At 34.9% G+C, this 72,089-nt stretch overlaps 1 protein-coding gene across 1 annotated transcript; it reads right to left on the bottom strand.

The window, feature by feature from the left end:
- Window positions 1–44,315: 44,315 nt before the first annotated feature.
- Window positions 44,316–45,782, bottom strand: LOC149154404 (LOB domain-containing protein 11-like). Its single transcript, XM_089444136.1, has 3 exons — window positions 45,561–45,782; window positions 45,279–45,467; window positions 44,316–44,762 (listed from the first exon to the last, which is right to left on the bottom strand). Exons 1-3 carry the CDS (start codon window positions 45,780–45,782, stop codon window positions 44,427–44,429), a joined length of 747 nt encoding a protein of 248 aa, XP_089300262.1. The 3' UTR covers window positions 44,316–44,426.
- Window positions 45,783–72,089: the final 26,307 nt, after the last annotated feature.

Below are 72,089 nucleotides of genomic sequence, written 5' to 3'. Positions count from 1 at the left end.
TGGTCTCGTGACCCAGAGTTTTAGGGATCCTAATCGGCAATTACCGTTTATCGCAACTTTGGATTTACCAGACTTTTCGCGCCTAACAAACGATCCAATAAATTATCTTGCGTTTTGGCTGCCAATGCCAAATAAGTTGCCCAGTGACATTCCCAAGTTCGAAGGTAAGTCTGGAGAGGACCCGTCGAATCATGTGATGACTTACCACCTCTGGTGTGCCTCTAATTCCATCTCGGATGATTCGATCCGCTTACGTCTTTTCCAGCGTACTCTCATTGGTCTTGTGGCCAAGTGGTACATTGAGTTACCACGGGCCTCTTTTTATAATTTTAGCCAGTTAGCTACCTCGTTTTTAACTCATTTTCATTTGCCGATTAGATATGATAATGGCACGGAGTTACTAACTTCATTAAAACAATCGACGTCCACATATATTTCCGATCATATTCATGAATGGAGACGTCGAAGGCGGTTAGTGAAAGTTTTTATCCCGGACCAGATCTTAGCTGAATGGTTTGTTAAATCATTGTTACCGAAGATTGCTGAAGACGTAGCTAAGGCCGGAGTAGTTATTGAGGAGCAAGTGATTGCTCAAGCACAGTACCTTGAATTAGTTTATACTCAGTCAGGTACGTTACACGAAAAGATCCCAGATCTTCCTAAGTCAAATCAAATCGCTGCTGCTCCTTCGGGGTCTCATGCCGCTGATGGTATGATTGGTACGGTGAACACTAAAAGTAAGAAGAAGTCTTCAAAGAATTCTTCTCCTATTATAACCTTACCAGACTCCCCGACAGGAGATTCTTCTGCTGAAGTTTCCGCCGATATTCACGCTGTAGAGTCATCTACGGCTAAATCAAAATCCGGTGGGAAAAAGAAAGGCAAGAAGAAGAATAAAGCAGACAAAACTCCAAAGGAGAAAACTGAAAAGTCGGAAACCAATGACGAAAAACGCAAACCTCGATATCCTTGTCTTATTTGTGAAGAGGATCATTTTACAAGAGATTGCCCTCATCGGGCAGAGGTTGTGAAAATCGTCAAAGGTTCCCCAACTCCTGTTGTTTTGAAAGATCCATTTCCAAAGCAGGAGAGTAAGATGATAGGTTCTTCCTCGAGTGCCAGTGAAGAACCCATATTGATGATGTCTCATGTAAGGATTGCGACTCGATCGCAAGATTATGGTAGTAAAAGTCCTGTTGATGGCAAAGAAGCAGAATCTTCTCATTCTAATCCATCAACCTCAGCTCCCGATTCCGATCCACTACAGATCGAGACACCTAACCCGGACTTAGTAATCAAACCACCCGCCAATGGTATACTTCGAAAGTCTGATTTCAATCCACATGCGAGAGCGGCCCAGAATTATAACATTGTTGAGGACTTGGCTGTTTCACCCTCAGCAATGTCGGCTTTGGAAGTGCTGCAATCATGCCCAGCACAACGCAAATTACTTTTGTCGGCTATAGGAGCTGTTGATGTTCAGGACCCGAACCTAATAATCTTTGATCTAGAAAATAGTACACCGCGTTTGCCTCATCAAATGGCTTTCTAGATCCTAGTGATAGTAAAAAACAGGCCTATTCATCGGACTGTAATTGATGAGGGAGCTTCCACGTGTATTATGTCGATACAGTGTTGGAGATCGCTTGGTTCTCCTTCACTAAATCAATCCCCGACAATTCTTAAGGCCTTTGATGGCTGTGGGTTTCATCCTTTTGGCATTCTACAGGATTTTCCTATAGGGGTTGAAAGAAAAACCGTTAGTCTAGATGTGGAGGTGGTTGATGCCCCTCTAGACTACAACCTTCTCTTGGGTCGCAGTTGGTCTTACGCTATGACAGCGGTCGTTTCATCGGTCTTTCGAGTAATAAAGTTTCCACATAATGGTAAGATCGTAACAATAGACCAGCTGGCCTACTTTTCATCCGACCCAGCCTCTTCAGAGAGTATTCAGCATGTCGGTAAAACGACTATCCCTTATAAGGATGTTGGAGTAGGATTAGTTAAAGATGCCGGTTTACTGAGAACTTTTCCTTTTCCTCCAATCAATGCATTGTCTTCGTTTGCATCCATTCATATGATTACATCAGACACTATTGTTTATGATGATCCTTGGATTGTTCCTTGTGAGTCTGAGATAGACTCATTTGGTGATGCTATGCCTTTGAGTCCATATGAAATTGCCTATGAAGCCGTGCAGTCTTTTACTGACCCGCGTTCAACCAAAATCGACCAAATGAATGTGGTCCATGAGGAATCACTTTTCACATCAACCTCGGACTTAATAGCGTTTCCCGAAGTTGTGTCATCTGACGAGCAACTTTGTGAAGTCCTGTGTGTAGACGATTTACCATGGGAAGATCTCCATCACAGATCTTCGTTTTTACCTGAGGATGATCATTTTGAAAATGATTTCTCATCAATCTTTACAGCTGAATATGTCAAAGAAGCTCAGAATCCAATGAAACATCCTGATTCAGAGCTGAATTTGGGAAACATCTCTCGCACTATTCCCATTGACATTTCAGTCAAGCCTGGAATTGTTGAGAACATTCATATAGGTGCCTCGTGTACAGATGACGAAATTCAGACATACAAGGCCCTATTTCAAGAATTCTGCGACGTGTTTGCCTGGTCCTATGAGGAAATGCCAGGAATTGATCCCGCGATTGTTGTCCATGAGATCAAGACTTACCCGGACGCTAAACCCGTCCGGCAACGTTTGCGTCAGATTCACCCACGAAAAGCGGCTGCAATTAAAGCAGAAGTTGAGAAGCTGTTGAAAGCAGGGTTCATTTATCCGATCCCGTTAACGGATTGGGTATCGAATATTGTTCCGGTTAACAAAAAATAGGGAACAATAAGAATATGCATCGATTATAGAGACATTAATCGAGCTTGTCCAAAGGACAACTACCCAACACCCTATATCGATCAAATAATTGACGATTGTGTCGGCAGTGAAATATTTTCCTTTATGGACAGTTTTTCCGGTTACAATCAAATCAATATTCTACCTGCCGATCAACCAAAAACGGCTTTCATTTGTCCATGGGGGACATTTGCTTATTGCAAATTGCCTTTTGGGCTTAAGAATGCCGGAGCAACTTTTCAAAGGGCGATGTCTTATGCGTTTCATGACATCAAACACATTGTGCAACCGTATCTCGATGATTTGCCCGCTCATTCATTACATCGAGCTGACCACCTTGTCCATTTACGAGTAATTTTCATGAGGTGTAGGCATTATCGAATTCGGTTGAACCCACACAAATGTGTCTTCTGTATAGAAGTGGGTCGATTACTGGGATTTGTAGTTTCGAAAGCCGGCATTTGCGTCGATCCTTCGAAGGTAGAAGCTATCATCAAATTGCCTCCTCCTTCGAGTCTTCGCCAACTCCAAAGTTTGCAGGGGAAAGCAAACTTTTTACGACGATTCATTCCTAACTACGCCGAGGTTACAAAGGGTTTTACCCGGTTGTTGAAACAGAACGCTCAATTATCTTGGGATGAGATAGCTCAGAAATATTTTGATGCACTCAAGCACGCGTTGACCCATGCACCGTTGCTGCATCCTCCCAACTACAACCAGGATTACTTTTTGTACCTTGCCACCGCTCATTCCACCATTGGGATGGTCTTAGTTCAGGAAGACGAATTCGGAACGGAACATGTGATATATTACCTTAGTCGGACGTTAAATCCAACTGAACTCAAATATTCACATGTGGAGAAATTGGCATTGGCAGCCGTTCAAGCTGTCCAACGTTTTCGTCACTACATTTTACTCCGTAAAACTACAGTCATTTCAGATTGCAACCCTATGATCTACATTTTGACTAAAAAATTGCTAGGGGGCAAGTACTCTAAATGGATCGTTATCCTGCAGGAGTTCGACTTGGAGTTTGAAAAATCTAAGTCTAAGAAATCTTTAGTTTTTGCAGAGTTAATGTGTGACTTCCCGCGTGCTGACACGGAAACTGTGGCAGAGGAACCCATTGCGGACGAATCTTTGTTTCTAATCAGCACTTTAGATCCATGGTATGGGGATATCATCGTCTATCTCCAGACCCAATCCTTTCGGCCCGAAGTTTCAAAGCCAGAACGTCGGAAAATTCGATTCCAGTCCCAACAGTACAAAATTATTAGAGATACTCTTTATCGCCGTGGGGCGGACTTGTTTTTTCGACGTTGCTTAACTCACGAGGAAGCTGAAAGGGTTCTGAATGACTGTCACTCTGGAGCGTGTGGCAGTCATATGTCTGGGTATGCCACAACCCAAAAGATATTGCGCGCTGGCTACTTCTGGCCGTCCTTGTTTAAAGATTGTATTACTGCGGTCTGGAAATGCCACAACTGTCAAGTGTTTGATCGCAAGATGCCTGCTCCACCTGCTCCTCTCCACCCTATAATTGCCGTTGGTCCTTTTGCCAAATGGGGTATCGATTTTATTACATGTAACCCTCACTCGGCCGGGGGGCATGCGTATATCATCCTTGCGGTAGATTATTTTACTAAGTGGGCCGAGGCGATGCCTACATTCGAGGCAGATGGCAAGACAGCTGCAATTTTCGTATTCAATCACATTATTGCTAGGTTTGGTGTCCCACAAGCGATAATCACTGACCATGGGCGCCATTTTCGAAACGTTATGATGACAGAACTTACAGGCCAGCTTGGTTTGCGTCACGATAGCTCAACTCCTTATTATCCACAAGCGAATGGTCTGGTTGAGTCCATCAACAAAGTTTTAGTTATCATGATCCGACGAATCATTGGTATTCATTGGTCGAATTGGCACAACATGTTATTTTCAGCGCTTTGGGCATACCAAACCTCAGTGAAAACATCAACAGGGTTCACTCCTTTCCAACTAGTTTATGGTTTGGAAGCTGTGCTACCCATTGAATGCGAAATCCCGTCACTGCAAATGGCCATCGAATTACTTCCAGCTACTTCCGAAGAGGAGAAGCGTTTATTATACTTAGCTCAATTAGATGAGACTCGACGTGATGCTGCATTGGCGATCGAGACTCACGCAAAACGTATGAAATCTCAGTATGATCGAAATGTGACCCCTCGAAATTTTTTGGAAGGAGACCTAGTGCTATTATATGATCAAGCTAATGATAAATTAGGTGCTGGAAAATTCGTTCCTATGTGGCATGGGCCCTATATTGTCAAGCGAAAGCTAGCAAAAGGGGCCTATGAGGTGGTAAACTTTGACGGGGACTCTTTGGGTAAACCCAGAAATGGACTTTACCTAAAGAGGTATTATGCTTAAATGATGGGTATGGAGAATTTTTAGTTAGGTTAGTTTTTCTTTCTAGCTGGTGTGTTTGTTAGTTTAGACAGTGTGCTTAGCTTAGAGAGTGTGTTTTTCATCGTTATTCTGCTTATCTTGGTTTTACCCTTGATGTTTGCAGATGTCGATGCCTCTCCAAACATACATTGGATTCGCTGATGGTGCTTGTCGTAGTACACGGAATATCTCTTCCGCAGCTTGGGTTATCTATTCGCCCTCTGACGAGTTAGTTTCTATGCATGGGGTGAGCCTCGGTCAAACAACAAACAACATTGCCGAGTACAGTGCAGTGATTGAGTTATTGTATGAATCTATTTCATTTGGGATTCAGAGTTTGATAGTGAGGTTAGATTCTGAACTCATTGTATTACAGCTTAATAGAGTTTATGCCATTAGAAATCCAGTGTTATTAAGGTTATTTTTGAGAGTGCGTCTCTTGGAACGTGAATTTGATTACATTGAATATCAGCATATTCCAAGGTCTTTAAATACATTAGCAGATGCAATTGCTTCTCGAATGTTAAATAGACATTTGCAATAATCATACATGTAAATTTAAAAACATTTCATCACACATGTTTAACAAGATAAACCGGTAATAATGATATATATAGATAGGAGTGTGTCAAAAAATACATCGTCTTCGATCATAGGTTGAAAAACACCTTATGATCAGGCAAAAATGATAAGTACAAAAAACCAAAATGTCACATGTGTCTACAAAAATGACCATCCAATCACTGGTGATGCTCTCTATATGACACCACTGCACGGGCTACCCTACACAAGAACCTTCTAAAAGGTCCTGGGACTGCGACTACATAGCGCTGAAGCCTGATAGGAATATCATATATAGTAGTCTCTGGTATATCTGCCGTTAGACTCTCTAGGTCTTGTTCCAACTCAGCTAAGGTCTCTGTGGCCTCGTCCCGTGGGGCCGGTGCCGCTGCAACTAGTAGTCTCCTCTCGAAAGGCCGGAGATTGGCTGGACGACGTGGGCCTACATCTACATTTTGAAAATTATTACTGTAAGTTTTGAGACGATATAAAAAAAAAAAAAAAAAAAAGATAGTTTAAAAACTTGTGAAAAATGAATTACCTGTGTCATCCCATTGTTCTCCCAGTGGAAGAACCATGTCCGGATCTCCACGAAAATCAACTCCGGAATAAGGAAAATCCTGTATAGAAAAGACCTGGTCCTCTAACCAGTGAAAGTACTCCGGAGTAAATCGGACAACCTCCGTTCCCTCATCAGGATGACGGGCCATAACCGCAACCCATCGCATCAATTTGGGCTCTCGGGGAAGCCCAGCCTCAACAGTGAGCTGCTGTGGGATCAGCATTGGAACCCTCTCTAAGCCAAAACTCACAACTAAAGGCCCATAACCAAAAGTCTTTAGCTGTCCGTTTTTGGCTCTAGTTAGTTGGCCCTTTAAATTGGCCAACACAACATCACACCAGTTGAAAATGGTACCTCGATAGCAATCAATCGCCATCCGCATCTGGGATCCAGTGGCAATGTGTAAAGCGGCAGCCCCGCAAAGTCTGGTAACTGTAAAAGCAATCACCATAAGTTCATGTCGGGATATAGTTTTGATCTCTATCCCCTTCTCCTGAGACTGAGTGTTACACCACTCTAGTCGGAGACTAGCGATGGACTGGCCACTCGGCCTAGTCCCGAACAGAGTCAAGTGTTTGCCTCTCTTGGGCAAACCAGTGCCAGTGAGGAAGTAGATATCTGAGGGCTCTATCTCGAGCTGGTGCCCTCCAATATAAAAACACTGGTCCTGAACGTTACATCTCTCTACCAGCCACTCTAGAAAGCGCACCTGGGCCCTCATGCCAGGTATGGCCCAGTATTTGTAAAGGCCGCATGCCTTCAAAGCATCAATGGACGGTTGATGACTAATGGCGGCCAAATCAACATCTTCATGCTCTCTCTCACGCCAATCAAGCATGGTGGGCAATCTACACACTAGAAAACATCCATTAGAATCCATGAAATCAAAAATTGTTGGTCCAATTTGGAGAATTTGGGGTTTGTAAACCCTTTGCGCGGAGTACGCACCCCGCCTTTAGGAACAGAGCGTGCGTACGCAGGTTCCCTTAAGGCAAGGTGTGTACGCTCGACATTTTCCCAATTGAGAAAATGTCGGGGTACGCGGGTCCCTAGTGTGGCACCTGCGTACCCCGAAAGGCGGATCTTGAAACCCCAAAGCCTCCAAAAAATGACATCTAGGGCCTAAAAACAAATTCTAAATGGATGAAAATGAAGAGGAGGATGTTGTAGAATACCTGAAAGAGACGGCGTTCGATTTCGATGGTCGGATTCTCCGCAATGTCCACGGGAAGTTTCTTGCCAAAAGCCCTTTTTCTCTCCTCAACAGTAAAATGGTAAAAATGAATTGGTAAAAGCCCTCTTTATAGGTTTTTTGGGTAAATAAATGGTAAATTTGTTTATTTTTCACCATGAAAATGTATTTTTCAAAGTATTTTTATCTATCTTTAAACAGGTATGAGTAATGTGTTGGTTTTTGTGCAGGATAAAAGGATTTTCAGGGAAAATTGTCATTTTTTACAAACAAAAACATGAGAGTCATCTTTAAGCCCTTTTCTGACTCCTAAAAAACATGAAAAGATTGCCGAGCGTTTCTTTTACACTCGTTAAAATGGAATTAAAAGACGGTCCTCTTATAGCCCTTTTCTGACCGAAAAAACATGAAAAGATTACCGAATTTTTGTCATTTCAAATTCGATATTGGTTATAAAATGACGTGTCGTTGATCGCTTTTTTACTTTTTCGTATCAGTGACACTAATAATGAAAAGTACTCCTTGGTCGTAAAAGATCAAGCAGTTCTCTCAAGTATTATTTTATACTTTTTCGGGCTTGGGAGACACAAATTTACGAAAAAGGTCAACCCTGGAGTCTTCTTAAGTTTTTTCAGAGTCTCTAAAATTGAAAAACACCGAGCTTCTCCTATACTGGACTCGTTAAAATTTCACAGTAAAGGACCTATTCAATTACAAACAGGAACGAACCACTCCTTCTTAGGGTTCGAATCTAAACTAAGTTGGACTCATCCGAAGGATGAGCTTATAATCAAGAAAATGTTATCCTCCTCAAGCTTGTAAAAAATAAAGAGGTACTTGCCAGAAATGGTGGGGGAAAAGGGAGGAAAATGAGCCTCTTTGTTATACTTTGTAACCACTCTTGAACACGACGCTTTTATTCACCTGGGTTGGGAAATCCTTTGCCTAACATTTGATCGAACCACATTGAAAGTCTTCAGCCAGTTTCTGGGTATTAACTTTGGGTCAATTGTCACCAAGCCATCTGTTGTGTCGTTATGTGTTCAAGAGGTCACTGCCAATAAGCCATTCATCTGCAAAATATCTGTCATCCATCTTGACCATCCTTGAGTCAGTCCTTGCAACTAAATTTCTTCAACTTGATCTATGATTTCGTGTTGTGGGCTTGCCTACGACGGATCGCTTTCTATCGACATCAGCACATTATCTAGAAAGACGATCTAGGAATCATCAGTACCTTGAAATCTGCATGCCTCAATGGCAGGATTCTCGCCTTTGACGACAGTTTACATCATTGACTTTCGATCGAAGGATTCCGTGACATGTTCGACATCAACACATCTACTCACATCTCATGGATTGTACTGGTACTTTGAGAACCATTAACATCACTGGTGGTCTCTCTCACACTTGTTAACAATTTACATCATTGACCGGTAATCAAGTGGTTTCTACCGTGTTCGACATCAACTCATTTATTCGCATGGATAGAATCGTACTATTTCGGGAAGCAGAAATGAAGACCCTGGATCTAGTTTCCGCCATCCAGGCTGCGAGGAGTTTTGTATTCATTATACAGTAGACTAATTATAAACAGATGGCTGCGTCCATACTGTGTCTACATGTGTCTATGATTATGATGTATTGCGAAATCATTCCTATATCAGAGCAATAGTTAGTTTGTTAGTTAAGTTTTTGATCTGAGTATGGGAATGCCTACCTCAGTGATGATATGATCTCATATATGTATTTTGTGTTGAATATTTGCAGGTTCCGACTGGGCTCTCCACAAGATAATCCTCGAAATGATAAAGTGCTTCACCCTTCCTAGATGATATAAAACCCTGATCTACTACAGACCTCGCACTTTAGGGGGCAATCTGTTACACTAAAATTTGTCACCATGACTATTTGCAGTCAGTATGGCTCCATCAATAACCATACTGTCCTCCTTGGCAAGTCTTATACCTCTGCTCCTCATGTCAAACTCTAAAAAAGAGAGAAAGCCTTTAAAAAATCAATATAACTCTGGTTCCGCACTTTCTCTTACTCTTACCTACGGGCACGCACCTCAAGTACATAATACCTGCGTACTTGTACGCTCTGTCTGTAAAGGGGTGGGTGCGTACTCCTGTAAAGGTCAAAAGGCGCGAGTTTTACTTCAAAAAAGTTACTTGTGGTCGATTCTAGAGCATTCTAGAAGATGGTTTGACGTGTATTTAGCGCCTCCAGATGGTTCATGCATCCCTATGAAAGAGGAACTTATCCCATCAAGAGGGGTGCTATCCCATTGAAAGAGGGGCTTATCCCATTGATGGTCGACCTGATTAACTTCCTCTAAAGCATTATAAATACAGGTATTGGGCCAGAGGGAGGGGAGGTTGAAAGTTGAACATTCCTAAGGGTAGATGCTGCTGAAATTAGGACTCCCTTATAGAGCTTGAGAGGAGAGATTCCCATCCTTTCTTAGCTTCATTTGGAAGTGGGTGAGCTGATCAAAGTAAAGGAGAACTCTTGCTGGACCCTGGGAGGGACCTGCACAACACCAAGGCACTGGTTGTAATGGTTTCTTTTGTTTCCAATTAATACAATTAAGTTCATTTTTCTCAACAAGTTGTTATATATAATTTGTTTCATATACTCCTTGGTCTTTATGATGAATATGTTTTATTATATGAGTTATTCAGGTGCTATGTAATCGTTTGCTTGTTAGTGAATGCAGGTTTCAAAGAGAAGGAGGAGCTCATCTGGATCAGAGAGGCTTGGCTGCTACAAACAGCGTTGGACTAAAGGTATGCTTTAAACACCTGGTTGCTTGTATTTTAAATGCATATTTAGGGAAAGATAGTGTTTGATTGTCTTGTTTGTCACTAGAAAGCCTTAGCTTCTAGGGAGGTCGGTTTTTTCCGCAAAATTGACTCTTTCCGCATGACAATAACCCTTCTTAAATCTACACAACACATATTCCCTTCTCTAGAATTTTACTATCATTATCTACTATTTTCATGTAAACAAATACATACTTCTTTTTCAAAAGGAACTTAATATAACCTCATTTTTCTATCTTTCTACATATAACTTTCTCATGCTTCCCTTTTCAAGAAATTAACATAGATAAACATGGTTTATGCAAAAAACCCAGGCAATAATAACAAGGTTAATTTAACCTTTTATTGACCTAAATCAATAAATTAACAAAGTTCATCTAGAGAGGAAATTTTTTCAAGAGATTATTCTTTTTAAGAAAATTAACATGATAACTCTCTTTATCTACACAGAAAAGCATATTTTCTATATCATAATAACTACCCTTTTGTGCATGCAAAATGTGCTTTTTTCTCTAACACAATGACCCTTACTTCAATGCACTTAATCTTTTTAAGAAATGAGAATGCATTCTTGTTCTTATATGAAGAAGGTTCATATGCATCTTTTAAGAAAAAAATATTAATTTTTCGTCAATTCATGCATAAAAATCCCATGCAAGTCTTTTCGCACTCAAATAATTACAGTCTTTAAATAAATAACATGGGTAATATATGGATATAGATTCAAGAAAACCCTTCCAAGAAAATTAATCTAATTAACTTTTCTCTTTTCTAAGAATTTGGTAATGTATGCAAAGACATTTCACTTTGAAATCTAATAGAATGATGCATGAAATTAATATTTTATTTTCAAGTCCCCGATCAGGGTGAATGTAAGTTCACTATCCCACTTGGGACTTTAGATGGAAGATAATAAGGAAGGGAGGCTCCGACAATCGCAGGGCATCTGTGATTAGGTTGATACGATGGGAGGAGGAATGGGAGGAATTAAGGAAGGCTTTAATTACCGTTGAGCAATAACCCTCTAGGTGGCGCATGCGTGTACAACAATTCAAGCAGTTGAGTTGTGGTATAGAGAGGCCTTGAGAGCTAGGAGGAGACTTGGGTTCCCTTCTGGTGGCAAGCTTGGAAGGGAGGTAGCATCTGCGAGATGCCATTCAGGTCATCTTCTGGTGCTGGCAACAAGGTATGTCTCGTTTCTTTCCATTCATCCCTACCCTCAACAAACTATTATTCTAAATGATGCATGTAATATTTTCGCCCCCTCTTGTGAATGGGTGATTTTCTTGGTAATGTTTTTTCATTTTATGTGCATACCTATGTGGCTCAATTTTATCTTGAATTAGTTATTTCGAAGCCAATATCCATTTCTTATGGTATCTTACTACTCCGGATGGGAATTTATGGTTTAATTTGGGCTCCTTGTCTGTGTGGGAATAATTTACCACCTGGTTGGAATAATAATCTCTATATTTGGTTAAAATTGCTTGTGATTATTCTCTACATGTCACCATTGCTAGTTTTGCAAAGTGTTGATGTATTTGTATATGGGAAGCAGCTTGAGGAGTCGGTGGGTAGCTTTGCCATCTGGTGGGGACAAACCCTATCTAGCTTATATCTATTTTGTGCGATGTCTAAGCACAGGATGATGGTAATGGGAAGAAAGAGCCAATGGAGGTTGGTTGTCACAACTTGCACTACTTTCACTTCACATGGGTTTAATATTATTTGTTTCTTGCTCTTGTTATCTGTAAATATAGCAGGTTTCATTAATTGGGGAGACTGCCTAGTCTACGATCTGAGGGTCTCTGCTCGATTAAGGTCTAGTAAGATAACTATATTGTAATTCATAGGAGGTTGACAGAAATGGTTAGGACATCCATAGGCACAACCCTGTCAGGCACTAGGGGTTGCGAGCGCAATCGTAAGAGTGAGTCCCGGGGAGGACGAGGAGCATCCTCATCGAAGCTACCAAGGATAAGTGGACGAAAATTGAATGTTCAACATAACACCGCCATGGCCCAAGAATATACAACAGGTAATCCTCAGTAGGTAAAACAGATGATTGCAGGTTGGGAGGCCGACCTCAACCAATGGGTTGAATAGGAGATCTAGATGTATGATTGACAATTGTGGGTCCCTAATCCAAGCCACACCTGTGGTTGGCTCACCCAGTACAAGCAAACAAATCATATCTATTAGATGATGAAGAGAATAGTAGATAGAGCTATTATTAATGCAACATGTTCCATCAAAGCTGATCCTAGATTTCAGAAAATTCAGATGGAATTCCAACTTGTTCAGTTTCAAATTCAGCTACAGAATGTTCACCTGGGTCGAATTGAAAAGCACATTTTGTGCCTTCCTCAATCCAAATTACCAAGTTCCAGTGCAAAGGACCCAGCTCCGGTGGAGTCCTCAGATGAATAGTTTTTAGTATTTTTATTTTCTGTCAAATTTTAGTTATGTATATGTCAATTAGTAGTACTTTTGTTAGCACGTTAAGGGTTAACTAGTTTCTAGACATTCAGGCCTATAAGGACAAGTATGATAGACTTAAGAACCTCAAATTTTGGATGGCTTATAATGCCTTCCAATGGACAATAGACATGGTTTCCCAATGGGCAGGTTGAGGCCATGAAATGTCTCTTATGGATGTAACCTGCTTTGAAAATGAATGAATGAAAGGTCCTACTAAGCTTACAAAAAAATAAATTCTTTTCAAGAATTAACATAGAAATTTATTTCAAGAATTCCAATATAATGGATATTATTATTGTGCACATATTTTTATTAATATTCTATAGGAATCATATTAATATATCCAAGGAAAATAATAATCTAATTTTCTCTCATAATTTCTTGAATTTATTTTCTTTAATGATATAACTTATTTTCTTTCTCTTTTCATAAGAAAAGTTTACATACATTATTTTCATGAAAATATCATGATTTCTTTAATCTTTTTGTGTGAAGGCTTCACTTGTGTTTTCTTTCCAAGAAAACACATCCTTAACTTATCTTTTACCATGCAATTTTTCTTTCAGTAAAGTAACATACTTTCTTTATCTTTTACCATGCAATTTTATTTCAATAAAGTAATATGGTTTCTTTATCTTTTACCATGGAAAGTTCACATGCATTCTTTATGAAAATTAGTATGACTTTTTAAATCTTTTTGTTTTGTAGGATTCATGTGCATTGTTGTTTCAAGAGAAACAACATCCGTGCAATGTATTTTTTTAATAAAGCAACATTGTTTATTTATTTTTAATATGTAAATTTCTCATGCATGTATTAAGAAAAGTATTTCTTAGAAACCATGCAAAACCTTCCAATGAAATAATTAATTCCTCTACATAAAAATCCCTGCAACTTTCAACAATCTAGAGCAATATTTCCAATTAATAAAATAACCTATAATTCCTTTCACAAAATACATGCAATTTATTTCCAAAGAAATCCATGGTTACTTATGTTTTGTGTGCAATAACCATGGAGTCCCATGTCCATACCTCATGTTCAGGAATACCTTTCATTTGAGCTACAACGTTCCTCACCAAAGTTGTGATGGTCAATGCCTCAAGGCTTCACATGATGAAAACTCCAGTAGATGAAGATGAAATTCATTTTTATAGTTTACGAATGAATTTAAAGAACCTGTAAATTTTCTTTATCCCAATTAGTTATCATTTTATTTATTTCATTCAAAATAGTTTCCTACTAAATCATAATGGTTATTGTTTTCAACCATTTCATTAAACATGGTAAAACAAATATTTTTCATTGTGAATGTCAACGTGAATGAAGTTTACAGGGCTATTACACACTCCCCCCTTTTAATTAAACCCTATCCTCAATTTTTATAATTATTTTTTTCTCATGATATAATTATCTAAACAACACAAATAGAAACCTTTCCATTTAAAATGAAGGATTTTATTTCTAGGAAATATCAATAAGCCAAAAAAAACAATAATGTTTATCAATAGTCATAAGCATTTTACAATTGCAAAAATATGCATGTTCTACTTTCCATCACATAGACATTATTCAAATTCATAAAAATACAAAACAAAATCTCTATATCAACTTCGCATTACTTACTAATTACTCCTTAAAGTCATGGTCACTTTTATGCAAGTTTTCTAAGAATGTTTTGATAACCCATCCACATTCCATTGCAAGCACCCTGTAATATATGACTAACAAATCCAATATAATCATATTAGTCACAACATTTTCAGTCAAATGAAATACTTTTAACTCTCAATCAATTATGTAATATTAGGTGATATTTCAATCACAGAGTTGCTACAAGTACTTAGAAAGCATCAACACTCTAATCATCAAAATTATAAATCACTGCACCATGTGCACGTTGTCTTAGATCCCTCTAAATACATCCACACAGTACTTCTAAAAGTAATTAGAGAGCACCTAGCTCTCTAATCATCGAAATGATCAATAAATGAAGCAAGTGCATATTGTCCTAGCCCTTGCTAATACATTCAAAAGATTAGTAATATAATAAAGGAATGTACACCTGAAGTAATTCCTTTATGAGCACTAAGCTCCTTACCCCTCAAGATGTACATAGAATATTTACACAATCATATAGAAAATTCATTTTAATACAACACATAACTGATTAGTTAACTTGTTCTGCTATGAGAACCACAATGGGTAAAAGAATGCTCCTCCCAGCCAATGGGAACTAGTTTCCACAACCATATTGAGTCATTTTCACATCTCGACAGTTCTGTGACAGAGACCATACCAGGTCCAGTCCCGAATTCCACTAGCCAACCAACTCAAGAATTCCAGTGACCACATAAGGTCCAATATAGGATTCCTCTTGGCAGTGTCTTGCCTATTCCTCTGATAGTGCCCCATCTATGAGGAATTTTGGGTCTCCTCCAACAAGATTGAAATCAACAGAGTTTCCTCCGGATTTTCCTCCTCTTACCATATTGAAAAACTATTTTCCCTTCTTGAGATCATCTTATCTCTAGGGAGAAGAAATATGGGAAAGAAAGTGCCATCAACCCCTCTGGGTAGGCAACCACCATCAACCCAAGGCCTCATGGCCTTTCACAACTGTCCACAACTGTCTGGCATGTGAAATTATCTTTTAGAACTCTTTCCAAAGTAATTTACATAATAAACCATATGCACATTATTATAAAACAAAAGGAACATTTATGTACATCATGCATTCATACAACATGGGTCCACAATATCTTGATTGACAGGAAACATAACTGACATACATGTGTTATACATTTTGATTTTCCAAATAACAAAATCATGCATATCATAACATTATACTTTCTCATTTACGGGTTCAATTCACATTTCAACATTTGACCTTCATAGTTTTTCTTGTTACTATTAAGCTACACCTGCTTAATCCCAATATGTATTGTTTAATCAAGTATTCAATTTCCCAATCATTTTAGTTTCGTGCATATGATACTATCATGCATAAAATTATATGCAAATATTCATTAATGTGTAAATGGCAATAATTGTTAGGATAACAATCCAAACATTTCTAATTTCCCATAGTGTATTGTTCCAAACAGACCAACACATGAAGTAACTACCATAATCACTTGTTTACAACTTGCAATAAGATTTAATCAAATCGAATTCATGCATATAAGTTTTAATAGTTAGTCATGCAACTCTAAATAATCAATGCTACCAACCAGATTAATGTAGCCATGACAACACTCAATCAATGACTAGTTACTACAATCAAGTCTCACTATTCAACTCATTGTTTAATTTTAACATCTAAAGGGGTTCTTCCAATGTCCTTTTAAAACACTCCATCATCACCTTCAAGGACACTCCCATTATTTTACATTCATGCATTCACTCATTAAAAATAGTTCATTGTAACTTTAGTCATGTTCCTTAAATGTATCATTAACATTTTCATATTTTTGAAGGTTTGTACTCCATTTTCACTTTCACTAGTGAGTGCTCACAATTTTTCATAGGCACAATAGAGGTTTTATTGTCTTTCATCCTCATCAAGATTCAAATGTCATGAGCATATTTTTGCAAGAGTCTTTATTACTTACTTCTGTTTAATGATGTTATAAACATGCATCATGCATCTAAGGTCAAAAGTATTCTATTGCGTATATCGATATGTAATTTTTTGGAATCATACCTCACTTGTTTCCCAATATTATCATACCTCAACTTATTTTATTCTTTACCAAATCCCAAAAGGCACCAGTGCTACAACCTTCAGCTCTGATACCACTTGTAACATCCTCTGGTAACTTCGCAAGAAAATGTATGGAGTTAGAAATGTTTTACACAATTTACCCACAGATAGTTATCTAAATTCCTATTCTAGAATCTGTATTAACCATTAGACATAATATTCATCATTACATAGAGTAACTTTAGTAAGGGAATCATAAATTACATAACCATTAACAACCACTATTGTAGCATATTAACATAAAATTTCTGATGTAACCTTGCATCAATTCCATGGTTCTTTTAAGCCAGTGAGTTAATCATATTCTTAATAATATAAATGTCACATCATGCAAGGAATCAACATCATAAAAATGGCACAATAGGAAAACATATCATTAGACACCCATATACCCTCGAAACCTCGTAGGGTAAAAACCAACAAACATTTAATTTTATTATTACACACTTTTGAGGCTGTTCACCCCTCACTCAATGGCTATAAGGGAGTCCATCCCTTGACCATTTTCATAAAATATTACAAATAATGTCATCTTAAAAACAACATAACTTGTTATAAGTTATTACAATCATCATGGAATCATTTACCCACAAACCCTTGAACATTGTTTCTTTAAGGCCTCATTCTTGCCATCAATGGATTATCCTGCAGTCGGCATTCCTTCAATCTACATAGACAACTAACTGATTGCCTACCATAACGGTAACTTAATCCATATTTATATGTTACAGCGTTTTCCTGCAACTGCTATCGTCATCATGCTTTGAAATCATGATTAAATCAAGTATTAATCAAACAATTTCATAAATATATATTAGTGATGCTTCATCATCTATTCATATACATTCATGACATCCAAACAAAATATCGTGACATGCTTCATTTAACAACACAACATATGCATTAGTTATAAGCGTATAACCATCAATGCATTTCTGTAAACAAATATCGTATTAACTAATATTCCCCTCGCATAAGCACACGTTCTTGCAAGACAAATCACTACAACTGTCCACACATTCCTTTAAATGAAACTAACACATCAATTATGATCTTCATGCATGCGAATTACATAAACTTTTTCAAAAGAACCATCCCTTCAACTATTACTTTTGGAGCATGAAAATATGTAAATAAAGCTAACACAACAAATGCTTTTGTTATGCATGCAAATGCATATACTTTCCTAAAGAATGCTAAACACAATAGAGTAGCAAACACATGTTTCCTTTTCGTGGAAATCTAGCATAATAGGACATGCAAAAACATGTTTTCTTTTCAATAAAACTAATGCAATAAAACATACAAATACATGTCTCCTTTTTCAAATATTATACCAACATTACTCATATATATATTCAAAGGAATCCAACACATTACTATGGTTTGTGTGCATGTAATTCATCTTCTTTCCCAAAGAATGTTTTCCATTGTAGGCTAACACAACATGCTATCATTTCCCACATACAAATGTATATTCTTACCAACGAAAGCTAATACAAATCTTGCATGCCTATACATGATCTTATTCCCAAATAAACTAACATAATAAGTATGATAGCATAAAAATAATCACATATAATTTTTCTAAATAAATATAGCTCATTAGTTCTTCTATCCAAGTGAAGAACATATCTCTATAACTCAATGACTATTCTTTGTGCTTGCAAGAGCTTATCATAATATCCCTTTGTAAATGTATGCAACACAAATTCCCTTCTCTAGAATTTTTCCATCATTAGCTATTATTTTCATGTAAACAAATACATACTTCTTTTTCAAAAGGAAGTGAATATAACCTCGTTTTTCTATCTTTCTACATGCAACTTTCTCATGCTTCCCTTTTCAAGAAATTACCATAGATAACCATATTTTATGCATAAAACCGAAGCAACAATAACAAGGTTAACTCAACCTTTTAGGAAATTTCTTCAAGAGATTATTCTTTTCAAGAAAAATAACATGATAACTTTCTTTATCTACACACAAAAATATATTTTTTATATCATAATGACTACCCTTTTGTGCATGCAATATGTCCTTTTTTTCTAGTGCAATGACCCTTACTTCAATGCACATGATCTTTTCAAGAAATGAGAATGCACATCTTGTTCTCATATGAAGAAGGTTAATATGCATTTTTAAGAAAACAATCTTTATTTTTCTTCATTCATGCACAAAAATCCTATGTAAGTCTTTCTGCACTCAAATATTTGCGTTCTTTAAATAAACAACATGGGTAATAAACGCATACATATTCATGCAAAACCTTCCAAAAAAATTAATCTAACTAACTTTTCTCTTTTCCAAGAATCTTGTAATGTATGCAAAGACATTTCACTTTGAAACCTAATACAATGTTGCACACAATTAATATTTTCTTTTTAAGAATTACCGTTGAAATGTATTTCAAGAATTCCAATATAATGGATATTATTATTGTGCTCATATTTTGATTAAGAGTCTATAAGAATCATGCTAATATCTCCAAGGAAATTAATAATCTAATTTTCTCTCATAATTTCCTCGCAAACTTTTCTTTAATGATATAGCTTATTTTCTTTCTCTTTTCATAAGAAAAGTTTACATACATTCTTTTTATAAAAGATATCATGATTCCTTTAATGTTTTTGTGTGAAGGTTTCACTTGTGTTCTTTTTCCAAAAAAACAACATCCCTAACTTGTCTTTTACCATTCAATTTTTCTTTCAATAAAGTAATATAATTTTTTTTATCTTTTACCATGCAATTTTCTTTCAAAGAAATTAATATGCTTTCTTTATATTTTACCGTGGAAATTTCACACGCATTCTTTATGAAAAGTTGTATGACTTCTTAAATCATTTTGTTTTTCAAGATTCATCTGCATTCTTTTTTCAAGAGAAACAACATCCCTGCAATATATTTTTTAATAGAACGAAATGGTTTCTTTATTTTCAAGATGTAAATTTCTCATGCATGTTTTTGGAAAAGTATTGCATAGAAACCATGCAGAACCTTCCAATGAAATAATTAATTCTTCTACACAAAAATCCTCACAACTTTCAAGAGTCCAGAGAAATATTTATAATTAATAAAATAACCTATAATTCCTTAACAAAACACATGCAATTTATTTCCAAAGAAAGTCATGGTTACTTATATCTTTGTGCACAATAACCATGAAGTCCCATGTGCACACGTCATGTTCAGGAATACCTTTCATTGGAGCCACAATATTCGTCACCAAATTTGTGATGATCAATGCCTCAAGACTTCACATGATGAAAACTCCAGTAGATTAAGGTGAGTCATTTTTCCAGTTTATAGATGAATTTAAAGAACCTGTAAAACTTTATTTATCGCAATGAGTTATCATTTTCATTATTTGATTCAAATTAATTTCCAACTAAATCATAATGATTCTTGTTTCCAACCATTTCGTTAAACATGGTAAAACTAATATTTTCCATTGTGAATGTCAACGTAAATGCAGTTTATAGGGATATTACACAATCTCCCCTTGAAGTAAACACCGTCCTTCGTGTGTATCATTAACTTTTACTCATGATATAATGATCTAAACAACCAAAAGAGAAACATTTCCCTTTAAAATGAAGGATTTTATTTATAGGCAATATCGATAAACCAAGAAAAACAATAATGTTTATCAATAGTCGTAAGTATTTACAAGTGAAAAAATATGCAAGTTCTACTTTCCATCACATCGCCATTATTCAAATTCGTAAAATACAAAACAAAATCTCTATAACAACTTATTGTTACTTACCAATTACTCTTGAAACTCATGGTCACTTTTATGCAAGTTTTCTAAGAATTATTTGACAACGCATCCACATTCCATGGAAAGCACCCTGTGATATATGACTAACAAATCCAACATAATCATATTAGTCACAACATTTTCAATCAAATGAAATACTCTTAAATATCAATCAATTATGTATTGTCAAGTGATATTTCAATCACAGTGCTCCTACAAGTACTTAGAGAGCACCAACACTCTAATCATCAAAATAATCAATTATTGCACCATGTTCACACTATCTTAGCTCCCGCTAAAGACATCCACATAGTACTTCTAAAACTACTCAGAGAGAACCTATCTCTCTAATCATCGAAATAATCAATAAATGCACCAGGTGCATACTATCGTAGGCCCCGTAAGAAATTCAAAAGATTATTAATATAATAAAGGAACTTATACCTCCAATAATTCCTTTCTGAACGCTAGGCTCATTTCCTTTCAATATGTACATAAAATACTTACACAATCATATAGAAAATTCATTTTAATACAACACACAACTCATTATTTAACTTGTTCTTTTATGAGAACCACAGTGGGAAAAATAATGCTCCTCCCAACCAATGGGAACTAGTTTCCACAACCAAATCGAGTCATTTTCACCTCCCGGTAGTTCCCTGACAGAGACCATACTAGGCCCCATCTGGAATTCAACTAGCTAACCAGATCAAGAATTCCAATGACCACACAAAGTCCAATACAGGATTCCTCTTGGTAGTGTCCTACCTATTCCTCTGAATCATCCCGTTTATGAGGAATTTTGGGCCTCCTCCAACCAAATCTACAGAGCTTCCTGAGGCATTTTCCCTCTTACCATCTTGACCAATTGTTTTCCCTTATTGAGATCATATTATCTCTAGGGAGAAGAAATATGGGCAGGAAAGCGCCATCAACCCCTCTAGGTATGCAACCACCATCAATCCAAGGCCTCTTGGCCTTTCACAACTGTCCACAACACTGGCATGTGAAATTCTATTTTAGCACTCTTTCCATAGTAATTTACATAATAAACCATATGCACATTATCATTAAAAAGAAATAAACATTTATGTACACCATGCATTCATACAACATGGGTCCACAATATCTATATTGATAGGAAACATAACTAACATATAGGTGGTATACATTCTGATTTTCTAAATAACACAATCATGCATATCATAACATTATACTTTCTCATTTACGGTTGCAATTCATATCACAACATGTTACCTTCACAGGTTTTCTTGTTGCCATTAAGTCACCTCTACTTAATCCCATCAACAACGTTAGTCATAAATATGCATTGTTTAAACAAGTATTCACTTTCCCAATCATTTTAGTTTCATGCATACAATATTGTCATGCATAAAAGTATATGAAAATATTCATTATTTTGTAAATGTCAATAACAGTTAGGGTAACAATCCAAACATTTCCAATTTCCCACAATGTAGTGTTCCCAATAGACCAAGACATGAAGTAAATACCCTAATGACTTTTTTACAACTTTCAATAAGCTTTAATCAAATCCAATTCATGCATATAAGTTTTAATAGTTGGTCATGCAACACTAAATAATCAATGCTACCAACCATCTTAATGCCATCATGGAAAAACTCAATCAACAACTAGCTATTATAGTCAAGTCTAACTACTCGACTCATTGTTTATTTTTAACATCTAAATGGGTTCTTCCAATGTCCTTTTAAAACAATCTATCATCCTCTTCAAGGACATTCCCCATATTTTAAATTCATTCCATCACTCATTAAAAGTAATGCAATATAACTTTAGTCATGTTCATTAAATGTATCATTAATATTTTCATATTTGCAAAGGATGGTAGTCCATTTTCACTTTCACTAGTGAGTTCTCACGCTTGTTCATAGGTGCAATACAAGTTTTATTTTCTTTTATCCTCACCGAGATTCAAATGTCATGATCATAATTTTACAACAGACATTATTACTTAATACTCATGATCAATATGTAATTTTTTAGAATCATACCTCAGTTGTTTCCCACTAGTATCATACCTCGACTTCATTTCCTCTTACAAATCCCAAAAAGGCGTTAGTGTTGCAACCTTCATCTCTAATACCACTTGTAAAATCCCCCAGTAATCTCGCATGAAAATGTATGGATTTAGAATTTTATTACACAATTTACCCACAAGTAACTATCAAAATTACTAATGCAGAATTCTCATTAACCATTAGATAGAATCTTCGTTACATAGAGTAAATTTAGTAAGGGAATAGTAAATTACATAACCATTAATGACCACTGTTGTAGCATATTAAAATAAACTTTCTGATGTAAGTTAATCGTTAATCGTATTCTTAATAATATAAATGTCACATCATTAGACACTAATATACCCTCGAAACCCCGTAGGGTGAAAATCAACAAACATTTAATTTTAATATTAAATTCTCATGAGTGTGTTCATCTCTCACTCAAAGACTATAAGGGAGTCCATCCCTTGACCATTGTCATAAAATATTACAAAGAATATCATCTAAAAAAAACAATAACTTGTTATAAGTTGTTACAATCATCATGACATCATTTACCCACAAAACCTTGAGCAATGTGTCTTTAGGGCCTTGTTCTTGTCATCAGTGGATTATCTTACAGATGACATTCCTTCAATCTACATATACCACTAACTTATTACCTTTCATAATGGTAACTTAATCCATCTTTCTCTGTCGCGGCCTTTTCCTGCAACTGCTATTGTCAGCAACCTTTGATATCATGATTAAATCAAGTATTAATCAAACCATGTCATAAATCTATACTAGTGGTGCTTCACTATCTATTCAGGCATATTCATGAAATGCAAACAAAATATCGTGACATGCTTACTTTAACAACACAACATATGCATTAGTTATAAGAGTATAACCATCAATGCATTTTTGTAAACAAATATCACATTAACTAATATTCCCCTCGCATAAGGACACATTCTTACAAGAAAAATCACTACAACTGTCCACACATTCCTTTAAATTAAACTAACACATCAATTATGATCTTCATGCATGTGAATTACATAAACTTTCGAAATTTATGGAAGAACCTATTGTTGTTTTGAAACCAACGTTTCATACTAACTAAGTGAGTCCATCATCAGGGCTGTCAACTGTAGGTTTGCGAAGAGAGAGCGTGGATGCTTGGAGCAATTAATAGTTGATCGTTAATGTTTTAATGATAAGAATATTTTTGTCGGTTTTTTTTTTTAATCAGAATTATATGTAATTGATGTTATATATATGTGTGTTGTTTAATGATGAGTTTTAATGTTTTTATTTATTTAATTAATTAATTTACTTCTTCAATTAATTAATTAATTTCTTTATTTAATTTAATTATTTAATTAATTAATTAATTTAATCTAATTAATTAGATTAATATATCTATATATATATATATATATTTTAATATATATATATATATATATATATATATATATATATATATATATATATATATTTTAATATATATATATATATATATATATATATATATATATATATATATATATATATATATATATATATATATATATATATATATATTTTAATGTTTAATGTAGGTTATTATAGGTTATTTATTAATGTTTAATGTAGGTTTATATATGTGGGTTATTTTTAACATTATGTAGGTTAATTTATGTAGGTTATTATTAGGTGAGAGTATTAAAAAGAGTGATTCTTGTTATAGGATTAGGATAGTATTAATGTTAATATATGAATTATTAAAATAATTAATTATATTTTATTTAGCTCTCAGCAAGGGTTTCCATGAACTACTTAGTTTAATACAATCATCTCTGTTCATGTTGTTTGATGATTTCTCTATTTCAATGGCTTCTTTCACCCTTATTTTTACATAATGGTCTTCTTTGTGAATTAATATAGCATGTTCCATGCAAATGTAGTGTGAGGATGAATGTGCATGCTATGCCATGGCTGATTTCTTCGATCTATTCTTTGCAATGTCATTGATGTGTTCTTTTAGCATTATGCTCACTGATCTCCTTGTCTCACCTATATATACCTTTCCACATGAACATGGGATAGAGTATAGTCCTTTGTGATTTTTCGGGTCAATTTAATCTTTGGCAGAATCAAGCATGTTTTTTATGGTGTTAGGGGGAGTGAATGCAACCATGATGTTATGCTTGGTAAGAATTCCAGCAATTTTGTCGGTGGTTCCTTTTATATAGGGTAAGGAGATTTTAGGGTTTTTCGGGGGATTTCTTTTTTGAGTTTTGTTTGTGAAATTCCACAAACAAAACTCAAAAAATAAATCCCCCAGAACCACTAACAAAATTGCTGGAATTCTTACCAAGCATAACATCATGGTTGCATTCACTCCCCCTAACACCATAAAAAGCATGCTTGATTCTGCCAAAGATTCAATTGACCCAAAAAATCACAAAGGAGTATACTCTATCCCATGTTCATGTGGAAAGGTATATATAGGTGAAACAGGGAGATCAGTGAGCATAAGGCTAAAAGAACACATCAATGACATTGCAAAGAATAGATCAGAAAAATTAGCCCTAGGAGAGCATGCACATTCCTCCTCACACTACATTTGCATGGAACATGCTAAATTAATTCACAAAGAAGACCATTATCTAAAAAGAAGGGTGAAAGAAGCCATTTAAATAGAGAAATCATCAAACAACATGAACATAGATGATGGTCTTAAACTAAGCAGTTCATGGAAACCCTTACTGAGAGCTAAATAAAATATAATTAATTATTTTAATCATTCATATATTTACTTTAATACTATCCTAATCCTATAACAAGAATCACTCTTTTTAATACTCTCACCTAATAATAACCTACATAATGTTAAAAATAACCCACATATATAAACCTACATTAATAAATAACCTATAAACAACATTAATAATTAAAACTAAAAATAACCGACATATAATAACCTACATCAAACATTTAAAAAAATAAAAATAATAAATAAATAAAAATATTAATCTAATTAATTAGATTAAAGTAATTAAGTAAAAATAAAGAAATTAATTAATTGATTAAAGAAGTAAATTAATTAATTAAATTAAATTAAATAAATAAAAACATTAAAACTCATCATTAAACAACACACACACACACACACACAGATATATATATATATATATATATATATATATATATATATATAGATATATATATATATATAACGTCAATTACATATAATTCTGATTAAAAAAAAAAACTGACAAAAATATTCTTATCATTAATACATTAACGATCAACTTTTAATCGCTCCAAGCATCCATGCTTTTTCTTCACAAACCTGCAGTTGACAGCCCTGATGATGGACTCACTTAGTTATTCCGAAATGTTGGTTTCAAAACAACAACAGGTTCTTCCATAAATTTCAAATTCAACCAACTTGTATGGAGTCACTCTTCAATACATAAACTTTATCAAAAGAACTATCCCTTCAACTATTACTTTTAGTGCATACAAATACGTAAATAAAGCTAACACCATGAATGTTGTTCCTATGCATGAAAATGCATATACTTTCCAAAAGAATGCTTAACAGAATAGAGCATGCAAACACATGTTTCCTTTTCGAGGAAATATAACATAATAGGGCATGCAAAAATATGTTTTCTTTTCCATAAAACTAATGAAATAAAGCATACAAATACATATCTTATTTTCCAAATATTATACCAATATTACCCATAGATATATATATAGATATATATATATATATATATATATATATATATATATATATATATATATTCCAAGGAAACCAACACATTACTATGGTTTTTGTGCATGTAATTCATCTTCTTCTCCAAAGAATATTTTCCAATGTAGGTTAACATAACATGCTACCATTTCCCACATACAAATGTATATTTTTTCCAATGAAAGCTAATACAAATCTTGAATGTATGTATATTATCTTATTCCAAAAGAAACTAACATAATACTTATGATAGCATAAAAGTAATCACATATATTGTTTTCTAAAGAAATATAGCTCAATCGTTCTTCTATCGATGTGAAGAACATATCTCTATAACTCAATCACTACTGTTTGTGCATGCAAGAACTTATCATAATAGCTCTTCTTAAATGTACGCAACACATATTCCCTTCTCTAGAACTCTACCATCATTAGGTATTATTTTCATGTAAACAAATACATACTTTTTTATCAAAAGAAAGTTAATATAACCTCATTTTTGTATCTTTCTACATGGAAGTTTCTCATGCTTCCCTTTTCAAGAAATTACTATAGGTAACCATGTTTTATGCATAAAACCCGGGTAACAATAACTAGGTTAGCCTAACCTTTTATGCACCTAAATTAAGAAATTAACACAATTCATCTAGTGAGGCAATCTTTTCAAGAGATTATTCTTTTCAAGAAAATTAACATGATAAATTTATTTATCTACACACAAAAACATATTTTCTATATCACAATGACTACCCTTTTGTGCATGCAACATATTTTTTTTTCTAACACAATGACCCTTACTTCAATGCACATAATCTTTTCAAGAAACAAGCATGCATTCTTGTTCTTGTATGAAAAAGGTTCATATGCATCTTTTAAGAAAACAATCTTTATTTTTCATCAATTCATGCACAAAAATCCTATGCAAGTCTTTCTGCACTCAAATCCTTGCAGTCTTTAAATAAACAACATGGGTAATATATGCATACATATTCATGAAAACCCTTCCAAGAAAATTAATCTAATTAACTTTTCTCTTTTCCAAGAATATGGTAATATATGAAAAGACATTTCACTTCGAAATCTATTACAATGATGCATGCAATTAATATCTTATTTTCAAGAAGTAACATAGAAATTTATTTCAAGAATTCGAATATAATGGATATTATTATTGTGCACATATTTCTATTCAGAGTCTCTAGGAATCATGCTAATATCTCCAAGGAAATTAATAATCTAATTTTCTCTCATAATTTCTTGGCAATATTTTCTTTAATGATATAACTTATTTTCTTTCTCTTTTCATAAGAAAACTTTACAAACATTCTTTTGATGAAAAATATCATGATTTCTTTAATATTTTTGTGTGGAGGACTCACTTTTGTTTTCTTTCCAAGAAAATAACATCCCTAACTTATCTTTTACCATGAAAATTTTCTTTTAGTAAAGTAATATAATTTCTTTATCTTTTACCATGCAATTTTCTTCCAAGAAAGTAATATGGTTTATTTATCTTTTACCATGGAAATTTTCCACAACCAGATCGAGTTATTTTCACATCAAGAGAGTTGTCTGAAAGAGATCATACCAGGTCCATTTTGGAATTCCACTGGCCAACCAGCTCAACAATTCCAATGACCACACAGGGTCCAATACATGATTCCTCTTGGTAGTGTCCCGCCTATTCCCTAGACAACGTCATATTTATCACGAATTTTGGGCCTCCTCAAACAAACTCTAAATCAACAGAGTTCCCTTAGGCTTTATCTCCACTTACCATATTGGCCAACTCTTTTCCCTTATTGAGATCATCTCATCTCTATAGAAAGGAAATTTGGGCAGGGAAGTGACATCAAATGCTCTAGGTAGGAACCCACCATCAACCTAAGGCCTCCTGGCCTTTCACAACTTTCCACAACTATTCATCACGTGAAATTTTCTTTTAGCACTCTTTCCACAGTAATTTACATAATAAACCATATGCACATTATCATTAAAACAAAATAAACATTTATGTACATCATGCATTCATACAACATGGGTCCACAATATCTAGATTGACAGGAAACATAACTGAAATACAAGTGGTATACATTCTAATTTTCCAAATAACACAATCATGCATATCATAACATTATACTTTCTCATTTACGGTTGCAATTCACATTGCAACATTTTACCTTCATAGGTTTTCTTGTTGCCATTAAGCTACCTCTTCTTAATCCCATCAACAACGTTAGTCATAAATATGCATTGTTTAAACAAATATTCATTTTCCCAATCATTTTAGTTTCATGCATACAATATTGTCATGCATAAAAGTATATGCAAATATTCATTATAGTGTAAATGTTAATAACAATTACGGTAAAAATCCAAACATTTCCAATTTCCCTTAGTGTACTATCACCAACAGACCAACACATAAAGTAACTACCATAATTACTTGTTTACAACTTGTAATAAACTTTAATAAAATCCAATTCATGCAGATAAGTTTTAGCAGCTAGTCATGCAACACTAAATAATCAATGTTATCAACCATCTTAATGTAGCCATGACAAGACACAATCAACAACTAGTTATTATAGTCAAGTCTCACTACTCGAATCATTGTTTATTTTTAACATCTAAAGGGGTTCTTCCAATTTCATTTTAAAACACTCTATCATCATCTTTAAGGACATTCCCAATATTTTACATTCAGTCATTCACTCATTAAAAGTAGTGCATTGTAACTTTAGTCATGTCCGTTAAATGTATCATTAATATTTTCATATTTGCAAAGGTTTGTAGTCTATTTTCACTTTCACTAATGAGTGCTCACGATTGTTCATAGGTGCAATAGAGGTTTTATTGTCTTTTATCCTCATCAAGATTCAAATTTCATGAGTATAGTTTTGTAGTAGACTTTATTACTTACTACTCTTCAATGTGGTTATAAACATGCATCATGAACCTAAGGTCAAAAGTAGTCTATTGTGTATATCGATATGTAAATTTTTAGAATCATACCTCAGTTGTTTCAGACTAGTATCATACCTTGAATTCTTTTCCACTTAAAAATTCCCAAAAGGTGTTAGTGCTACAACCTTAAGCTTTGATACCACTTATAACATCCCCCGGTAACCTTGCATGAAAATGTATGGAGTTAGAATTGTTTTACACAATTTACCCATGGGTAACTATCCAAATTACTATTCCAAAATCATCATTAACCATTAGATAGAATCTTCATCATTACATAGAGTAACTTTAGTAAGGGAATAGTAAATTACATAACCATTAACAACCACTATTGTATCATATTAACATAAACTTTCTGATGTAACCTTGCATCAATTCTATAAGTATTTTCACTCAATTTGTTAATTTTATTCTTAATAATATAAATGTCACATCATTCAAGGAATTAACATCATAAAAATGGCACAATAGGCAACCACATCATTAGACACCAATATACCCTCGAAACCCCGTAGGATGAAAACCAACAACCATTTAATTTTATTATTAAACACTCATGATGGTGTTTACCCCTTACTCAATGAATATAAGGGAGTTCATCCCTTGACAATTGTCATAAAATATTATAAAGAATATCATCTAAAAAACAACATAACTTTTTATAAGCTATTACAATCATCATGACCTCATTTATCGACAAACCCTTGAGCATTTTGTCTTTAGGGCCTAGTTCTTACCATTAGTGGATTATCATGCATCTGACATTCCTTCAATTTGTATAAACCACTAAGTTATTTCCTGACATAACAGTAACTTAATATATCTTTATATTTCGCATCCTTTTCCTGCAACTACTATTGTCAACAAGCTTTGATATCATGATTAAATCAAATATTAATAAAACCATTTCATAAATCTATACTAGTGGTGTTTCACCATCTATTCATGTACATTCATGAAATGCAAACAAAATACCATGACATGCTTCCTTTAACAACATTGTATATGCATTAGTTATAAGCGTATGACCATCGATGCATCTCTATAAACAAATATAACATTAACTAATATTCCCCTAGCATAAGCACACATTCTTGCAAGATAGATCACTACAACTATCTAGACATTCCTTTAAAGGAAACCTGCACATCAGTTATGGTCTTCATGTGTGTGAATTAGATAAACTTTATCAACGGAACTATCTCTTCAACTATTACTTTTGGTGCATGCAAATACATAAATAAAGCTAACACAATGAATGTTGTTCCTATGCATGAAAAACCAATAGTGAGGTGAACAATTAACAGGAGGTGGAGTGAGAACTCTGGACAGCTAGGGTTTTAGGTTATAGCTAAGTTTTTTCCATGTAAATTCGCAGAGGAGGGATCTCCACTCCCTCCTACAAGGAAGTTGTGGCCAATAAGGGCAAGAAGGTTCTAGATAAAGGCATAGAAACTGTTGAAGAAGAAAGAAGGAACATGGCAGAAGAGACAGAAGGTACCAAACTGAAGGAGAATAACAGCACTAAAGACAAGGAGGAAGCTGACAAAAAACAGGGAACAAAAGACGAAAGATAAAAGGGTTCTTGTAAACCCAAAGCTGAAATCACTCCCAGAGTAGTTTTAAATGATCCAGTGCTGCAGGCGCACGGGGAGCACATGGGAACCTATGTAATCATCTGTAAATTCATGAGATTATGGCCCACAGAAAAAGCTTTCAAACATGGATCAAATACCACTGGAAACCCAAAGGGAGCATTGATCTACATCTTGGGTCAAATGGTTTCTTTACGGTGGTGTTTACAAATATTGAGGATAAAGACAAAGTGTTTGAAGGAGGGCCCTACTTCTACGCAGCAGCAGGTCTTTATATGAGGCCATGGAAGATGAACTTCGTACCGGAGCGGGAAACTTTTACTTCAGTCCTGGTCTGGGTAAGACTTTATTCTCTACCTCTTGATTACTGGCAAACTGAATCGTTGGCTGCCATAGGCAATAAATTAGGTAAATTTGTTAAAGCTTCTGAAGCCACAAGAAGGGGAAAATACACCTCCTTTGCAAGGATTTGTGTGGAGATGGATTTATCAGGAGCTCTTCTGGATGAGGTAATCCTGGAGGTCTTTGACGAGGAATGGGTTCAACCAGTAGTCTACGAGCATATTCCGTTCAGGTACCGTAGATGCCATGAACATGGGCACCTTCTCAGAGATTTCCCTCTCAGTAAAGTAGACAACAAGAGCAAATCTAATGCAATGAAAGATGCTGATAATTTTCACAAAGTGGTACACACAGGAAAAGGTGGAAAAAAAGGGATAAAACAACAACAAAAGGAAGGACAACAGGTTAGCTAGAATCAGTTCCATGTTCTTGAAGTGGATGAAGAATTAACAACAGAAAAGCAAGCAAGGGAAAGAAGTCCTGAGGAAAAGGAGAAAGAAGAAAATAGGGAACAAACACAGGAAAACGAAAAACAGAAAGAGATCATGATGAGTGACACAGAGATGGAGATGGATCAGGAAATGACCCAAAGTGAGATGGATCTGGAGGACCATGAGTTGTAGGAGATTCTTGATAGAGAACACCTAGATCTGGAGGGGTTCTTAAATCAGGGAACAATCGGGGGGGGTAGAATCGTTACCTCAAGAAGAGTTAAGTAGAATACAACAACTGTATTTATGGAGAACTCAAGCTAAGGGTTTGGAGGGGGAAAAAAACATTGGCAGGCAGAGCAATGAAGGCGTAAAAGCGATAAAAACGACTTCGGGATTAGCACCTAGAAACCCAGGAAAGAAAAGAGGAAGGAAAAAATAGAACGAGCTACTGATGGAATGTGGTAAACTCATGATAGACTCAGGTAAGATGAAAGATCTAGCAAGCTATTCCTTTACTAATCTTTAAATATGAAGTTCACATCTTGGAATATTAGAGGTCTAGGTAGTAAAAGGAAACAAAGAATGCTTAGTAATAGAATGAAACATGAGGCTCCGGATATAATCTTTATCCAGGAAACGAAATGTTCCATCCAAAAGTTAAGACAAATACATAGCAAATGGCTCAGCAGATTTGAGTTTCTAGAAGTAAAGGCAAAGAATTTAGTAGGAGGTATTCTCTCTCTTTGGAATCCTCAAAGAATTAGCATAATTGATGCTGAGGCATCCAGAAATTATTTATCAGTGGTCATTTAGCCTTTTGGAGATAGGGAAACCTATCTTGTCACGAATGTTTATGGCCCTCACAGAATAGATGAAAAACTCTAGTTTATAGAATCCCTAGTGGATCTCAGGGACATACATGCAAGGATACCTTGGATTATAGGGGGGGGACTTTAATATGATTAAATCTCTTTCAGAGAAAAAAGGGGGAACAAGAGCTCTAAATACAGACTCTGTGGCCTTTCAAACATTCACAGATAAGATGAAGCTAGTGCATATGGAGACAAACAATGGCTGCTTTACATGGAATAATAAAAGAGGAGGAGAGGCTCATGTAGCCTCCAAGTTAGACAGATTCATAATTTCAAAGGATCTTATGATAACAAATAAGGAAATAATAACAAGGGTTCTTCCCTATGGAGGATCTTATCACTGGCCGGTCCAAATGGAAATTCAGAGCATAGGACTCCTCGGAATAGACCTTTCAAATTTGAGAATCAATGGCTCTCACACCCAAAATTTATGAGCAATATTGAAAAATGGTGGAAGGAAGATTTGCAGATTCAGGGAACAAGAATGTTCCTTTGCACAAAGATTAAATCACATCAAGATGAAACTAAAAGAATGGAACAAGAATGACTTTGGCAATATTTTTGTTGAAAAGAAATCTGTTGAAAACAAAATGCAGGAACTCAACCAAGTCATGATCAAGGAGGGCTTTGACAAAGACAAAAATGATCAAGTCGAGAAACATCATCAAGAATGGGATAACTTGTGTAAACAAGAGGAAATATTTTGGAGACAAAAATCCAGAGTTCAATGGTTAAAAGAGGGAGAATGTAATACCAAATTTTTCCACAAATCCACTATGGCCAATAGAACTCACAACAGAATCTCGTCGATCAAGAATGAGAATGGGCAGATTCAGCAATCACACGAGGACATAGAAGCTGTGTTATTCCAGCACTTCCGATGCATAGCTCAGGAAAACAACCTAGAAAGAGATCATTACATTAGGGACTTGACCAGGCATATTCCTAAACTGGTGTCTAGAGAGAACAATTTCAACCTTAACAGATCAGTGACTGAAAAGGAGTCAGTGAAGTCCTTAAAGAAATGCAGAATGGTAAAGCACCAGGCACAGATGGCTTCAATGTGGATTTCTTTAAAGCCTGTTGGAATATTGTAAAACAGGACATTTTGAGGGTTGTGGAGGATTCCAGGCTGAACAAAACTATCTTGAATGTGCTCAATACATCCTTCATCTCCTTGATACCCAAACAGGACAATGCTCAAACTCCAGAAAGGTATATACCCATTTCTTTATGTAATGTGGTCTACAAGATAATATCCAAGATTGTGGCCAATAGACTCAAACCTCTGCTTCCTTCTCTGGTATCGGGGGAACAGACTGGATATGTAGAAGGCAGACAGATTCTAGACAATATCACTCAAGCTCATGAGGTGGTTCACTCCTTAACTAGCAAGAAGAAAGCTGAAATGATCATGCAACTGGAAATAGCCAAAGCATATGACAAAGTGAACTGGGCTTACATCAGGAAAGTACTAATTGCGTTTGGTTTTTATCATAACTGGGTCAGATGGATCATGGCCCTTGTAACATCTTCTAGCTTTTCAATTTTGGTTAATGGCTCTCCCTCTGAGATTTTTCTTCCTTCAAGAGGCCTTAGACAGGGAGATCCACTCTCACCCTTTCTCTTCATCCTCATGATGGAAGGACTAGGTCGATCGATCAAGCATGCTAGAGTTATGGGAAAAATACAGGGACTTCAACTAACGGAGAATGGACAGGTTTTGACTCATCAACAATTTGTAGATGACACCTTGTTACAAGGTATCCCCACAGTCAAGGAGGCTTTAGCATTCAAACAAATTCTAAATGACTTTGCCATGGCTACAGGTATGGAAGTTAATCTTTCCAAATCAAAAATATTTTTCTTTAATACCAATATTGCTATTCAGAGAAACATCTCAAGAATTCTAGGCTTTCAAAGGGATTCCCTCCCTTCCAAGTATCTGGGAGTGCCTCTAACTTCAAAACCTTTGCATAAAAGCATCTGGGAACCGTTGATCAATAAGATGTAGGATAAGGTCAGGAATTGGACCATCAGATCTTTAAATCTGGCGGGGAGATTGGTGCTGGCAAAATCGGTGCTCCAATCTTTCCCGATTTTTATGTTATCAGCACTCCCAGCTCCAAAAGGAGTTCTGCAACAATTTAGAAACATCCAAAGGGATTTTCTCTGGGGCAAGGAGGAGAATAGAAAGAAATGGGAATTAGTCTCTTGGGAAAAGATTTGTAAACCCAAGAACGAAGGAGGCTTAGGCTTGGATGATCAAGAGATACTCAGCAACGTTCTAGCAACCAAACTTTGGTGGCATTGGGTTAAAGATCTAAAAGCCCAATGGGCAAGTATTTGGAAAGATAAATATGCTAGTGCTTGGCATCATACTGATCTCATAAGAATGTCTCGAAATATAAGGGGCTCGTCCATCTGGAACAAGGCCTGGGAGAATAGAGGCTTAGTACAAAGAAACAGTTTTTGGGAAATCAGAGAGGGTGATCTAGCACTATTCTGGGAGGATAAATGGCAACAAGAACTAACATTGCTAAAAGAAGAATTTTTTGGCCTTAAGCATGAAACAAATAACCAAGGATTAATAAAAGTAAAAGGTTTTTGGGATCACACTATCTATTCAGGAAAATGGAGAACTTGGAGAAGCATAGATTGTAGAGACGATGGACCCAAGAAAATAAAAGCAGAGGCACTCATGAGATTCTAGAACAAAGGATGATTCTTATTACTGAGGGGCAGGACCAGCTAAGGTGGGGCAACAATAAAAGAGGCATCTTTAATATCAAATAGGCTAAAGGTATTCTCCTGGAGCTGGAGTCCCAGGCTCAGGACAGAATTTGGCTAAACCTATGGAGACATCAATGGTGGATGAAGATCAAACTCTTCATGTGGCTGGTGTATCACAAAAATATCTTGACTTGGGACAACATCTGGAAAAGGGGTTTTCTGGCGCCTTCCAGATGCCAGCTCTGTGAAGCCCAAGAGGATACCATGGAAAATCTTCTCAACAGCTGCACTTTCACTTCTAGGTTATGGGACACATTTGCCACCATTTTCCAAAAATCGGATAGGGACAAAGAGAGTATCATCAATACCTTGAGCAATTGGAGAAGAAATTTTTCAGACAATGAAGTTCTTAACTATGCTTGGGCTCTCATGCGAAGCTTCATTATATGGAACGTCTGGAAGGAAAGAAACAAGAGAATTTTCAAAAATGAAAAGAATTCTTTTCTTAGCCTGTTTGAGCAGATCTTAAAACAGCTTAAGGAAACGGTTGGCACCACAGTGAGAAATGTTCCCAATAATCCTCCCTCAGAGAGTAATAAGAAAATTCTTAGGAAGTTGGATATGCAAAGGATCATCCCACAAGGCCTGAATAGGAAATTTTTCCTAAAGGAAACTGAAAAGGAGTTTTGGCATCCTCCCTCGAGAGGTTTTTTGAAATACAATATAGATGGAGCTTCAAAAGGTAATCCAGGTTCTGCAGGTTTTGGAGGGGTTCTGCGAGATAAATATGGGAGTATTCTATTTCTCTTCCATGGTCATTTAGGAAAAGCTACCAATAATATGGCAGAACTAATGGCTCTGGAGCAATGTTTAGATTATCCAAAGCAAGACAACTACTTAAAAGTGGTGATAGAAGCAGATTCTGAGTTAGTCATTAACTCGGTCAAAAGAATCAGTTGTGGATCAGAGCCGGAGAAAGTCTCTAACCACTGGAGATTAATCCAAGTCTTTTAAAGAATTCAGGGTCACCTTCAGGGACTACATACGATTAGATTCAAACACGTATGCAGAAAGGCCAACAAGCTAGCGGATATACTGGCAAACCAAGGGGTAAACTGTAAGGAACGCTCAGATGTTTCTATGGGATAGAAAATAGTGCCTCAGGGTAGTCTGAAAAGTCTCTGTCACACTCAAGCGGAAGAGGATAGAGAAGTGTACAGAAACAAAACTACAAAAGCAAGATAGCTATGATTTGGCCTCTGCTTGTTTCCCTTATTTTGGTCTGGCAGGTCTTTGGTAAGAGGCAGACATCGAACGGTCTCATCAACATGAGTAATTTCATCTTCAAAATTCACTGGTGTATCATGGATGGATTTCTCAGGTTAATGGGTGTTAAGCTCAGGATCGGTTTCGGGTACTGGAACCTGAGCTTGTTGACAAAGAAAGGGTATCCGGGCTTCTTCGGCGGTAGTAGTATTCCTTTTTCCCCTCTTCAGAAGACAAAACCATGCATTGAGTGGTTTTTCCTTCGTTGCTCATGTCTCAAGCGAGAAGTGGATTTTGCGATTTGGGGGCGATCCCATACTGCTTCTGACACGTGGTGGGGGGTCGGTACAGTAAACTGCCCTCATCGAACGCTAAGTATCGTCACCTTAATGTAGTGCGATATCACCAGCAACCGTCAGATCTCGGGGTTGGTATCCACGATCAGGAATGATCGTGCTATTTTGTGGGACCCGATTTTAAGTTATAAGATGGCGTTACTTCATTTCAAGTATGGTGGCAGTGTTATCTTCCGTGCTGTTCTCGCTTCAAGCATGGATTTGGTTGATTTCGGGCGAACTTCCTGCTCGAGGGTTATCCCCCCTGGCGGACCCGAAATCCTTCTTTGGTGGTCTATATTTTCTCTTTGGGTCCGTTTCCTGAATTATAGAGGGTGCTTGTTTCCATCCCGAGATGAAGCCATTTCCGTCAGATCGCTGAAGGCAGATGGTACGGTATGGGTGATTGTTAATTTTTTGAAGGACTAGTTGTTTTGTTGGTGGACCCTTGGCTCGGTTTGGAGCCTTAAGCTCGGTATCCAAAACTGTGGGCGGCTAGTTAACTCTAGGGCCCACATCTCTTTTGGGTATATTGTAATTTATGTAATCTGGTTTTTACCGATTCTTTTGAATAGAAGGACCGACTCTTGCTTCAGCAAAAAAAGAATGTTGTTCCTATGCATGAAAATCCGTATACTTTCCAAAAGAATGCTTAACACAATAGAGCATGCAAACACATGTTTAATTTTCGAGGAAATCTAGCATAATAGGGCATGAAAAAATGTGTTTTCTTTTCCATAAAACTAATGCAATAAAGCATACAGATACATGTCTTCTTTTCCAAATATTATACCATCATTACCCATATATATATTCCAACGAAACCAACAAATTACTATGGTTTTTATGCATGTAATTCATTTTCTTTACCAAAGAATATTTTCCAATGTAGGCTAACACAACATGTTATCATCACGAGGGCTTCACTCAATGAACCTATGTCATATCGCGTGCGTTCGTGGCATACTAAGAAATACCCCTTATTTGACTACATATTGGAAAATACCTCTAAAAATCACATTATTTAACCCCCTACAAATACAAACCCAATACATCTTCCCAATTTAAAAACCCCCCATTTTCACTAGATATTGTAGGTATCCATATTTTCATTAACATTTTTTATACCCCTTTATAATTTCTCATTAACTTCGAACTCTATTTTTTATACTTGCCGATATAAAATCCCTTTGCCCTCTATATATCCCCCAATATATTATGTCATTTTTTCCTCAATAAATATCCCCCAATATGAACCCGCGTGCTATGGTATTGCTTCCCTAGTGAAACCCCTGTGGTTATCATATCCCACATAAAAATGTATATTCTTTCCAACGAAATCTAATACAAATATTACATGCCTATACATGATCTTATTCCAAAAGAAACTAACATAATAGTTATGATATCATAAAATTAATCACATATAATTTCTTCTAAAGAAATATAGCTCAATATTTTTCTATCCAAGTGAATAACATATTTCTATAACTCAATGACTAATCGTTGTGCATGCAAGAGCTTATCATAATAGTCCTTGTTAAATGTATGCAACACGTATTCTCTTCTCTCAAACTCTACCATCATTAGCCATTATTTTCATGTAAACAAATACATACTTCTTTTTCAAAAGGAAGTTAATATAACCTCATTTTTCTATATTTTTACATCCAAGTTTCTTATTCTTCCCTTTTCAAGAAATTACCATAAATAACCATCTTTTATGCATAAAACCCACCCAATAATAACAAGGTTAACTTAACCTTTTATGCACCTAAATCAAGAAATTAACACAATTCATCTAGCCATGCAATTTTTTGAAGAGATGATTCTTTTCAAGAAAATTAACATGATAAATTTCTTTATCTACACACAAAAACATATTTTACTATATCACAATGACTACCCTTACATATTTTCTATATCACAATGACTACCCTTTAACATATTTTCTATATCACAATGACTACCCTTACATATTTCTATATCACAATGACTACCCTTTAACATATTTTCCATATCACAATGACTACTCTTACATATTTTCTATATCACAATGACTACCCTTTTATGCATGCAAGATGTGTTTTTTTTTCCTAACACAATGACCATTACTTCAATGCACATAATCACATAATATTTTTAAGAAACGAGCATGCATTTTTGTTCTTGTATGAAGAAGGTTCATATGCATCTTTTAATAAAACAATCTTTATTTTTCATCAATTCATGAACAAAATCATATGCAAGTCTTTCTGTATTCAAATCCTTGCATTTTTTAAACAAACGACATGGGTAATATATGCATACAATTCATAAAATCCTTCAAAGAAAATTAATCCGATAACTTTTCTCATTTCCAAGAATCTGGTAATGTATGCAAAGACATTTCACTTCCAAATATGTTACAATGATGCATGCAATTAATATTTTTTTTCAAGAATTAACACAGAATTTTTTTTCAAGAATTCCTATGTAATGGATATTATTATTGTGCACAAATTTCTATTAAGAGTCTATAGGAATCATGCTAATATCTCCAAGGAAGTTAATAATCTAATTTTCTCTCATAATTTGATATAACTTATTTTATTTCTTCTTTCATAAGAAAAGTTTAGATACATTCTTTTCATGAAAAATATTATGCTTTATTTAATATTTTTGTGTGCAGGTTTTATTTGTCTTTTCTTTACAAAAAAACAACATCCATAACTTATCTTTTACCATGCAATATTTCTTTCAGTAAAGTAATATAGTTTCTTCATATATTACCATGCAATTTTCTTTCCAGAAATTAATATGGTTTTTTTATCTTTTACCATGGAAAATTCACATGCATTCTTTATGAAAAGTAGTATGACTTCTTAAATCTTTTTGTTTTGAAAGATTCATGGTTTCTTTATTTTTAATAAGTAAAGTTCTCATGCATGTTTTTAGAAAATGGTTGCATAGAAACCGTGAACCTTACAAAACACACGAAATTTCTTTCCAAAAAAAGTCATGGTTATTTATCTGTTCTGCTTAGTAACCATGCACTCAAGTAGAGTAACATGAAAGTAGTTTCCAATTTACTAATAAATTTAAAGAACCTGTAAAACTTTCTTTATTCCAATGAGTTATCATTTTCTTTATTTTATTCAAATTAAGTTCTAACTAAATCATAACTATTCTTTTTTTTAACCATTTCATTAAACATGGTAAAAATAATCTTTTTCATTGTAAATGATATTACAATTTCAAATTTTGAATATTTAAATTATTAATAGTGGCTTATATTAAAAAATAATTGCTAATTCCTATATTTAATATATATATATATATATATATATATATATATAATTGTTTTTATTATTATTATAATTTAACTACTCATTTTATAATTTGATTGTTTAAATAATATTCATATATTTTATAGAGTAAATTATTAAAATTAATTAAAATATAAAACCAAAAATAAAAGTATTTAATTACATCGGATCGGATAATTGTGAACTTACTATCTATAACTTACATTCACACCTTGTAAATAGTATAAATAATAAAAACTAAAAGTTATATTTCATTATCTTTAAAAACCAAAAGTAAATAATAAAAAGTTTTCTGAATCCCAGGATTTATGGACTTTCGAAAATTCGTAAGGAGGGAGCCCCCTTAGGCGCATTGTCAACACTATAGGTGGACAAACCTACCTTTTAGCTAAGTATCTAGCCTTCCCAAAATTCATAAGGAGGGAGCCCCCTTAGGCCCATTGTCAACACTATAGGTGGACAAACCTACCTTTTAGCTAAGTATCTAGCTTCAAAACTTAAGCCCCTAGTTGGCCAAACGGAATCATTTGTAAAAGACTCCTCATCATTTATCAATGAGTTAAAGGATGTGAGTTTTGATCCAGATGACATTCTAGTTAGCTTCGATGTGGTTTCCTTATATACTAATATTCCCATCAAAGAAGCCTTAGATGTCATCTTTCGTCTTACCGATCCCGACACTGCTAAACTAGTCGAGATCTGCCTTACTTCCACTTTCTTCTGTTTCGAAGGTGAGTTCTATGAACAAACCTGTGGCGTAGCCATGGGCTCACCCCTATCCCCTATTGTTGCTAACCTGTTTATGGAGGATTTTGAATCCAAAGCTTTGGCCTCAACTATTTTTAAACCGAAGCTTTGGAAAAGATTTGTAGACGATACGTGCTCTATTTGGCAGCATGGTCCAAATAAGTTAGATCTCTTCTTTCAGCATCTTAATAATCAATCTAGCTCCATTAAGTTTACCATGGAGAAAGAAATCAATGGTTGCCTCCCTTTCCTTGATGTCCTCATTTCTAAGAAAGAGGATGGCTCGTTTTCCCATCAAGTATTTCAGAAGAAAACTCATACGGAGAAATATCTTCATGCGAGTTCCCATCATTTTCCTACTCATAAATTGGGTGTTCTATGCACTCTAGCTACCCATGCTATAAGGGTTTCTGATGTCGACCATTTTTCCATAGAGAAATCCCATCTCTTGAAGGTTTTTGCTAATAATGGTTACAGTAAGAAACAAGGCCTTAAAGCCTTCCTCAAAGCCAACAAAAGTCCTAAGGTTAAAACAAACCCTAAGGGTCGTAGTTTTGGGATTAACCTCCCTTTCATCCAAGGGACGACTAGTAGGATCGCAAGAATCCTGAGAAAGCACAACATTCCCTCTACCTTTCGACCCCTTAACACCATCAGAAGTTCCTTGAGATCAGCAAAAGACCCTGTGGACCCCAAGGATATGAAGGGTGTTTATGTCATCCCATGCTCCTGTGGAACTTCATACATTGGTGAAACTGGTCGTTCTATTAATCAAAGGATTAAGGAACACGCTCTTGATATTAAGTATGGAAGGACCCGCTCTTCTGAGAAAACCAAGCATTAGATATGCATTGAAGAGGCTAAGGTCATTGCTAAGATTTCTCAATTTCATCACCGTAAATTTAGGGAAGCCATTGAAATTGAGAGGAGGCCAAGTAATCTTAATAGAGACGACAGTTGGGAAATCAGCAGTTGTTGGATTCCAGCCCTTTCCTCTTAGTTCCTTCCCTTTCTTGTCTCTTTTTTTAGTTTCTCTTCCCCTGAGGTTTTTTTTCCCTAGAGCAAAGGAAATGAAAATTAATTAAGAATAAAAATCCTTAATTCATTTATTTATTTATCTTTTTATTTTTATAATTTTAATTAGTTTATAAAAGTACATTTATATCTACTATCTATGAAACAAAAAATAGACAACTAAAATCTAGAAACAAAAAATAATTAGAATACATTCAAATTTAATTCATAATTATTCAAAAAGTTATAAATTTATATATATATATATATATATATATATATATATATATATATATATATAGATATATAATACAAATTTCATTTATACCTAGATAACTATACCAAGATAATTAATTTATCAATACATAGTATATCTATTTGACTTAAATAGTTTAATATTATTCATTTAGCTTAATTAGTGTTTCATTTAAAATAATAATAATAATAATAATAATTGATTTATAAAGATCATATTGAACATATAATTGAAAATAAGTTTAGGACATACGCATGTTTCATTTATACCAAGATAATTAGTTTATAACTAAATAATATATCTATTTAATATTATTTGACTCGATTATCTCAATATTATTATTTTTTACATTTAATTCATTAATTCATTTGACTTAATTATTAATTAAAAAAAAATGACTTATAAGCATCAAGTTGGTGTTTATAGGTTTATAATTATACACTATATTTGATTTATTATTTTATTATTAATTATTAACAAATAATAATATTTTGTCTCATTTTTCCTATCCATTCAAAAATAGCTGTTTTTTAGTTGTTTCCCCTATAGCCGTTAAAAAATAGTCATTTTTTAGTTGTTTCGCCGTTAAAAAATAACCGTTTTTTAGTTGTTTCCCCTATTGTTGTTATATGGTCCTGACTTCTTATTTAACTTGAAGCTATGATATGGTGATGATGAACCATGTTTTTTAGTTGTTTCCCCTATAGTTGTTACATGGTCCTAACTCCTTATTTAACTTGAACCTATGATCTGATGGTGATGATGAACCACACTCGTTGGTTCCGAACGACTTCATTTTATCAATGTGATTTCTTCCGAAAATATCTTCAAATAATATATATTTTTTTAATTTCATTTTATAGTTTGATTATTTAACCAAATAATATTCATATATTTTACATTGATAAATTAATTAAAATCTAAAAGTAAAATTAAAATGGTTAATTAAATCTAATGATTGTAACCCTACACTCGATAACTATTATAAAAACTAAAAAATAGATTTCATTACCATAAATAAATAAACAAAGGTACATAATAAACATCAAATAAATTTCCATTTTATAATATTATAAATATTATATTTACTTTCCATATCTAAAAGTATATTATTAAAAAGTTTGATTTTAAATTTATCAGGTTATTTATTGAACTATATTTATATTATAAAGAGAGTATTTAATTTAATTTAATTTAATTACAAATATTCTATTTTATTTATTTTTTAATTACAAATATTATAAATAAATTTAAGATTTTGTTAAAAATATTTTTATATAAAAAATTGTGATTATTTAAAAAAAATTGCTTCTTAACAAACTTTTAATTAACATTATTGGTAACTTTTTGTTAAAGTTATTATAATTTATTTAGTTTTGTTTTTGACTGGGTATTAGTTTGTTTTTGACCAAAAATTTATGACGCTTATCCATAGTTTAACATTAGGTATTCAATTTTTATTAATATTTACATTTATTTATTGGTAATGTGATTAGTTGAGGTTTTATTATGGGTTCTTTAATAACTTCAATTTCTATTAGTTATTAATTTTTTTTAGTTTTATTTATTTTTATCGAAGTTTTTGATTTGCTTTTTTTCTATTATTTCTATTTTCATCCTTTATAATTTTTTCACATAATTTATTATTATATTAAAAATATATTTTTATAAATTTAATTATAAACAATCATATATATATACTGTATTAGTTAATCACACTCTTTATTTTTTGTGATGATATCCAATAATACAATATTTTATTAGTTGTTTTATTTTTATGATAAATTTTTTATCTTTTATTATTTTTTAAATTAAACTTAGTATCTAACCTTTCCTCAACAGCCTTTCTGCCAAAATAATCTAAATTATCATATAGATAGTTGTGATAAATCTATAAAAATCCATCAACATAGACAAATCGGGTGGATTGATTTTTTTATTAAATTTACAATTCTTCCTTCGAACCAACAGGAGATTTCATGTATCAACATGCTCTTTTATTTGCAATTTGATATCAAAGATACACTAGCACATTCCCACTCAGATGATTATTAAAACAACCACGAACGAAACCCGTTGCCCTGTATACTTTCAGCACTTGCGCTATAGTCTGTTACATGCTAAGGCTCTACAGTAGCCCATCCCATTTTGCAGATACATGTTCACTTAACTGATCGGCAATCAATTTCCACCAACTGGCTGTCTGCTTCATCGTTGTGGCATCGGACACTATCTAGATAATACTGATGAAAGATTTGATGAGGGCTGGTATATACGTGCTAGCCCTCTTCCTAAATGACCGGAATATCCATTCTGTTTTATTTCCAGAATTGCTCCCAAAACGCCAGAGGATCTGCAGACTCTAAGGCAGGCGAGCTCATATTTGTATCTTCACTCGTTTGCGGTGTCGCGCTGTGTAATTTGGGATCCGAATCTTCATGGCATCCTGTAATTAGGGTTAAGAGATTAGCATGTTGCACGCTAATGTTAGCCAGCTCTGCTTGTCTTACAGCTAATTGCGTTTGGAGCTCTGCTACTTTATTCTGGAGGTCATTGATTATGCTTACACAGCCATGTACAGGATCTCGACATCTTTGGCTTGCTTCGTACACCAAGCTGTTTACTGCATCACCTCTCTGCTCGGCCGGAAGATTCTGCAACATGGGTGGTAATATATAATTTCGCAGATAAAAAAATTGGGTGGTTTTGGTAGGTTCTAATGGTTAAGAATATATAATTTGTCAAGTAAAAATAAAAGAATTGTCCAGTGAATTTAATGATTAAAAATATAATTTCTCAGACAAAAAATCTATATCTAATATTAAAATTACATGTTTTCATTCATAAATCTAATGATTAACAATATATGATTTCATTTCTGTTTCATAAATCTAATAATTAACAATATATGATTTCATTTCTGTTTGGTCGTTTATGGCGGATGAAATAACCTAACCATTAGAAACGTTGAAAACACTACACAGTTTATTAACGGAAATCTTCAACCACAATTCCAATAAAAACACTCATATATCAATTTAAATTAAACCAAATCAAATTAAACTATTGAGTTTGGGAGAGACTAGATTTAGTAGTAGAAAACCAATAATTTTACATTTCACTTATTCTCTTCGTGATCGTAGGCTGCATAATTGAGTAATATAACGAACCTCCAGTAATTTGACAACATGGCCATTTCCGAACACTTTGTGTACCAACATAAATTTGTGGGGATTGCTTTGAGGAAAATAAGGCGCGAGAACGCATTTCTGTGAACACTTCTTTTTCTGGATCTTGCAAGCAGCACACGTAGATGTGGATGATGTTTTTGACTTGGGAGCAGTGACTTCTTCACTCATCTGCAAAACAATTCGAGTCCGTTCTGTTAGCAGTAGCTACCATAGCATTTCTCTCTTTTGTTTCAGTCGGATACTTTCACAAGTATTGATTACCTCTCCGTTGCTGTGTAGTCGGCGCAGTTGTCTCTCCGTTGCTGTGTAGTCGGCGCAGGTGTTTTTTCTAACGGGACGGAATACAGAGAAAATGGAAGAAGTAAAATTCATACGAGGACGAACCTCGTAATTATAGGCAAATAGAAAGCATCTTTCAGATACGAAGGAACGGCGAAGGATAGATTTGTGCGTGTTGACGAGGAAGTCTAGAAAAGCAGTCATTGTTTTGTTAACAGTACACTGAGGAAGCAACATGTAGGTTTCCGCAGTGCCACGTGGACGGGGTTGGATCCATTTAACCAGAATTCTAGTGAAAACGGACCTAGGAAGGATCTCGCCAGGGTTGAAGATTGAGATAGGAAGGATCTCGCTAGGGTTGAAGATTGAGATTGATATTGCTGGAGGAAAAAGATTTTTTTGAAGTTTATAATACAATTGAAACTTTTAGGTGTGCGAGTAAAGTTTTACCATAATCAAGTTATGCTGAATAATAACTTTACAGATTGTATTAAACATGTTAAAATTTAGGAGCTTAGATTATAGTATTTTTTATTTTTGTTTTAATAATTAGGTTGAATTTGGTGTGGTCTTAGTGTTTAAGTTGGGTTAGTGTTATGGACTAAAGTTATATTGAAGTGAGATTTAGTTTGGTTGCTTTGTGAAACGCTTTAATTTTTTTTTTAAAATGTTTTTATTTTCAATTTCTTTTTACGAGGTTTAGATTTAAAAATATAGTTCCCAAGTTTGAATTTGAATTTCGATTGGAATATTATAGGAAATAATTTGATTCCAAAAATTTTAATTTTGAAAAAGCTCGCCAATATATTTTAAAAGATTCATTTATATATTTCAAAATTTACCAAATCCTCTTACAATCTTAGTAAGGGTGCCTCTTGCTTTAGCTTACCCATCTAAGTGCTCTCTCTTAGCTATGAGGAATATAAGCCGCAATCCATTAATATAGAAAGGAGTTTTTGGTCTCCCACTCCTTAGTTTTGATGTCTCCAACCCATATCATTCTGTTTCCTAAAGCCAATCATTGTTTATGGATAATTTGGCCAAATCAAAAAGTTAATGAACATTCAAATTTTTTGGTCTATCATAATTTGATAATTATGCTTGATAATATGAAAACTAAACTGCCTATAAATTATCTAATCGAAATCCAATGTTTAAAAATATTATACATATCACTTACCCATATCACTTATGTTTCTTAAAACCAATCATCACTTATGTTTCTTAAAACCAATCATTTTTTGATGAATGATTCAGCCAAATCAAAAAATTCAGCTAAATCAAAAAATTAATAAATATTCAAATTTTTTAATTTACCAAAATTTAATAACTATGTTTAATAATATGAAAACTAAACACTGGATAAATTAATCTAAACCCAATGAATAAAAAACTTAAACATATCACTTGTAAAAATTAAATTACAAAATTTAAAAAATTCCCCAAAATATCTCCCCATGTGAAAAAAACAAGTGATGTCCTTTTATAATTAGTTTATTAAAGAAAAAGTAACCATAGTAATTGATTTATTAAAGAGAAAGTAACCATTGATGGAATAACTTGGATTTGAGATAGGTTCATTCCGTGCTGAGAGAATCCATAAAAATCCAGGGGTTTTATTGCCTAAGTGGGAAAAGTTATGATTTCTTAAAGAGAAAGTAACCATTGATGGAATAACTTGGATTTGAGATAGGTTCATTCCGTGCCGAGAGAATCCATAAAATGCCAGGGGTTTTATTGCCTAAGTGGGAAAAGTTAAAAGGTCAAAACGTTAACTTTATTATTATGTAAATATCTATTTATGGTGTGAGATTGATCGAAAATTTGTGGTGAATTATATTTAAAAAAACAAACCAATAAATAAATTATTTTAATTAGGAATGGAATTTGATGGATAAATTGTCTGTTATTTAAATATTAAATATATGTAAAATATTTATAAAATTAAAAAAAAAATTGAAAAATACTTATGAAGAGTGGATAACTATCAAATTTAATTAGATGTGTAGGTTTTGAAATTTCAACCCTGACTCCGACATCCAAAATCCTACGGATTTGAAATTACTTCCATCTAAGTCAAGCATGGAATAATCCGGGGCCAACGGGGCTTTTCTGGGCCCCACCTCAATGTGTGCTAACCAATCTGAACGAGCGAATTTGACGGATTTCATAGTCAAATTTGATAATGTATATGGTCGAAATATCCGACAGGTTGGCCCGCTCTCCCACTCCATCAACTTTTTGGTCCTTCTCCTGACCGGGCGAAAATAAAGGGAAAAAAAATGGTTCCAGGAGAGCCGATCACGCGAATTATTATTTTTGGTTTCAAATTGTCCATATCGAAGACAGACAGCATAATTCGGGCCCAACAAGGATTTCCGTTACCTCAAATCTGTTTACGCGCCGAATTCAACGGAATTCATAGTAAAATTCCAAAAAAAATTAGAGTCATAGTTTGGAAAGAAAGGTCGCAAAAGAATCCAAATGTTTTGTTGACTCGTTGTAGGAATCCATCCATTGGTTTCTGGAAGAGACAGCCTACCGAATTTTTGGGTTTTTTCGCATACACCAATATACTGGTGAAAGAAATCGTTCCAGCAGAGTTTAAATCTAGCTATTTTATTTTATTTTAATTTAATTAATTAATTAATTAATTTTTTATTTTAAATTGTAGAATGGTCGAATTAATTTGTGTTAATCAATTTTTAAATTTTATTAATTTTTATGTTTGTGTAATTTTGAGTGGCCATGTGTTTTTTTGGTTACAATATAAGTGTAGTTTAACTTATAATTTATAAAAAATTATAGTCTTTTTTTTTCAAGCAAAATTATGTTTTTTTATTGTTTAAAATATATTTTTGAATGCATAAATCAATTCAACACCATGAAAAACTCAAGCGGCACTAGAATTTTACAAGTCAAATGGCTTAAACTCAAGTTTTTAAAAATATTTCCCATATTTGTTAGATTTTAAGCTTCTGTGTAGTTTTTTGGAGTGGTATGATCCGGATTATCCACAGTTTCGTGTTCATTCTGTCGACGTTTCAAACCCCAAAGGGGGTCCATCATCAGGACTAAATATGAAAGAATATGAATGAAAACTTATTTCCCATATTATAATTAAAATTAATTAGAAATAGTCATTTCTTCTATAAATTAGACTATGCAGCCCATTATTTATAGTAATGGGGTATATCTTGAAGTTTAATCTAGAAATATGTGTTAATTAATCTAGAAGTTTAATGGAGTACATTATATATCTCTGCTGAGAAAGGTCATAGACTCAAACCCAAAAAAGTAAAGTATGCACTAACATTCATAGATCTATTTTTAAAAGAAAATAGATAGAGATTTGTATTAAGAAAATATGGATTGGAAGGTTAAAACTTTAACATATTCCTATCTTCTGTTTTTTTTTTAAAGGAAATAGATAAAGATAAATATTTGTATTAAAAGAATATTGATTGCAAGGTTAGAACTTTAACATATTCCACTCTTCTTTGAGAGTTTGAGATTGAGCACAAAGACTCCAAACCTTCAAACGAATTCCCCATTGACAAAAATACTTCAGTGCTTTTTTAACTAAATATTTTCCAAACAAACCCCAAAATACAAACACATTTACATTTCATTTTTTAATTTGATCTAGTTTGACTTCTTGTTTTTCTTGGAGAAAAATGTTTTCCTTTCTTTCCAACTTGAATCCAACCCATATTTTTTGCAAATTCGGGAAGATTGTTCTTCGACAATTGCATGGTATTTTCCTTGAAATCTTCCTCATCCACCAGACCAACACAAACATATTTCCTTTTCAATGAGATTCCTTGTGATTTCTAGAGATAATCTATTTTCAACTAGGGTTTGCCACTTTTAGCTAATGTTGCATTCAGGGGATCTATGTTGGCAACCAAAGGATCCACATTGGAAGTGAATTTTCTTGATTAGTTTTTGTTGCCGCTACTGTGGTTTCTTTGACTGAAATTACTTCCTTCTTGTCTTTTAATTCTTTCCTGCCCTGTGCTCTTCTTTTTTTAATGTCGCATAATGGTCACCTTGTGCATCTCCCCACCATTTTGGTCTTCTAGGATTTTTCCAATCTTTGCTATTCTGAGGACGCTTTAGGCAATTTTTAATTACATGTTTTGTTTCATGGCATGCTTTACATCTACTTCTTGTCTTCTAATTCTTTCTTGCCCTGAAGCTCTTCTTTTTTTAATACCGCATAATGGTCTCCTTATGCATCATGGTTTGGAGTCATCAATTAATCTCTGTGTCCATCTCCACACAAATCCAAACATAAGTAGTCTTGAATTTTTTAGATAGGCCTTCCCAATGGAAAACGATCTTTGATTCGAGAAATGCAAGGAAAGATTCGACAGTCTTACCCAAACTGGGGCTGAAGAAATTGATGTCATTACTGCATCAAAACTGGGGCTGAAGAAACTGATGTCATTACTGCATCAAACGTGGGAGACTGAGGCTACATGCAAAGGCCAGTGCTCCCCCAAAACCACAACCCAACTTCACAGATAACTTTCTTATCTTCAATCTTTTCAAAAACCGTAGTTAAAAAACCTCGTGCCATAGGGTAAATATTTAGCTCATCCATAAAAGGGGCTTCCATGTCTTAGAGATCCATTTATGGAGATTGGTCAGCCACGGCCAGAACCCATTAAACCTGCAAAAAAAAATATATATATTTGTGAGATCACACTATCTGTCAGATCACACTATTTGTCAGATCACACAAATTCATCGTTGAACGATTTGCAAAAGAAATCTCCAAAAAAATTCCAATATCTACAAAAAAAAAAAAAAAAAATTCCATACAAAAAGAACAAAAATTGAGTGGCTAAGGTTTCACCCTAATGACCCCAAAAAGTTTCAAAATTCTTTCTATCTTCATCTTCTTCACACTACCGTGCATATTCGCTACCAATTCAATATTAACCTCACTAACATTCATTAATTATTTAAATTAATCTTCATCTTAAAAAAACTATTATTAATAAATTAAGTTATTAAATAGAATATACACTCATGCCCATAAATTTTAGAAATCAAATTAATTGGGAAATTTCAGATTAAATTAACTGATAAATTATTTTATAGATCCGTATGCTTCTAAAAAAATATATTATTATTATTTAATTAATAAAACAAGACTCCATCATCCAACTCAGCAAGTTTAGCCAGTTATAAAAAAGAATGCCTATAAATGTTAACAATTAAATTAATTACTAGAGTAGTTTCCAGATAGTTTCCAGATTGCTAGTGCTTTTAAAAGTATATTATTTTTATTTAATTAGTATTACTACTTTTTAAAAATGATCAATTTTTTAAAAATAGGACGCCATCATCCAACTCAGCCAGTTTAGCAAAGCTATTAAAAAAAATAGCCACAGAATAAAAAGTGAGGCAAAAAAACAAAGCGCCATTATGAAGTCAGTTTTTAAGAGAAAAACGATAGTGTGGATAATCATAATCGTACGGTCGGCCCTCTGGTCCGTTTTACAAAAAATCGACACGCTGGGCCCCGTTGTAATTTGGATCTACCCTCTCACTCTGCATAATTTAGAGTCAGCAGGAAGGGAGAGTTGGAAAAAAATATTTTCACATTTGTGGATATTAACTTAACTTGATAGGGGATTTAATGTTTTAAAAGAGTTAACGGAGGAGCAACTCTGTGGTTTCCATTTGTGGTTTATACAAATGAACGGTGGTCATTACCACCAAATTTCTAAACCACTGGTTATTTCCTAATTTTGTTTTGACTGGTTTGATCTGTTTACCCGATTTGATCGGCCGCTCTCATTACTTATGGGTTTGGATAATTATTTTATGATTTATATTTATGTTTATTTTAATATTATTTTTAGAGTTTTAATTTAATTATTAATAATTATTGTTATATTTATTTTAAAATAGGGTTTTTAGAATTTTAATTTAATTATTAATAATATTAAATGGTAGTTATTAAATGGATGATAGCCGGGATTTAACTTTTAATTTAATTATTAATAATTATTTGTACGTTTATTTTGGAAGAGATTTCTTAAATGAAAATTATTAAACTGATGATAAAGATTTAACCTTTATAAAATATTTTAAAATATCTTTATTAATATATACAAATCAAAAGTTGAGATATATTAGATCGATTAATTAAAAAATACCATATCAACAAGTGTCATATGAAATTATTTATGGTTTTTTGGGATAAGGTATTGATAAGTCATGTTATTGGCCTATGGTATTGTAACAAAGTCTCTTTATAAATTAAGAATCTTCATGGTAAAATTGGTATAAATCTCCGTGAACTAAAAATTGATTTATAGTTTTTCAAATGTATATATATGTTTAACTTATATATATATATATATATATATATATATATATATATATATATAAATAAAGTTATAATTTCATTAGTTTGATTTTTTTTTAATTTTAACAATATGAGATGTATTGTGACTAGCTCAGATTTATCAAATCTCTCAAAGTGCAAACTTTTTTTAGTGTAAAATTTGAGGGAAAGTTTGCACGCATAGAGATTTTATCCTCTCGAAGCTTGATAGGATGAATCTAGATTGGTTTAATTATTAATAAAAAATTATAATTACTATTTTATTTTATTTTTATTTTTACTTAATTTAACTTAGTCAAAATGTTTACAACATAACATAATCTTAGAACATCTCTTCCATACTGAGAGAAGTAAGTGCTTTGATGCTTCTTATGGATTAATGGCTATTACAAGTCATCTAATTTATATGGTTGTACTTTTACAACATCTCCTCCATAGTGGGTTAGAGAGTCTGTGCAGAGAAGTAAATGTTTTGATGGTTCTTATGGATTGATGGCTATCAACATTTACCAACCATTTAATTTACATGATTGCACTATTATTATTATATATGTTTGATAATTTAGTTTCATATGAAAAAGATGTGTGCTAAATATATTGAATATGGTGTTTGAAAAAATAAATTAAAAATAATAAAAAATGAAAATAATGTTTAGAATAATTATATATATATATATATATAACTAACTAATTTAATTTCTTTTTATATATTAATAAGCTAAATTTTTGGTGAAATTTCTTATTATATTGTAGGTTATGGTTTTTTCCAAATATTTTAAAATAAATAAAAAAATTATAAATAATTTTGTTATATACTTCATTTTATATATAAAAGAGAAAGGTAAGAATAGAAAATTTTCACAAAGAACTTGGTTATATATTTCATTTTATATACAAAAGATGAAAGTAAGAATAGAAAAGCGTTTTTAGGAAGGTGAGGAGGAAGAAAATGAAGAGAGTAGATATAAGAAAGAAAAATAAGATGGAGGGTGGATAGATATTGGATTAAAATTTGTTTCTATATTTGAGATTAAAATATATTAAGATGTCTTTTTTAATGTTTTTTTCCGTATGGTATTAGTGGAATAAAAAGGTGTCAAATAAAATATATTAAGATGTCTTTTTTAATGTTTTTTTCCGTATGGTATTAGTGGAATAAAAAGGTGCTAATCAAGAAAATTTTGATATAAAAGGTTGTTAATCAAGAAAATTTTATTTGGTCAACCTAAATAAAATGTCTAGAATCGTGGAAATATTTGAAGTTATGTTAGTTATTTAAATGGGTTTTGATTAATATAATAATGTATTATTTTAAGAAATGTGGAAATTATCATATAACAAATGTGATTAGATAATAATCATTTTTGCCTTAAAATAGTTTCCATAAGTTGATTGGTTATTGCAACGGTTACTTCTCCTAGGTTCTAGATACTTAGAGAAAATGTACTAGAGAAAAGATTGTTCTCTTTACTATTAATGAGACCATACCCAATTCTAGGAGGATAACTCTCAAATCTAAAGAAACCCTATTTATAGATACATTTTCAAATACATGGTACTAGTAGGGACATTTCTACTAGATGATTAGGAATCCAAAAATACATTATATCCTATAGGGAATGAAACTCCTCTTAATGATGGACTTACTCGAGGATTATTTCATCCTTCAAAAACATTACTGCCCCCAACATGGATAGGAATAGGAATAGACCCCCCCATACGTCATAGTTTTCAAAAATAACAAGTCTGAACTGGAAACGGTCAAACTAGCCAGTTCATTAGCCTTGACCATTAAATTGGTTGAAAAACGTGGTTTTCTGAGCGGCGCACAGGTTTTTTGGTCTAACTGGCCATAAACCAACCAGTTTTCCCATAAACCAGCCGGTTCCTTCATAAACAGATTGATTTATTGCCAGACCAGCTATAGACCCCACAAAATGTAGTTTTGTGAGTTTTGATGCCATTTTGAGGGAAATTTGGGGTTGTTTCCCTCTAAAAGCAACCCCTCTAAGAAAAACATGCCTCCCCTCTTATTTGCCTCACACATATCAAACCTAGCAACACTAGAAATCAATGGTAATATTAAATTTTTAAAGTAAAAGTGGCATTTTCTTTATTTTTCATTTTCATCCTTTTACTTAAATTTTTAACATTACCATGAAATGACTAAGGATGTTTGAGAGTGGTTTCGACCTCATTGGATTTCATATGGAGAAACTAGAATGTTATAGTTCACTCAAAATTCTGCAGACTTAATGGTTTTAGGGATTTCATGGTTTGGGGATATGCAATGTTTCCATTTGATTCTTTCATGCATGAGGGTATGAGATTGGAGTTTGATCATGAGCATGAATCCCTTTAAGAACCTTGATGTTGGTGGCATTCGTTTTTGAACTTTGTTGATGTTGGTGTTATTTATTGTTGATCTCCTCTACCATGGCCTTAACAAGAATGTACCCTTCACTCAAAGGAAAATAATTAGTTAGGGATGCTAAGATTTTTCTACCACATAATAAGGCTGAGGAGATGAACCCTTCACTCAAACCAAAATCACTAGTGTTAGGTTCCTATACCAATAGGAGTCATAATTTTGATTGACTAAGGTTAAGCCTTGTAATATTGTACATACCCTTGCTTTCTGCAAATGTTTTCCATATTAAAAAATTAAAAAATGTAAAGAGGGTATGTCCTAAAAGAATAATCAAAGGACAAGAAGAATGAAAATAGGTCACAAAAAAATGAAAAATATGAACCCCAAGAAAAAAAAAAAAAACCATGAAAGTGTGCAAATCAAAATGCCACTAATATTTACTTTTTTATGCTTAATAAATGATTGTGTGCAGCTTGTTACTTATGCCACAATCTATGAATAGTCAAAATATTTAAACTTGGCTATTTCATGTGTTCAACTTCATGTTTATAGATAGAGAATAAAATCTAACCAAATAGTGTAATCTTGGCAGATAATTAGATAGGTAGAGTAAATAAAAGAAGCTCAACTATTTAAACTGAGCCCTTGGATGAGATAAGGTTTGATTTAGATAGTTTTCTATGTAAAGAAAAGAAAATATTGATAAGTGTTTTCTAGCTTAAGTGCACCCTAATAAAGTGAAGAAAAAATGGTAGAATAAGTAGATGGGTAAGTAGAAGAAAGGTTGCAGAAGTATGACGATTGATTAGACAAAAAGAATATTTATCATTTTTCATCATATGTTCCAAATATGAATGGACAATCAAGCATGCAAATGGATTTCAAAGTCAATTAATTAACTTCCCCCATTCATTTCACCTCTTTACTTAACTAATTTCCCAAAATAAAGTTCAAAGTACTTAAAAACCTTGAAATCAAAGAGGCTTAGAGCATTTCTCTGAATTTTGGAGGGACCAGACCCTCAGCTCAAAGACTTATGGATATCAAGTACTAGGTTACCCTCATAAAAGTTCACCCCCCCCCCTTCAGTTCATTCATTTTCCTAATAACACTCCTTTTCCTAAGGTTAAAACACTTTTTTCCTAGGAAAAAGCAATTCTCCCCCCATATCAAACACTTTTCATACCAAAAACCCACAAAAATTATTTACCCTAAGTATTAATGTAAATATGTGAAAAACATGTAATTCACAAAAAAGCATTTTGCTTAGTGTTTTTCCCTTTTTCCACCCATTTTTCATATTAATTAGTAATTTTATTATATTAAATCCGGATAAACCCAATTTCCCATATATATTTAACTCCTACGTACAAATTAATCTTACACCCCAGTTTAATTATAAACTATGATTTTCACCTTAAAATCGAACCAAAACCTTTAACTGTTCGATCTGCAATCAAGTTAATAAAGCCCCTTGTAATCCTCCGTTAATTACCCTGATGGCCTTATCTCACTTTAAGCCTGATACTGTCGTAATAAAGTGCCCGCCGGACCCCCCACTAGCCTCCGCACAACTTCTCCACCCGATCACCATGTGATCATCCCCCTCCTCATCAGACGACCCTTATCCATATCAAGCCAACCAGACATCCGTCCTTTACCCACCCGGTAAAGTGGTTTCCCCCTTGGCCCCCAATGCTACGTGTCATCTGATGAGTGGAATCGGGAAGCCCCTCCCAAATACCACTGAGCGCCCAAAAGCAATGCGAAATAAACTGTTTACTGCCCTCCCACTACGTGACAAATTAACCACTATTCACCTCGTACCCGCCAAAAAAATAACTTTTTGCGTATAAAATCCAAAAGCCCCAAAATTGTTTATTTTAGTTGAAATTTCATCTGCAAGCCTCTATATGCATGCACGACACGTGCAATCGTCGAAGCTGTCAACCCACGTACAATTTCACTCCAAAGACACTGCAAACAACCCAGTCGGCCTTGCAGCCTATACGAAGCCCATTCAACCACTTGCAGTCGCCAGCCACCCTACTCAGAGCCAATTCACCCCAGTTCCAGGTATTTAAACCAGAATTCACCTAATACCCTATCAATTTCAAAGTAACGAGTTGTTGAGTGTTTTTATTTAAGTTAAAAACTAATTAAAAATACTCAAGAGCTTGAGCCATAAACCACTGTAGAACACCGTTGCCCAAAAAAATCTGAATCCCTCCCCACACTCAAATCCAGAAGAACTGAGTATGGCTGCCCCAAATGCAATGGATGTGAGGCCCATCACTACACCTTATTTAGACCTAGACCACCTTCCCCTAGCTGACACAGACTTCCAGATAAAAGATACCACTATCAGAGAGCTCCTGCCCAAAGTGCATTGCCAAAGTAGGGACAAGTTCCTGAACCATGCTGATGAAATTGGCCTTTGGGAGTAAAATTTTCCCAAGTACCAGTTCCCCCAAGTCCACATTTTTCCTGAAATTATGCATATGTGCTATGCTTGCTACATCCCCAGTCACAGAACCATCATGTCTCATGACCAGAAGGTCCTTTTGACCATTACCGTCAAATCCATCAATGAAATGTTGCAGCTCCAACCAAGGCCAAACCTAACTCCCCTCTAAATTGGAGACCTATTGGACTTATACCCTAAACTCAGCGCTGCCAAATTGGCCCAACTATTCGAAATCTTCATCGTAGAAGAAAAGCACATCCCTAATGACCCCCCTCCATATGTAGCAGCTATATTTTCCCCTTGGGGCCGAAATATTGTAGCCATGCTATCTTGTGTTTTGGGTTACTCCACAAGTGAGTACATTGATGAAATTATCCTGGCTTTCATGTCCATCTATACCCCAGGATACCCCCCCTGCAACCATTTATGACTTTACCACATTCATAGCTAACATAATGCACGAGTAGTTCAAAAGAATGGGAAATGAAAGGGTTTTCAAGTACTCCTCAGTTTTATACCATATGTTCTTATATTATCAATCAGAAAATTTCCCATTCACCCTCCAAAAGCTGGACTCCAAGGGTCAACCTAGGTCAGTCATTTTTTGGACCCCGTTAGTCCATGAGTATCGGTCTCCATACTCTTATTTAGATTTCATTGATTTATTTGTGCATCCGGTTACGAAAATGTTGACTGGAAACCCACCTCCAAGAATCAGTCCAGAAATAAAGAGAGTCCTTCAACCGTCAAAGCAGACCAAAGTGGGTGACTAGCACCTTTACCAGAACCACACAAAAATCGGGATATATGGTTGCATGCTTGCACCATACAAATTGCCAAGATACCTGCCTATGAGGTTGTTTGCATTAGAATACTACAGGCAAATTATCAATGTAGATGAGATAAACATTGTAAATGCCAAGAAGAAGGCCAATTTAAAAATAAAATACCAACTAGGCCCCTTCATATGTAACTCTAGGGAGGCTGGGAAAGAGGAAAATTTGATACTACAGAAGATGAAGTTCCAGAGAAGTTTTGTTTGGAGATATGACCCTTTGGAATTCATCACCAAGAAGAGGCAAAAGGTCAAGCTAGGATCTTTTATTCACCGTCCCATACTTGAGATTGAAGCATATGCCAACCAATCAGAATGGATGGAAGGAACCCTAGTTGATCAAGACAACACCAGAATAGATATAGAGAACGCTCTAATCGATCTTGAAAAACAACTTGATGAGGGTTCTTTCCTACAGGTGCCAGAACAGTCAGACAAGCCAGAGAAATCAAGCAGACCAGAGACAACCATGAGTACCCCCTCAGTTGTGCAGACTCCTCTAAATGAGGAGAAGAGCATAAAAATAAGTAGGGAGGAGGCCACCACATCAGAAAGGGCCACTTCACAGACTTATGCAGATACAAGCCAAGCAAAAAGACAGAGAGTGAATCCTGTCTCTGAATAGGAATACATAGAGGAAACAACAGAAGTCACCAACACAGAAGGAAATAGGAGCAGGCCCATCACCCCATCAGAAGGCACACCCTCCACATCACAAACTCAAGGGTTGGAAAGGCAGCTCAGTCTTGAGGTATCTTCCTTTAGAATGCCTACTAACAAAGACCAAGACATCAAGGAAAGGTACAGGGAAATAAAAGCAAGGAATGAGAAGCTTAAGGTCCAAACTTATGCCCAGTACTTGAAGATGACCCCTACCAATCAAACAAGGCTAATTCTAGCCTTTGATATCAAAGAGGAGAAAATGCAGATGAATTTTATCAAGCCTACAACCCAACAACCAAAAACATCCTTAGATTTCAAGAAAGTAGATTTTGAAGTGCTGGAAAGGGATATCCATCCCATAGACCAGATTGAGCTACACAAGCAAACAGGGGAGATGATATACTCCACTTTGAATGGAAAGGCCATATATACCCACCAACTACAAAATTCCTTAAACAACATATCTACACAATTCCAGTTGGAAAAGGCCTCCTCACAGGCCAAGGACACAAGAATCAAGTCCTTAGAGGACTTAGTAATTGAATTGGGACACGATCCCAAGGATATAAAAGCCACAGAGAAACTAATTAAGAAGAAAAATGATGATATCGCTGCACTCAAGAAGCAGCTAAAGATACCCCAGCTGCATCATCCAAAAACATTAGAGGTCCTAGAAGCCCAACAAGGACATGAAGAGCTCATGGACTTGGTCCTAAAGCTGAATGATCAACTCAAGGAGACAGAGAAGGAGTTGGACACTTTAATTCAATCAAAGCAAAGTGACTTTCCCACAACTTCCAGAACTGTCATCCCCACAGTATCCACAGCAGTTCCTTCTACACTAGCCGCATCACTGACACCCACAACTCCACCTGCAACAGCATTGCCACTAACAGCAGAATCTACTACAGCAGCAGGAGCACCAGGGGACAAAGAAGCAGAAATTTTGAAAGCCATGGAAGATATTTCTATCCAAGCTACAGAGATGAAAAGATTGAAGGAAAAGGTGGAAAGTTTGGAAACTGACTGCAAACTTTCCCAAATCAAGCAGAAAGAAGAAACACAAAGGGCCCGGAGAATGGGTGAGAGGATCAAAATACTCGAAAAGGATTTGACACTTGAGAAGCCACTTGGACAAACCAAGGAAATGTTGTGGGCCAATATCATTGACTCTATCAATGATATTTGGCCATCAATCCAAGTTATTTTTTAGCAAACAAAGCTAGTAAAGATAGCTACTAAAGCTATCCAAAAGTGAAGGAGGAATTTGGAAATAAGCCTGAGGATGCAAATAGACTCATCCATTTCCTCAATAGAAAAAATAGATATGAGCTACATGAGCTGAACATTGAAGACAGAACTGCCACCATTCTAGAAATAAGGAAGGTCCTTTTTGAAAGGAACCTTATGCTTAATTTGGAAGAAAAGTGCCACAATATGCAGGTAGCCATTGATAGGTTCATGGCTAAATTTCAGATTTTGAGGGAAAAGGGTTTGCCTAGTCCTATGGTCATCAATGATAAACTCATGATACAATTGGATTATGGCAACAAAATCAGACAGTTGGCTAAGGAACAAGCCAACTCTTCATCCATTAAAGCCTTGCCAATGGGAAAAGTATTATATTACACATTTGAGAACTTGTTTTTCCTTGAGCATGAGGTAAAACAATTATCCCGCACCAAGCCAAATTTTGCTAAATATACCGAGGTTGATGAGATTTACAAGAGAATGGTAAATTTGAAATTACCAGATGTAGAATGGTGGGAGACAATGACAGATTTACTGTGATAAATAAACAATTGAAAGTTATTGTGCAGTAAAAATGAAGGCAACAGAGTAAAATAGGTAAAAACAACACAACAGGGTCAAAGAGTAGCAGGGTCAAAGAGTATCAGATGAAAGATCAAAGTAAAGAAGACTCCAGCATAAAAATGCCACAACTATCAGCCAGCATAAAGGGCTACACCTCAACCATAAAGGCCAACACAACCATAATTAAAGGGATAGCAAGAAATAGTTCATTAGCTGTATCTATTTTCTTGCTAGATGATATTTGTTTTTCCTATAATAAATCTCAAGTTGTTTTGAGATATTTTGTAATAAGTTTTTGTATAAATACTTCACAATTCAAAGTGTGTAGTGTGGATTCCAAAACATTTCTATAGACTTTTTCTCTCAAATAAGAAATTCTATTGTATCAATGACTGGATTGGCTTACTGGATAAAGGAATAAAGAACATATATTTTACAGGATTCTTATGTAAAGTGAAATACAAATAAGTGTTCTCTCATGTTCAATGTTGTTTTCCTTCAAGTTTTTCATAATCTTTATGTATCTCTAAAATCTAAATGTTATAACATGGAATGATATTTTAGAAATTGCTTAAATGCACTCTATCTTGACTATTATACATTATTATACGTTTTCTTCACAAATCTAAGTTAAGGAATTCTTGATTGCTCCTTAGTTTTTGTGACTTCTTGTGATCTATAGAAAAGGATTCTTAATTGCCCTTTGTTCATGATTATCCTTTGTTCTCCATTCTGATCTCGGTCTAATGATTCTTGAGTGCCATTTCCCCCTGGTTGGAGTTACTTCCCCCATTACGCTTAAAGATTTGCATTTTGCTCTGCTAGCCTGCCCTGTGAACATTCCCTTTAATGAATTGGTCCAGTCCTGATATCCATTTGTTGACTCCATAGCCCAATGGCTTGAAGACCTAGTTCTATCCATCTGCTCTAAGAATTCCACCACCCAACCTTCAAATCAAAACCAAAACCCTAAGGAACACTAAGAACTAGCCTAAAATTTCATAAGAAACAAAGCTAAATTATATAGAGAGAGCCCTCTTTGAGTCATAGGTTGGCTAGAGCCTATACTTAAAATATTGGTTTGTGGTTACCTCGGTTTCTTCTTTCTTCTGATAACTTCAAAGGAAAATTCTGAGTGATAACAACTATTTAGGCATGTTAAACTTTTTCAATTGTTATCATATTATAAGGTTGAGAAATCCAAGTCTAAAGACTTTGAGCGAGTTGATGTTTATGAATCTCTTGTTGACGATCCCATTTTTAGTAGCACTGAATCAATGATGATTTTCATGAGTGATCATGTTGTTCAATGATTTGTAGTTTTGATGTATATTTCTGCTACTACTACTACCACTACTACTAAGGTTGAAGAGGAGTTTTAGGAGTCCTCAAAAACTTAGCCAGATTATTCATGTAACTCATGTTGATGATCCCTTGTCTAGTAGTGGTGATGAGTTTGATCATGATGAGGAGTGATCATGTTGTTCATCGATATGTATACTTGTAGTAGGCTAGTGACCCCATATCTTACAACATTGTTTTTGGACTCTAGAGGCCATTTAGAGCCTGATTGATTATGTATTATGTTGCTTATATGCATTGCACTTAGTGCCAATTTGATATATTCACCTTTACCTGGTATATAAATGAGAAAAATTTGCATATTTTATCTCTATTGGTTTGGAGTCATGGTTTTAAATCTTAAAAACAATTTTTTTCATTAAAAACTAATTATTTCATGTATTTTTTTAAAGGCTGGTTCATTAAGATGTGACAGTCCCAATTTGAGCCATTCCGGTTTGAAACCCAGTTTGATAGGTGGATTGGTCTGGTCACCGATTCCGGTTTTTAAAACTAGGCCATGGATATAATTTTCCATCACTAAAAAAAGGTAGATTAACTATAGGTTTAGCGGGGCTAGTTGGGAATCACTCAACACTGGGTTGATATCTTGGTCTCTATTGCATATAGTGTTTTCATTGATGATAACAAGTGCCATCGATGTCAAAAGGGAATTTTTGAGATAGTAGTAACTTATCAGGCAAAGGCAGAAGTATGATCGATGGATATCTCATGCAACCTCATCAATTGATGTTAAAGGGAGTTTAAAGTTTATTGAGTTTTTAACAAGATTATGACACCCTAATGATCCTATCAACAATATGGTTTCACATTCCTTTTCGATACCTTCACAATGATATATACCACTCTAAAAAAATCCTCCGAGTAAAGAAGTTATGGCCATTTGAAAATAAAAATTATTGAAGGCCCAAAACTATAGGGAAAAACCCCAAATATTAATTAGTTAAGTAGTGTGCACCTTTGAGAAAATCTATGATAGATGATATACCAACATGACAAACTTTAACATCATTAAAGTTCAATCACATCTTCACCAATTAGTTGAATGTGGCAAATGAATTAGAAATTGTATGGTAGAGATCATAGCAACTTGCATGATGTTTAACATGGGTCATTGACCTATCCCACAAAGACACGTGGTGGCTAGATATTGGTCATGAGTTATGACATAGATGCATAGTCAAAGAGGATGACACATGGGAACAAATTTGGGTGATGTGGCCCCGTTACACTCTCAGTAGATGACATCATTGAGTGACATAGTAGGGTGACATGGTGCCACCTAACATTGCCACGTGGTAGGCATATTTGGTAAATTTTGATAGGTGAAAGGCCCAAATATGATTGACATGTGGCACCCCTCACGAGATTCCATGTGGCATGATGACATCATGTGGATGACTAAGGATCCCTAGGGACACAATCATAGGGTATGGTCACATGGGACCGTGGTAGAAATATTAAGGGCTTGACCTAAGTGTTTGGTTCTAACACGATCATATGGTAACAATATATGGATAAATCCCTTGATTCTAAGGATTAAATACTACCCCAAAGTCAACTTATTCAATCCCTGGGACCATGGCATTAATATACATATGCGTCCAAGAAATCACAACAACACACACTTGTGAATGTGAAGAATATATCATGAATATTGTGGTTGGTTGATAGATTTTGATTCATCACTTTGGTTTGGTTTTGGGTTCAATTTTTTTAAAGCGAAGGACAATCTTTTTTGTTTCTCTTTTGTTATGGTTTGATAGGCATGAATGTCGTTTTAATTCTAGAACAAAATAAGTATTAATTCCTTGACATATTTGGAATAATTCTGATAGGAATCACAAAAAAACAATGAAGGTAGGAAGTGCCCAATTTGGAAAAGATTGAGGGAAAAGGATTGCAAGAAAATTATATACTATAACTCAATCTATTATGGTAAAAACATCTGGCTACATTTGGCCAAAAAGAGTTGATTTATGAATGGTTGTAGGTAGAGTCATCGGATGATTTTTTGTGGCAACAATTGTAGCCTAAAATTTGTGGCATGGCACATCAAATATCCCACCATTCACATCAGATAGGTTGACGAATCCATTGGACATGTTGATTTGGAATTAGTAGTGTATATGAGTTGGCACCATTGGTTAGGATCACTTAGCAGTGGTAATTGATCAATATTATACTAGTCACAGAGTTGATGAATCCAATGAATAGGTCAACTTGGCATTGACAAGGCATATAAGTTGGTGCCATTGGTTGGGCCAACTTGTTAGCAATAATGGAGTACTATTAAATTAGTCACGGGCTCGATGAATCCATTAACACGTTGGATGGGTCAACTTGGCATTAACAGAGGTGCCATTGGTTAGGCCAATTTGGAAATTACCTTGGTTTAATATTATACCAGCCACGAGGTTAATGAATCCTTAATACGATGATCTTGTCAACTTGTAATAGCATTGGATTAATGTATTGATATTATATTTGACTATTCATGGGGTCGAATCCTTACACCCTTTATGATGATTGATGTCCAAAAATAATAAAAAGAATTTGGGAGTGTTACATTGTAAGCCTCATCGTTTAATCCACTTGGTAGTTGGTTCATGTTGTGTGTGTTGAGAACCAAGTTCGAGTCCCGATAGCTGTCAGGTTGGAAATTTTTATTATGATTTATAGTTTTCATTTTGTAGAAGTTTTAAGTGGTCAGGAAAAGATCCTCATGTAGAACTGACCACTGAAATTTTGTTCATTTTGTAGAAGCATGCCCAAAAGGGGGAAATTTGTAGAACCCTTGATTTAATATATTGGTTTGTATGTTTTTTGGGGCTTTCTGGGCTGATTATCAATGTTGCAAATTGGATTTTGAAAGCAGCTCGATGATAAAAGCTTAGAGGTGGAAATTTCCAGAGGCAAGAAGAGCCTTATTGATGTATTATTGATGACCATAATTTCAGTTATATGTTTTGAGGACTTTTTAGGAGGTTGCAGTGGTTTTGAGATTGTGGTAGAAGTATGATCCAATACGATTCATATGTGACCAGATTGGTGAACATGTTGAAACATGGTTCTTGATAATGTATGAAAGGGAATTAGTAGCATTATGGCATAAACAAGTTACTCAATTTGAAGATTTATATTATTTGAAGAGCAAGTGGACCCATTTTGAACGATTTTCAAAATAGGTCGATAAGAGGTTGAAGAAGGAGGTGGGTGCATCCACCAAGGTTGGAACCTCAATCAGGTTGGAGCATAGAGTAGGTCAAAGCCTTCTCATCATTGATATTGGAGCCTCAAATAGGTTTGATCCTTGAGAAAATCGAAGATTTCTCATCATCAAGGTTGGTGCCTCAATCAGGTTGGTGCCTAGAGTAGATCAAAGCCCTCTCATCATCAAGGTTGGATCCTTAATTAGGTTGGGACCTAGAGAAAGTATAATCTTTCTCATCATCAAGGTTGGTGCCTCAATTAGGTTGTAGCCTAGAGTGAATTATTGCTTGCACATTTTTGAGGTTAGTGCCTCAATCAGGTTGTAGCCTACCACAAATAGCAGCTTACATATTCTGGGGGTGGGTGCCTATGGAAGGTCGGAGCCTGTAAATATATATAATTAATTGAAGAATAAGAAGAAGAAGAATATTTGGTTTTCCCTTGAATGGGTTTCCATATAAAATCTTGAGTCTCTTTATGATTTATGTGATGGGTTCTCAATGTGTCATTGATGTGATGCTATCTTTATGATGCAATGCTTTATTTTTTGATATGTTGCATATGGTTATTTTTCATTGCAATTTATTTTTTGTTAATGAAAATTATGAAATGGTAAAATTTATCTCACACTGATTCATCCCCCCCCCCACCCCTCTGTGTGATCCTTGGTCCGTTAAGTGGTATCAGAGCCAGGTTACCTTTAGGAATAATTAACTACTTGAAGGTTGAGTTAAGGAAAGATCTACATAAATAGGGTAGTAAGTAAGCCACACGTGTTTGATGGATCCAATATTACTTTTTGAAGATAAGAATGGAGACCTATCTCATCTCCTTGGGAGTAGATGTGGGAAATTGTGGAGACTGATGATAAAGTTCCTAATTCTATTTCAATTGATGTAGCTGATAGGGCACTCTACACATCTAATTCCCGAGCCAAACATGCTATATTAACTGGATTCATAAAATCAAAATTTGTCAAAGTAATTGAGATGAGGTATGCAATAAGCTCCAAACTTATTATGAAGGGGATATAGAAGTTAGAGAAGTCAGGATGAAAGCTCTCAAGGGCCAATTCTAAATTTTGAAGATGGAAGAAGATGAGGATATTGCTTCATATTCTCTTCGAGTAGACAATATTGTTAACTCCATTGAAGGCTCAGTGAAGAAGTCAAGGATAGGTTTGTTGTTCGAAAGGTTTTAAGATATCTTGCATCAAGATTCAATCCCAAAGTATCATCCCTTTAAGAACTGGCAGAAGTGAACAAAATGACCATGGATATGCTTCATGGAACTTTCTCAGCATACAAGTTAAGAATAAGGGAGGACAAATTGGGAGTCAAGGAAGCAACCTTCAAATCAGCCAAAGAAGATAAAAAGAAAGAAGATCAAGTAGACTTTATCTATGATGAAGAAGAAACCAAGTTTGTCCAAAATTTAAAAAGAAGAAACAACAAGTTCAAAGGTAATCTCCCTTTCAAGTGATTTGAATGTGGACGGATAAGTCATTATGCATCTAAATGTCTTTATTCTAAGATGAATGCTAATGATTATGAGTCAAGATTCAATAAGCATCAAAATAAGAAGCAGGAAAGTAAGAATAAGAATTTATATTCAAAATAACATAGTGACAATGACTACCTATATATAAGTATTTATCGATAAAATATCTTTAAAATAGAACAAGAAGGATATCTAGTAGAAAGCCAAGATCCCCACAATTCCCATTCCAAATGAAAGTATGTCCGATGAGGAAAGGTGTGAAATATTATTCATCACTGAAATAGAAGAACCTACACCAGATTCAATTTATGAAGGAAAACTTAGAAGTGTATTGAAATAAATAAATATTCTAAAAAATAAGGAAGTCCAACTGATGCATCAACTTCAAGACAAAAATCTAAATGTAGACACCATTGTTTCTCTCAAAGTCTAGCTAGAAGAAGAAAAAAAGGTAAAGGAATATTTTCTTGAGTGGTTAAATGAGAAGAAAAAAATTTGTGAAAGACTAGAGGAAGAAGCTTTCCTCTTAAGAGAAGAATTGGAGCAACTCAAATAAAAAGTTTCATAAAGGGTATGAATCTCTAGATCACATTCTAAGCATGCATATGTATCCTCATATCAAAATAGGTCTTAGTTATCAAGAAAATTATTAGGAACCCAAGAGAAGTAGTTCGCTAAGAAAATTAAATGAAGATCATTTCAAGAGGTTCAATTAGACATTCATTGCATCTAGCAGAAAATTCCTTGAAGACCTTAAGAAATTGATGAACCATCCCAAGCATGTTCATTTCAATGATTCGCGACAAAATGGCAGGAAGCAACAAAGTTCACAAAATGAAGGAAGTGAGAATAAGGGAAGGACATCTCCCATGACAAGGAATATTCATAAAGGATCCACAAGAAACAATTAAGTAGGTATTGGAAACCAACAAATGAATGTGATTTCTCCAATCAATAACTTGATAAGGTCAAGATTTCCCTCTACATCTAGGCATTAATATAAATTCTTTGGTTATCTATTTTCATGTAAAAAAATTAGGTACAAAGCACAAGATTGAAAAACCTATGATGTGGTCAGGTATAGGGGATAAGATCAAGGGCTAAGATAGTTCGTTAGCCATTTACACAAATTTTGAAGCCCAGTGTTGAATGTTACATATGTCACAATGAAGGTCATACAACATGAGATTGCAAACTCAACTTGAGATGGTAGAAAATAGAGGGACTTCCCACCAATTCAAATATTAGCTCTATATGATGGAGAAAAAGATAGGAAGCGCCAAGATTGGATATGATCCCTTAAATTTAATTTCCTGGTGAAGGATTCTTCAAGGATATAATTTTGAATCAAAACTTGAAGAAGAAAATTATATGCAGGTAGAATGAGAACCTTAATAATATGGAGCAGCATGTGAATAATGAAAAATTCCATCGGCCAATATGATTTTCTAATGATATATCAGATATAAAGTAAGGATAGGTAACATGAATGCATTATCAGATGTAGTGAAAAGATGAGTAAGGGAAGTATGGCATCAAAGGGATAATATTTCAAGTCCATAAGAGAATGTAGGTATAGTTAGGAGCAACATTGGAAGCATGGTCTCAGGGGGTGTTATCGGGAAATCTAGTGTCCACTCGGAGCTGCTAGTCCCACTAAGACTGGTAGCTATCTTAGAAACAAACAAACTAAAACTACTTTCGCTTTCCTTTATGAGAAGTAGATAAGAGGGGAAAAAAAGACACCAACCTCAGTCTTGCGCTTGGTTCCTTGCCTGGTTCCTCTCCTTTCTGATAGATCCTTGCCACTTTCCCTTCGTCTACCCAGCTTCAAAGAGCCCCTGTAGAATCAAAGCAGCATAATACTATCGAAGAACAAAGATCTACAATCATAAACAATATAGGACCAGATATATATTGACCACACAAATGCATATATCATCAAACATACAAGAATGTGGAGGAAAACTTGAATAGCTTTATTAATATCAAGAACAGCAAAGCGGATTACAACCAATTGTTCTGACCCAGTGTCATCCTCCCAGCATGAAAGCCCTTCTTCACCTCATGAAAAGCTTAGATCACCCAACACTATGATATTCCACCAAGAAACCAATAACACTTCCTTACAAGATACAAAATTCCAGCCTCTGGATCTCTGGGATGAGGGATCCATATATAGATGATTGCAGGGGGGTGAGTCAGCTTCTGGGATTTTGATTAGTGTCCTCTCTCTGATAGTTCTTGATTCCACTTGGAGATTGATGATCTCTTACTCATCCCTGGGCGAATTCAGAGAGGCAAGTGTCACAGGAGAAGTTTCTGGAAGATTCCATGACGATCCACCTTGCAAACTATCTCTGCCATTTGTCTACTCTCGCCCATCGCACCCTATAGAAGGGCTTTCCAGTATGCATCGCACCATTTACACTGGGCAGGTGAGATGCACCGCACCCTCTGCACTGGGTGGTCTATATGGTCCAGCTTTGACCAGTTTTGAGGAGTTTTCTGTGGAGAACTTTTGGGAGATGATGTAATCAGTCGACCTTGTTATTTTAGGGTGTGAAGCAACGCTTTTAGGGGCTTAGGATCACTTGGTTTATGGACATGTATGATTAGGTTTCAGTGCCCAAAAATTTCTATAACAGTTGCCCCCTAAAGCATGAGGTCGTTAATCTTTTGATGTCGGGTGAAATGCTTTATCATGAGGATCCGAAGTTTTTTTTTTTTTTTTTTTTTTGAGCTGGAAGGCAACCTGTAATAAGATACAATACAATACATTATCTTCATAATATTTTTCATGATCTAGCTAAGGTGGGCATTCCCATGCTCAGCTTTATAAATTCATTTCCACGTACATAAGACAGACAACCGTCTGTGTGGCAGACTGATGATTCTGATAGAGCCATCATCCTTTGATTTGGATGATCATCTGTGCAGCAATGATGAACATTTGATGTCTTTATTTTCCTGAATATATCGTAGCCCGGATGGATGAAACTAGATTCGGGGTCTTCAAACTCGTCTAATCTTCACTCGGAGTACAAGTCGATCCATGTGAAATATGTTCTGGAGTCGAACATGGAGAGACATCGCCTGATTACCAGCCAATGATGTAAGCTATTAACAAGTGCGAGAGGAATCACCAATAATGATGATGACCCTCAAGGTACTACAGTACAGTTCATGTGGTGTGAAAAAGGGACTTGGCGTCGAACACCACGTAAAATCTTTCGGTCGAAGGCCATTGATGTAAACCTGTTGCCGGAAGTGAGAAACTTGCCATTGAGGCATGCAAGCTTCAAAGTATTGAAAGGGTTGTTCCTAAGTAAGCTTCTTGGATAATAAGCTGATGTCGACAAGAAGTGACCCGTCGTAGGAAGGCCTTAATGAATCCCACATCTACGACATGGAACAGAGTAAATGATTTTTGGAGTTGAAAACGCTCTGATGATACAGGGTTCAGGGTGGCCGTCATGAAAGAATGGAGCGTGAAAGTATTGCAACGGATGAGACACAGCTGTTATTGGGAAATCTAGTGTCCACTCGGAGCTGCTAGTCCCACTAAGACTGGTAGCTATCTTAGAAACAAACAAACTAAAACTACTTTCATTTTCCTTTATGAGAAGTAGATAAGAGGGGAATGAAGGACACCAACCTCAGTCTTGCGCTTGGTTCCTTGCTCGGTTTCTCTCCCTTTTGACAGATCCTTGCCGCCTCTCCTTCGTCTACCCAGCTTCAAAGAGCACCTGTGGGATCAAAGCAGCATAATACTATCGAAGAACAGAGATCTACAATCATAATCAATATAGGACCAGATATATATTGACCACACAAATGCATATATCATCAAACATACAAGGATGTGGAGGAAAACTTGAATAGCTTTATTAATATCAAGAATAGCAAAGAGGATTACAACCAATTGTTCTGACCCATCATCATCCTCCATCATGAAAGCCCTTCTTTCACCTCATGAAAAGCTTAGATCACCCAACACTATGAGGCTCCACCAAGAAGCTGACAACACTTCCTTACAAGATACAAAATTCCAGCCTCTAGATCTCTGGGATGAGGGATCCATATATAGATGATTGCAAGGGGGTGAGTCAACTTCTGGGAATTTGATTAGTGTCTTCTCTCTGATAGTTCTTGATTCCACTTGGAGATCTCATTGATCTCTTACTCATCCTTGGGCGATTCTGAGAGGCAAGTGTCATAGGAGAAGTTTCTGGAAGATTCTATGATCATCCACCTCGCAAACTGTCTCTGCCATTTGTTCACTCTCGCCCATCGCACCCTACAGAAGGGATTTCCAGTATGCATCACACCCTTAGCACTGAGAAACCTGTATGGTCCATTTTTGACCAGTTCTGAGTAGTTTCCTATGGAGAACTTCTGGGAGATGATGTAATCAGCTAACCTTGTTCTTTTAGGGTATGGAACAACACATCTAAGGAATTAGGAGCCCTTGGTTTATGGACATGTATGATTGGGGTTGCAGTGCCCAAAAATGGCTATAACAGTTGCCCCCTAAATCATGAGGTCGTTAATCTTTTGATGTCGGGTGAAATGCTTTATCATGAGGATCCGAAGTTTTTTCGAGCTGGAAGGTGACCTGTAATAAGATACAATACAATACATTATCTTCATAATATTTTTCATCATCTAGCTGAGGTGGGAATTCCCATGCTTAGCTTTATAAATTCATTTTCATGTACATAAGACAGACAACCATATGTGCGGGAGACTGATGATTCTGATAGAGTCATCATCCTTTGATTCAGATGATCATCTGTGTAGCAACAATGTACATTTGATGTCTTTATTTTCCTAAATATATCGCAGCCCAGATGGATGAAACTAGATCCAAGGTCTTCAAACTCATCCAATATTCACTTGGAGTACAAGTCGATCCATGTGAAATATGTTCTGGCGTCGAACATGGAAGTACATCGCCTGATTACTAGCTAATGATGTAAGCTGTTAACAAGCGCGAGAGGAATCACCGATAATGATGATGACCCTCAAGGTACTATAGTACATTTTACGTGGTTTGAAAAAGGACTTGGTGTCGAACACCACGCAAAATCTTTTAGTTGAAGGCCATTGATGTAAACCTGCCACCGGAAGTAAGAAACTTGCCATTGAGGCATGCAAGCTTCAAAGTACTGAAAGGGTTGTTCCTAGGTCGACTTCTTAGATAATGAGCTGATGTCGACAAGAAGCAACCCATCATAGGAGGGCCTTAATGAATCCCACATCTACGACACGAAATGGAGTAAATGATTTTGGAGGTGAAAACGATCTGATGATACAGGGTTCAGGGTGGCAGTCATGAAAGAATGGAGCGTGAATGTATTGCAGCGGATGAGACACAGGTGAATTCTTTGAGCGACTTCTCTTGAACATACCAGCGACACTGAAATGGATTGGTAGTGTTCACCCCAAATATGGATGGTGTGGTGGACCAATGGTGATATGACCAGTGAACGAAACAACCCAACCCGACTCGGATGCGGAGTGAAAGTTTCATGTTCAAGAGCGACTTGCTACCAATAAAGTTTCTTCAAGTTTTCTTCCCAATTTTTCCCCAGTCATTGCTGACCAGTACCTCTTTATTTTTGTCAAGCTTGAGGAGGATAACATGTGCTTGTTCTATAATTTTCCCTTCAGGCAACCCGTCGCTATGTTTTAACGAGCCTAGCGATAGTGAAACTCGTTCTTGTCCGTATGGACAAGTTTGTTGCTATTCGGTTTTAACGAGTTTAACGACAAAGATAACTCTGTCCTTTTCAATTTTAGAGAGTCTGAAAGGGACATAAAGGAAACTTCAATAATCCTTTTTCGTCACATAATCCCTTAAGTCTGAAAAAGTATAAAATAATACGAAAGGTATGAATTTTCAGTAATTTTAA

The sequence above is a fragment of the Pinus tabuliformis genome, chromosome 9 (genome assembly GCF_031772625.1).
Source record: "Pinus tabuliformis cultivar Carrire ecotype Pingquan chromosome 9, CPIR1, whole genome shotgun sequence".
In the NCBI taxonomy this organism is placed as follows: Eukaryota; Viridiplantae; Streptophyta; class Pinopsida; order Pinales; family Pinaceae; genus Pinus; species Pinus tabuliformis.
Note: the sequence above shows the minus strand (reverse complement) of the source record. Positions and strands in the feature narration are given on the sequence as shown.

Bases quoted from the DNA above. Each gene is read 5' to 3' on its own strand.
- LOC149154404 (XM_089444136.1), bottom strand. From the start codon at position 45,782: ATGACTGCTTTTCTAGACTTCCTCGTCAACACGCACAAATCTATCCTT. The intron at 45,468-45,560 runs GTAATCAATACT...ATTGTTTTGCAG, and splicing joins GACTACACAGCAACGGAGAG to ATGAGTGAAGAAGTCACTGC. The intron at 44,763-45,278 runs GTTCGTTATATT...CCCATGTTGCAG, and splicing joins ATGTTGTCAAATTACTGGAG to AATCTTCCGGCCGAGCAGAG.